Below are 72,089 nucleotides of genomic sequence, written 5' to 3'. Positions count from 1 at the left end.
AAAGATGTAGTTGTAAGATGTATATATTAAAATATTTTTATTTAACTTGGTGTATTTTTTTAAATCAACCGGAAGTTACTTTCTGAACGACCCTCGTACTTGCCTAACTCATGCCTTGTGCGACTGTGCAGGAACTAACGAGTGGATCAGCTGCAACAGCAGGAAGAACATTACTTTTACATCTTCTGTTGTCAGTTGTTTCCTTCTGTTGTGTTGTCTAGGTGTTACACTACTACTTACAATTAACTGTTTCAAGAGGCTGATAAATAATTGCCGAGATGGTTGACGGTATTGGGATATCTTGCCGCATACACCGTACAAGAACGAACCGCATTCTTCCTACACTCTTCATAAACTATGAGCCTGTCGGCTTTTTCTGCATTAGTAAATCTCTTCGTCCACTCACGACAAACTGCCTGCAATGTCACGCACTAACTGATAGCAAGTCGGAATGCACTCAAGGACCACACAAGTGCACCGTAAGCGAACATAACAACATCGTACCCAGCAACTACGCAGGTTGAATGGCTCAGACAAGTGTCGGTGTGGAAGCTTTTCAAAATACAATATCTTGTAAACAAGAAACACCACCGACAGTCTAATGTACCCTACTTTTAGTTTGTTAATACCAACAGGCATTGTTCCATTTAAAAAAGTGAACTTTTGCACCGAATGACACTTTCTAATTATTATTACAGTCTATTTATTGGAGAATGATATGAGCCCCTGACTAAGTCATTCACATAAGTAGCACTATGCATTTCCGCAATATCTGCAGTGCAAGTTTCAGGTGACTCACCCTGTGTATAAGTTACGAACTTGATCGTGTATGTGAAAATGTTTTTACTGTATAATTCACGATGCATTGTAATGCTGATAAAGCCGAAACATGTTTCATCCATATTGTGACGAGTTAAAGCATGTGATTGTGGTTGGCAGATATCTCAATATAATGCGCGATATGGAACACTTAAGTCTCTTAAAGAAAGCTATATTCTCTATGACTTTTGAGCTTGACTGTATTAGCGACTATGCTCGCTCACACAATTCTCAGCCTGTTCCATTTACACTAGCATTAACATTACGTTACGGAGACATATTCAGCTGCGAATAACACGAAGGGTTCAGTGCGAAGTGATTGTCGAAAACACACTAAATTATGAAAAGGATTATATTCATGAAGACTAAGCGAAGGGCCCAACCGAAATCACTGAACTATATCGTTCGATTATGGTTGTGAGTATTTTTATCTTTGAGTCTATCTGGACATTTTTCTATGTGTCTCTGCCGATTGTTGGTAAAGTAGAACGACAAAAACGCGCTGAGAGCTTAGAAACTAATCTATATCATAGTACTCGTCGTTATTAAAGCGCAAGCATCGTATTATGTCGGAAGAATGAAAAAATAAATTTTTACTATCAAAAACAGTCTTGATCACAATTTATTTATTACGGTGACCGGTTTCGACCACTAATGTGGTCGTCTTCAGACCAATGAGTAAGAACCTTCTTCTGGTGGTCGAAACCGGTCACCGTAATAAATAAATTGTGATCAAGATTGTTTTTGATAGTAAATATTTGTAACACATTCATCACTGTTCACTCCCACAATGTGTTCAAAAGAAATTAGGAAAAAATAAATGCATATCCGCAAGCACGGTAGAAGTTCGTAAGTCACAGAATGTACAGCTTTTCCTAACAGTATTAATTGCTCCATATTTCGTGGATGTTTTGTCGCCACACTCACCCACTGCCACGCATCGTGACCAAACTCCCTGACTAACAGTATGAGACCAAGGGCTATCTACAACCAGAACCATGAGTGGGTGGCAGTGAGCGGTATGGAGAAAAGTCTGTCATTACATATGCACACAAGCCTTTTATACAGGGTGTCCCATTTATCTTGACCACCCTAAATAACTGTTTGTCCAGATGCAAATTACAAAATGTTTCAAGCAAATGTTCTTTAGCCGTCAGGTGGACATCAATCAGCATGATTGCCTTCGTTGTAGCTTTGTTTTTTACAAAGATATGAACAGCGGTATGATTTTTTTAAATGGCACCCTGTATTTTTTGTTCGGTAATTTATTTCCTCTCCTAAAGACCTATTCAAAAATGTATCACATTGTACCATTCGCTGATACACAACATTATTAATTATATAACAGAACACTGACTTTGCGCCCAGGATCACAAACTCGTCAACTTGCTGGAGTTTTCAGAAAAGAAATGAAAACCAAGTAAAAACATAATACAAAATTGACTTTGACTCTCCTATACCATTTCCCAGGAGTAGAACATTCAAAGATGCTCAAAGTGGTGACTCTGGGCACCGATACACTGGTGCACTCGTGCACGATTTAAGGAAACCATCGACGGCTGGACGGGACTCGAACGGCCGTCCTCCAGAATCCGATTCATCCAGTATTCAGAACCTAGGAATTTTGGTCTTGTACGAAGATGCTTAACAGGTTCAGAACCATGAATCTAACAGATGGAACATTGCTCTGTTGCCAAAACGCAAACAACCAGTAATTCCATCGTGTTTACTCCCGTAAAATACTGGTTTCTCGCTAATATGTTTATCGGTTATATGTAGAACAACTAGCCAGATCTGTCAGTTGTTTTGTACATTGTTAGAGAGTCCTTCCTGATGTGTAATGCTGACAGTGCACTAATTCTGATAAGATCAGGGGAGAAGTAAACCGTTTCCAGTGCTACCTTATGGTTTCGTTTTCTTGTATCCACAATGTACGAGAGTACATTTCTGTCATAGCACTGTAATAAATGACTTTGTAAGAACTCAGATTCTTTTATCAGAGACATTCTAATTTACGCTACTCTTAGTTTGTTAAAGTGAATAGGCATTGTTCCATTCAAAAAGTATACGTTTGTACAAAACAATAAACTATCTAAGTATTATTATAATCTGTGTATTGGCTAACAGTACGAGCCCCTGACTACCAATCCTTTCTGTAATAACCGCACATCAGCAGCACTTTCCATCCCCGCAATATTTGCGCGTTGAAAGTTTAAGGTGATTCACCTTTATATATGTCTAATATAGGAGGATACGCTGTTAGCAAAAGTCAGATGATATCAAGTTTGATTGTTCAAAATTTTAAATCTCCGACATGACACAACGTTGCATTCGAATAGGCGCGTGTTTTTATGTATCTACTGCAGCGCCATATGGGATATACTGGGTGAGTCACCTAACGTTACCGCTGGATATATTTCGTAAGCCACATCAAATACTGACGAACCGATTCCACAGACCGAACGTGAGGAGAGGGGCTAGTGTAATTGTTTAATTCAAACCATACAAAAATGTACGGAAGTATGTTTTTTAACACAAAACTACGTTTTTTTTAAATGGAACCACGTTACTTTTGTTAGCACATCTGAACATATAAACAAGTACGTAATCAGTGCCGTTTGTTGCATTGTAAAATGTTAATTACATCCGGAGATATTGTAACCTAAAGTTGACGCTTGAAACCTCCGACGTTCAGTTGCGTGTTCTAACAAACACGGGCCACGGTTGGCGAGCAGCATCTGCAGGGACATGTTTACGATGACGACCGTGTTTACGAGTGTGGCTGTAGTGCACTGTTGTGGTTTGGTCTAGCTGTCGCAGTGTCCGCATGTAGCGCTTGCTGCTATTGTTATTCTGCATCCGTCTCCGCACGCAGACCGACTGTTGTACACCGTGTTACCAGACGTCTGTGATAGTGTAGTGCTGTAGGAACTGTGACCATGGTGTATTCGAACTCTGAAAAGGCGGAGATGATACTCATCTATGGCGAGTGTCGACGAAATGCAGCTGAAGCCTGCAGGGTGTATGCAGAACGGTACCCGGACAGAGAGCATCCAACGTGCCGCACATTGCAAAACATCTACCGCCAACTGTATGCAACAGGTATGGTCGTAGCACGCAAACGGGTCCGTAACAGTCCCGTCACAGGAGAAGCGGGTGTAGTTGGTGTGTTGGCTGCTGTTGCCATGAACCCACACATGGGTACACGGGACATTGCGAGAGCCGGTGGACTGAGTAAAAGTAGTGTCATGCGCATACTACATTGTCACCGCTTTCACCCGTTTCATGTGTCGCTACATCAGCAATTACATGGTGATGACTTTAATCATCGAGTGCAATTCTGTCAATGGGAATTAAAAGGGAATGCGTTGCAGTTCTACCTGTTTACCGATGAAGCGGGTTTCACAAACCACGGGGCAGCGAATCTACGGAACATGCATTACTGGTCCGTGGACAATCCTCGCTGGCTCAGACAGGTAGAGCGACAGCGACCGTGGACTGTAAATGTATGATGCGGAATCATTGGCGACCACCTCATTGGTCCTCGCTTCATTGCAGGGGCCCAAACAGCTGCAACATACATCGCGTTGCTACAGAATGATCTGCCAACGTTGCTCGAAAATGTCCCACTGGAAACGCGTCGACGTATGTGCTATCAGCATGATGGTGCACCTGCATATTCGCAATTAACACTAGGCTGACCCTTGACAGGATGTTCGACGGGCGTTTCATAGGACGTGGAGGACGCATAAATTGGCCAGCACGTTCTCCTGATCTTACACCTCTGGACTTCTTTCTGTGGGGTACGTTAAAGGAGAATGTGTACCGTGATGTGCCTACAACCCCAGAGGATATGAAACAACGTATTGTGGCAGCCTGCGGCGACGTTACACCAGATGTACTGCGGCGTGTACGACATTCATTACGCCAGAGATTGCAATTGTGTGCAGCAAATGATGGCCACCACATTGAACATCTATTGGCCTGACATGTCAGGACACACTGTATTCCACTCCGTAATTGAAAACGGAAACCACGTGTGTACGTGTACCTCATCCCTGATGGTAATGTACATGTGCGTCAGTGAAAAAGACCAATAAAAATGTGTTAGCATGTGGACGTAATGTGCTGTTCCAGTCTCTTCTGTACCTAAGGTCCATCACCGTTCCCTTTGGATCCCTTCGTAATTCGGTTCTCTCCGATATACACGATCGAACAGCGGAGGAGTGGTACTCAAGCGTCAACTTTAGGTTACAATATCTCCGGATGTAATTAACATTTTACAATGCTACAAACGGCACTGATTACGTATTTGTTTATATGTTCAGATGTGATAACAAAACTAAAGGGGTTCCATTTAAAAAAAGCGTAGGTTTGCGTTAAAAAACATACTTCCGTGCATTTTTTTATGGTTTGTATTAACCAATTACACTAGCCTCTCTCCTCCACGTTCTATGAAACGCCCGTCGAATATCCTGTCAAGGGTCAGCCTAGTGTTAGTTGCGGAATGTACAGGTGCACAATCATGCTGATACCACATACGTCGACGCGTTTCCAGTGGGACATTTTCGAGCAACGTTGGCAGATCATTCTGTAGAAACGCGATGTACGTTGCAGCTGTTTGGGCCCCTGCAATGAAGTGTTTGTTACAACACGCAACTGAACGTCGGAGGTTTCAAGCGTCTACTTTGGGTTTCAATATCTCCGGATGTAATTAACATTTTACAATGCAACAAACGGCACTGATTACGTATTTGTTTATATGTTCAGATGTGCTAACAAAACTAACGTGGTTCCATTTAAAATAACGTAGGTTTGTGTTAAAAAACATACTTCCGTGCATTTTTGTATGGTTTGTATTAAACAATTACACTAGCCCCTCTCCTCACGTTCGGTCTGTGGAATCGGTTAGTCAGTATTTGATGTGGTTTACGAAATATATCCAGCGTAACATTAGGTGACTCACCCTATCACCCTGCAATCAGTCTCTGTTTTTTGTGGTCTCCCGTTAGTAATTTGTGAATCCACCGAGCATAGAATTCGTGGTAACCAAGCTTCTCAGTCACAGTTTCATACACCAAACTCAACTGTGTTTGGAGAAAATGTGAAAGTTTCGTAATTTTGTTGTTGGTCTTCATCATCAGTCGTCAGTTACAAGGGTATATCCACCACTGCTGTCCTCATAGTGAACATTGGTACGGCCATTTTTAAAATCAATGCATCATTGACTCCCTAGGCTTTCCTCCTCTGTAAAATTCGCAAAGGGGCCTATATTTTTCAATTAGTTTGCAGTTTTGCCAACAAAAACCTAATGACAGAACACAACTCACAAATGAAGGAATTTTCTGTTGCAGCGCACATTTTAACGAGTCACAGGAAGCAAAGTAGCAGAGACACAGACCACACGCTACCACCGGTGGATGCGTACCGAGTGTTAGAACATTATGGCTTCAAGATGGCGGCTGTAGCCCCGCCTAACGCTGCAATAGACCAAAACGTCTGTTTCGTTCTGGATAGCCCTCGTAGATGGCACCGTTAAGGTGAGTGAGTGGAAATGCCGGAACGCACGCTGATCCGAGGCAGATGGTGAGAGGATCCTTGTCGTGTGGCATAGTTATCATCTCTATTTGGTATGTTATCTAGTTAACAATGTAAGAACCTGTATTCTGAAGTTACAGCCTTATTTGTACAAATGATGTTACTGATTAACATAAGTGATTATTTACTCAAAAATGTGGTGGAGACAAGTGACAAGTAAATTCATTGCAATAAACAACGAGTATAGTTGTGTCACGAAGACGAAAATGTCAGTGTCAAAGAAAGAACGCCAAGTTATGAAAAATGTCGAAATATTCAATTTAAGTGTAAGCAGAAGCTATTTCCGAAATAAAATAGAAAGAAATGGAGTTCTTGTCAATGTAAAGACAGGAGAACTTATAAAAGAAGAGCTATAAGAATTATATTTCCTTGACGATCAAAATAAACATTACGAAATTAGAGAGAACGAGTGAGTAAGAGAGAGAGAGAAAGAGAAAACGTCGCACTTTACAATATGGAACTCTTAGCCATTTCTTTGAATGTTTCCCGTTTCTTCATAATTTTCCTTGAACTCATCCAATTTTTGTTAACTATTACCATTATTATTAGTGTGCTGATAGTACAGTGTTAGAAGCTTTGTTTCGTTTTTATCAAATAATAAATATATTTTGTTGTGAAGTTCTTCATTTGTCAGTTCATACCAGATCTGTGTTATTATGGTGTACAATGAACAATGGGATTTGTTACAAGATATCAGTTTCAACAAAAATATTTTATCTAGTCGGATGTTGTCAGTCAGCTGTCGGATTATTGTTCCATTCACATAACCGAAACCAAAGTCATTACTCTGACGTTCTTGAACATCGGCTGCAGTTCGAAGTATGCGATAATATTGTAAAGAAGTCCACTCATGTATCACGAAATATACTGTATTAAACCATAAGAACTTTTATAAAGTAAAATAAGTGAGCGGTAACTATTTCACAAACTACATGTCTAGACAAACAACAGGAGACATTTCGCAGTGACTAACTTAAGATTTTTTTCCGACTTAAGCATTCCAAAATGTCCAATTTGAAATTATTTACTTCAGCCTCCTGATCAATAAGATTTAAACATTTTGCAATAGCGGTATATGTACACATCTGTTTTTGTTTTTCTGTTAGTACTTTTCATGTGAAATGATGAATCGTGTCAGTAAGGAATGTACTACTTACCTCAAACCGTCCAGAGTTTTCTATTTTTCTTTTTTTTGTTGCTAGTCTTTCTTATATCCGTCTTCTTTCAAAAAATGTCATCTCTGTATGTCCGAGCTGCTTATATTTCTTTATTCATAAATATCTAGACCCCAGACAGTATTTAATAGCCACATCAAAGTTAAGTTAGGTGAGAAATATACCTCTGCAGCTGACGAAATCTAGCGTCTGTTTCTTCTTCTCTATTGAGATCCGTTAATTTTTCCTGCTAAGCAGACAGCATCATCAGTGTTTGTTTAGAATTTTTGTTTTTGGTAAATCTAATCTCGACCGTGGTAATGGTTGAGAGAAAAATTTTATTTTCATTGTTTGACTTATATATTTATAAGTCTGTGTACGCTTATCTCGAAACCAGTAAAGTGAACACTGTTATCATTTTTTGGAGCGTGAGAAAAGGCTTGTTTTGGCTTACAATTGGTATGCTTTGTGTTACTTGTAGTGAAAGTGCTCGACGTGCAGTAATACATCACCTTAGCTTCGATTTTTGGTGCATAGTAGTTGAAGGGCAAGTAGCACAACCGTTCTATTTCACTGAAACTTAAGGAAACCCATATTTAAAGGCGGTTATTTCATTTTTTGTGTCTATATGGATCAGAGAAGAAACTGCAGCTGACTCATTTCCTCTCTGGTGTCTATGTATCAGGCATAATATAAGAGACTTGGTTTTGTACTGAGGGTAATTGCAAAGTATGCACAAAAGAAGCCGTTCACAGGTGTTCCTGGTTCTCAGTGTTGCAGTTTAATCACTAACGAAAACATGCAACACTTCTTATGACACAACGTACTAGACCAACAAAATTAGTAAGTCATATGATGTGTTGATTGATGTGTTCAGCTAAATAAATTTCCAGCAAACCCAGGCGATGTAATGTTCTCTTTGGTACACAAAATTAGAGTTTATTGGAGAATAAGCATAAAAATCTTCATTCCTCTTTAAAGTAAACGAATATTTTCTATACTGAAAGTTACCATTCATATTCATCATTTTATCATTATGTAATTAGTGTTGTATTCTGTTTCTCCACGAAGTTTTTGCATTTTTGTGACACGCTCATTGAAGATTGAAGTCACGCACTCCTCCAAATTTTTGTAGGTTTCAGACAATCCTTTAGCTTCTATGTATACATCTATTTACCAGATCTGTAACTTAAATGTTAAATTACGGCCTTCTCAAAGTTTAAAAGATATCTTGTTATCAGGAATGATTGACATCACGAACGAAGTACAGACTGAATTCCTGTGCGGAGCAAAACTCGTATGGTAACCAGTGTATCCAAAATGTTTTGAAAAGCTTTTGTCATTAATGCCTTCCTTGATTAGAATATTTCATACCACGGGACATCTTTCATGCTGTAAACCTCTAGTACAACGTTAATGTAATGAATTTTAGTCGTAAATAACAAAATACGAGAGTATATAGAACGCTATGTTTGCTGTACGAAGCAAATACTAGTAACAAAGAAAAAGTCTGACGTCGAGCAAAAATACGTACATAGAGCCTTCCAATACTTCCCCTGCTCAGAAACAGATTCTCGGATAATGTATAACGTAAGACTCCACGGAAACCTCAAATGTTTACGAAATAATGAACACTCCCATAGAATCATAATGTAATCCACTTCTACGAAAAGCATAAAATGACTCCATATTACTAAGGAAAATAAACGAATATTTAATAACGTGACTAACTGCAGGTACTTGTAATAGCTACTTGTAATAATTATTTTTAATATATGTATTGTCACAGCTTTCGAAAATATCCAAATGGATAATCGTAATAAGCGATGCATTCCATTTACCACTGATATGAGTCTGCGGGTAGCACACGAGGCTGAAACACCGTTATTTTTTTAATATAAATCAGTGAAAATTTTGTCTTTATTAGAGGTTTCCGTTGACAGGATACATTGTCAGTGAATACAGAACAATATTGTTTAAGTTGAATTTATAAACGTTGTAAGGAATTGATTGGCGTCACCGAATATATTTTAAATTTATGAAGTGAATTTTACTGCTTCAGTCATTTTATACTAATGTTTATTAGTGTAAGATAGTACTGAAATGCAGGAGGATCTGCAACGAATTGACGCATGGTGCAGGGAATGGCAATTGAATCTCAATGTAGACAAGTGTAAAGTGCTGTCAATACACAGAAAGAAGGATCTTTTATCATTTAGCTGCAATATAGCAGGTCAGCAACTGGAAGCAGTTAATTCCATAAATTATATGGGCGTAGGCATTAGGAGTGATTTAAAATGGAATGATCATATAAAGTTGATCGTCGGTAAAGCAGATGCCAGACTGAGATTCATTGGAAGAATCCTAAGGAAATGCAATCCGAAAACAAAGGAAGTAGGTTACAGTACACTTATTCGCCCACTGCTTGAATACTGCTCACCGGCATGGGACCCGTGCCAGAGAGATAGAAGAGATAGAGAAGATCCAACGGAGAGCAGCGCACTTCGTTACAGGATCATTTAGTAATCGCGAAAGCGTTACGGAGATGACAGATAAACTCCAGTGGAAGACTCTGCAGGAGAGACGCTCAGTAGCTCGGTACGGGCTGTTGTTGAAGTTCCGAGAACATGCCTTCACCGAGGAGTCAAGCAGTATATTGCTCCCTCCTACGTATATCTCGCGAAGAGACCATGAGGATAAAATCAGAGAGATTAGAGCCCACACAGAAACATGCCGACAATCTTTCTTTGCATGAACAATACGAGACTAGAATAGAAGGGAGAACCGATAGAGGTACTCAAAGTACCTTCCACCACACACCGTCAGGTGGCTTGCGAAGTATGGATGTAGATGTAGATGTAGATGTAGAAGAGGCGTTTCGGCCACATGCTTCCAGTTAAGTGTCGTTGGAATGTGTACATTTAATGTGCTAAGTGATGTGTTTATTACTGGTTCTGTTGGCCAGGCAAATAAATTTTCGGAAAAAATGTTTAATTTTAGGTGCACAACGTTGCTGGTACACTTAGCAAATAATCCTCAACGTACTTCGGAATAATGTAAGGTACATGCAACTATAATGCATCAAATGATGGCAGGATGTAGCTGAAACGCGTAGTGCGACCACATATTAGTAAAAAGTGAGTGAAGCATTGAAAGGTGCTTCATAAATTTAAATCATAGTCGCTGTTCTCAATCAGTTCCATACAACACGTATTAACTTAAGTTCAACAATGAATACTGTTCTATATTCAATGACAGTATATCCTATTAACAGAAAACTCTATCAAAATCAAAGTCTTCCTGAGTTCTATACTAAAAAAATTAACATCGTTTCAACCTCAAGTTCTATCCGCAGACTCAAAACAGTATTACCTTATACCTTATTAGGATTAGCCATTTTGGATATTTTCGAATTCTGTGACGAGACATATATTAAAAATAATTAGTGAAGTATTAAGCTTTTCATTGGACGTTAGTTCCAAGGAATAATTCGTTTAATGCGTCGCCTTCAGCGGTTCTGTGCTTATTAGGTGTAGTTTGCGGGCGCTATATGAAACATATTATATATTTTGCCACAGAGAAACGATCGACAGTGTTCAGCGCAATGATTCGACCAATATCATTGTACATGTTTCATTTGAATACGAGAGTGAATAGCTTGAAGCTAGTAATTAAAATAAGCGAATAGATACTTCACTAGTACAGCTAGCAGTAGCAATAATTGTTTCACGTAATTTTTGTTGCAGGCTAGTAATAAAAAATTCTGCGTTATATTCATTTTTCCTTTAACAATTTCTTACATAACATGCAACATTCTAAAAACTTTCACAAAGGATGCAGTTAACAAACAATTTCATATCGATATGAAGACAATAACTTAGGTGTGTGAATGAAACTCACATTATGTGTTTGACTGATTTATTCACATAAATAAATAAATAAATGAAGTGATACATATGAATTTATATACAACGGAAATGATAAAAATAAAAAATGAAAATAACAGTGAGCAACTCTTTGCTACCCGTACAAGTTCAAGGTTTCCCTTGAACATAAGATAAATCATGTGTCCATACAAACCGTCGAACGTGCAAATGTTACTATACTCCTAACTGAAGTTCCAGTATTTAAAATAGAGCTCTTTTAGCACAAAACATAAAGTGGAAATTTAAAAAAATTTTGATAGCACTCTAATGTATTCTCCAAAATTTGAAGCATGCGCAGATCTGGGAAACAAGCTTTTTGCAGGAGAAACATCTCTCTAGAAACGTTCACTTTGTCAGTAACGCGCCAACTTCACGTATTGGATTCAATACTCATGGAAGTGATGCACATGCGTCAGAGAGGCTAAAGAAACAGCCCGTAAAGTACTGGTAGACTCCTCTGACACCACATACTTCGGAATGACTGGAGTCAAGAACTTGCTTCGGGCCATACAGAACCATCCTGCCGTACCAATCGGTTCTGATACAGCCATGACATGTTCTGTGAAGGCTGCCCGGAACTTAAACAGTAGAGGGTAAAAGAAGACACAACGGTCTCTGTTAATGTTTCTCAGAGGACGAGAACTCAACGTACACTAACAGCAGAAGTCACTGCTGTACAAAATCGACCAGAATTGTGATACCCAAAGCATAGTTTGTGAACTACGAAGTTTAAGTTGTGTAATATGAAAAGAAAATAGAAATAAAGAAACCGACCACCACATGGCAAAACGATAGTAAAAAGATTGTAGTCAGATAAGAGATGAAACAGAATAGTGGTGGTTAGAAATATACACAGAACCTTTACCATAATAACAGACAGATTATAGGTGTATGCAATGAGAAATATAGAGCTGCCTCATACTGGAATGTTGATGGTGCGTTATTTATGAGCGCCACTTGATTACTTTCTGCTGGACTGGGACTCAAACCGGGAAACTTGTCGAGGAAGCTAGTCAAAAAAGCATGCCCTAGATACGGACTTGTAATAGAAAGAAAAGGGAAAATTCGTGATGAATCTCAACAACACCGAGAAAAATTTCTTAGGTTGGTAATGGAATATTTTCTGAGTATTTTGGTGTACGCAACCCACAGGGCAACCCACAGCTTCAGATAAGATTTCATTTTTATCACAGTTACCTTGTTTCTGCGAAGGTATTGTCAAAACAGCGAAAAAGCCTGTAATACGCAATTACCAAAACATTGGATACGAAGCACTGAGCAATGAAACAACACTCAGATGTAAAAGTTTCGTGATATTGGTGCAGTCACTGTGGGAACAACTCAGCATAATATAATCATGGCACTGTTCCGTTACATTTTCATACACGAGATATATATCAGCCAATTCTTCATTAGTAAACTACACATACTGCTCTGTATCGCTGTTAACGATAGCAGCTACAGCCAGAAAACAAATCTGAAACAATACTGGATAAAAGCTTGAGGGCGAAGAACACTGTGGTAATTATTGTTGTCAACAACAGACACCGCGTGTGAATGGAACTATCTGCACTGTTGCACTTTTATGCAGATATTTTCAGTGCAGTACAGTGCATAAACTAAGATAAATTAGAGTAATAAATGAAACGAAACGCAATTACTCTTTTTCGAGCCACCGGAGACTAACGAAGCCTCATATCAAAATATTCAAAAAGTATCTCTGAACAACCTACGAAATTTTGTCGATTTAGTTCGGATTCACGTCATAGAATAAATGAAATTCATCACCATAGGATGCTGTAATTTTTTCTTGTACCGGAAGAGAAGAAAAATATCATAAAGACGACTCCTGTTTAAATCAGAATTATCGTACTCGATCTCTGCTCTCATATTTTTCGTAGGACCTCCAAAACATCGTTCACTCTTGAACTGGCCACGTCTTATTCGCAGATGATAACCACGATGGAAGTAGAGCGGAGCTAGAGCTGGGTAGTTCAGTTCGTTCGTACTGTTATTTGAAGCACCTCATTCGTATTTGGAGGCAGCGTCTCGCAGCGATGTTTGAACAGTTTCGACCAGCGCCACGCCGGCCGCCTCCGCTATTGACCTCTTGTTCCAGCTATGGGTCAGCGGGTACCGGATCTTGTGCCTCGCGATTGATTTGATGATGAGCGCTGTCACGTAGAAGATGAAGTAGACACTGAAATAGAGCGGGATGTACCACAGCTTGCGACCGATGCCGTAGTAGCTGTAGGGCCGCTTGTTCAGTCTGCTGTCCTCGTCCTCGTCTTTCGGATGGTGCTCTTCGTATTCCGGCGGCTCCTCCGGCTCGTCGTGGTGATCGGGTGGCGGCGGCAGGTAGTATCCGTGGTGGCCCATGTCCGGAGGAGGTGGAGGCGGCGGGGGCGGCGGTCGCGCTGGCGGCATGTGGTGCTGGTCGTCACCGTCGTCCATGTCATCGTCACCCCCGTCGTGCGGAGGGTAGGGCACGTAGCTGTCGTCATCTTCGTCGCCGTGACCGCCGTACGGTGGCGGCTTCTTCTTCGGCGCGTACGGTGGTAGATACTCGGGAGGAGGCGGGTGTGCTGGGGGAGGTGGTGGCGGCGCCGACGGCTTCTTCTTGCCCTTCGGCTTCTCGGGTGGCATATAACTGTCCTCAGGTTCGTCGTCGCCTCCGCCGTCGTCGCCGGCCCCGTGGTGAGAGTAGTACGAGTATTCCTCCGGGTAGGACTCGGGATACGACTGGTACGGGTAGACGGGGCCCCTGTACTGCTGGTCGCCGCCACTGTCGCCGTCGCCGGCCGACATGCTGTTGGCCGAGTTCTGCTCCCGCAGCCCGAACGGCTGCTTCGGCGGCGAGTAGTCGTAGCCGCCTCCGGCCGGCATGTCGTCCATCTGCGAGTCACCCATCATGTCCCCGCCGGCGTCGGCGGCCGCTGCGGGCATCCCGTACATGTCCGCATCCGCCTGGTACGAATCCTTGGCAGAGTCCGAGTCGTAGCTGACCTGCTGCGAGGACGCCGAGTCTGAGGAACCGAGTGCGAACCCCGGCGAGGCGTCGCTGTACGGCGGGAAGTACTGGTATCCGGAACTGACCGCACCGCCTCCGGCACCGCCTCCGTCGGCGGCCACCACGCCACTTACGGTACCCCCACCACCGCCGCCACCGCCGCCTCCACCACCCCCACCACCACCTCCTCCGCTGTTACTTCCGCCACGGCCACCGACGATAATCTTGCCGTCTATCAGCTTGCCGGCGGCGCCGACGTGGTAGCGGTCTTCGGCGTGCATGTAGTACGGCCCGTGGTAGGAGCTGTAGCCGCGACCCGTCTCTGCTGAAACCACAAACAAATTTCTCTTAGTACTTGATGCTTAACTTAATGACTTTTAATAACATATTTCGTGAGAATGAGCTGATATGAAACGTCGGCAGTGTGCGGCATCCGTGACACACACTTGTGATATGTTAGACTATGTAATTGCCATTCCAAATCATCTTCACACGAAGCTTTCAGTAACATGTGAAGATTTTGAAACTTCCTGGCAGATTAAAACTGTGTGCCGGACCGAGACTCGAACTCGAGACCTTAGGCAAAGGTCCCGAGTTCGAGTCTCGGTCCGGCACACAGTTTTAATCTGACAGGAAGTCTCAAATCAGCGCATACTCCGCTGCAGAGTGAAAATCTCATTCCGTCAAGATTTTATGACTGAATGTTAGTTGTACTCAAGAAGATTTTATCTATTTGGAGCGAAACGTTTAGATGTACAAGTTCTGCGGAAAAATGGCGTGGCTTAGAAACTTAATAACCATTTACATTTTTTACGGTTGTAAAGGCCTATGAAAATATATAAGTATAAATGAACCGCAGAATATTGTGTATGTTCTACAGGATTAATTTAATTGGTTAGTTTTCGAATTGTGGCTTTTTAAGCCGAAAACCAGTTAGCTAAATAAATTAATTCTGTAGAACATACACAGTGTGCTTTTCATTTATAATTACGTTGTTCTTCCGAGAAGCGACGGAAGAATCAGTTAACAAAATGTCTAAGTTAGAATAACTTACTGAAACAGTCTGAATGTGCGCATTTGGTCATCATTGCTGCTGAAAATCATTTGGCGTGTGAGCTGTCAGTAGAAAACTCACATAAACTGGCCTGTATGGTTAATTCTGTAAATGCAATCGACTGTAAGAATATGTTATTTATCTGTGTTCGGGGAAAACATAATGACATGCCTTTAAAAAATATAGAAAAATCTTTAGAATTCTGGTTCTTTTGTGTACCGTATGTTAAACTCCAGCGAATTGATGTCAGCATCAGTGGTCTTTTCACAGGCAGACAAAGACAACTATCACCTACGAGGGTTATGCTCCCTTTACTAAAAACGTACATGTTCTCCTTAGACAAACAGTAGACGTGACGTCCAGATGCAGTATTAGTCTCTTCAGGAAATATTTTGGTAACTGCAAAACTCTCACGGTCTTTCTTGAACACAACCAAATAAAAATGAAGACCAGCAGCATCACCTGCAATAATTATTTTCACACAGTGGTTTTTGTGAGCATTTTCAGTAAGAACAGTGTCCACGCGCAAAAATACACAAACAGTATAATTATATTATCATCCAAACGATTCAGAAAATTCTTTACATTCCCTCGGAGAAATTGTCTAAAATGGATCGTATGTAGAGAATAACGCCAATCAGTTCGACGATGATATGTAGTGAGAAGTGGGTTCAAATGGTTCAGATGGCTCTGAGCACTATGGGACTTAGCATCTGTGGTCATCAGTCCCCTAGAACTTAGAACTACTTAAACCTAACTAACCTAAGGACATCACACACTTCCATGCCCGAGGCAGGATTCGAACCTGCAACCGTAGCGGTCACGCGGTTCCAGATTGAAGCGCCTAGAACCGCACGGCCACACCGGCCGGCTGAGAAGTGGGAATACGTAGTGAGAAGAGTAGATGAGACATTGGCTGCAATCTTGATGAAGGGATCATCACAGCCTTCTACTAATCTTGATTCTAGGATTAAAACCAGTTACTCCAAAGTAAAAATATTTTCCTCTATTAAGCTCCATGGTACGCTATGCCTTTCATGTAAGAGATAGCCAGTTCGAAAGTTAATGGTGGAAGAAATTAATGCCTACATCTACTACTGCTTCACACTTAAGTAAATGGCACGCGGTTAATCAAATCACCTTCAGATTATTTCTGTACCGTTCCATTATCGAAAAGCGCACAAGAAAAATGAGCACTCAGATCTTTCCGTGCGAGCTCTGATTTCTCTTATTTTATAACAGTGATCATTTCTGCCTATGTAGATTGATGTCAACAAAATACTTTCACATTAAGAAGAGAGAGATGGTGAATGAAATTTCCGGAAAAAATCTTACTGCAGCAAAAAATACCTTTACACTGAGGTGACGGAAGTTATGGGATACCTCCTAATAACGAGCCTGGCCTCCTTCTGTTAGGAGTGGTGTAGCCGCTCGACATGCCATGGACTCAGCAACTCGTTGGAAGTCCACCACCGAAACATCGAGCCATGCTGCCTCTGTAGCCATCCAACATTGTGAAAGTGATGCCGTTGCAGGACTTTGTGCACGGACTGACCGCTAGATTATGTCCCATAAATGTTCGATCAGATTCAAATCAGGCCATCGGGATGACCATATCATTCGCTCGAACTGTCCAGAATATTCTTCAAACAAATCGCGAACAATAGTAGCCCAGTGACATGGCGCATTGTCATCCATGAAAATTCCATCACTGTTTGGGAACATGAAGTCCACGAATAGCTGCAAATGGCCTCCAAGTAGCCGACATAACCATTTCAGTCAATGATCGGTTCAGTTGGACCAGAGGACCCAGTCCATTCTAGTTAAGCACAGCCCGCACCACTATGGAACCACCACCATCTTGCACAGTGCCTTGTTCACAACTTGGGTCCATGACTTGGTGGGGTGTGTGCCACACTGGAACTCTACCATCAGTTCTTACCAACTGGAATCAGGACTTATCTGACGAGGCCAGGTTTTCCAGTCCTCTAGGTTTCAACCAATATGGTCACGAGCCTAGGAGAGTCGCTGCAGGAGGCGTCGCGCTGTTAGCAAGGTACTCTCGTCGGATGCATACATCCCACATTTATTTTTGCTTTTATCTCACGCAGTGTTGCTTGTTTGTGAGCGCTGACAACTTTACGCAAACGCCTCTGCTCTCGGTCGTTAAGTGAAGGCCTTTGGCCACTGTGCTATCCGTGGTGAAAGGAAAAACCTGAAATTTGGTGTTCTCGGCACATGCTTGACGCCGTGGATCTCGGAATGTTGAATTTCCTAACGGTTTCCGGAACGGAATATCCCATAGGTCTACCTGCAACTACATCCCGCGTTCTAAGTCTGTTATTTCCCGTCTTGCGACCAAAACAAGGTCGGAAACCTTTTCACATGAATAACCGGAGCACAAATGACAGCTCCGCCAGTGCACTGCCCTTTTATCCCTTGTGTACGCGATACTACCGCCATCTGTATATGTGCGTATCCCTATCCCTCGACTTCTCATCTCAGCTTATCTTAATGACTGCCACACCAACTCGTGTTTCATATCGGTGGGACCCTCTCCCCTACTTCGTAGTAATGCAAAACGAAGTGCCTTTCTTTGAGCTGCTTCGATGTCCTCCGTCGATCTCATCTGATACGGATCCCATACCGTGCAGCAATACTCCAGAAGAGGACGGCCAGGCGTCTTGTAGGCATTCCCTTTACTACACCTGTCGCAACTTGCCTTTGTAACCGGAAACGGAAGGTCAAGTGTCAGCGCACAATTTCTGACCACCACGCCAAACCGCAGATTCATACTCTGAGCCCCTTTCTTCTTCGAAGAGTGTTTTAGAGTGAATGCGGATGACTATTGACGGCAACCAGATCTAAGCGCTGCCAAAGGCGAGTAGATTATATTAGAGCACCGCCATCGACAACATAAAACTAAACGCCCTCAAAAACTTCATAAATTGCGAAGTGAAGGTGTCAAAGTGCGACGGCAGAAGAGGTTATTTCTCACGCAGCTGACGAACAACCCACAGGGAGCTGCCTATTAGCAATGCATATACGCCTCTTTACTTCTTCCGTTGTGCTATCTTCAGTGTTGCTCCACATTAACAGTTTTGATGATAGCAGTCGTCCTTTGAATTCGTTAAAAGTCACTTCAACAATTAGATGATCAGCTTAGAAAAATTATGGGGAACATAAATTGTAAATGCGAGACCTCTCTCGCTCCCAAAGGCCTTACAGTACTAAAGTAAGTTACTTCAACTGTAAATTATCAGAGAGACAACTTTCGTAATTAAATGATTCTCAAAAATATGTATAGTTAAAATAAGGCCACGTTACGTAAGTTTTCTCTATTTAGATTGTGCGTATCTCTTACATAAATGACTGTACGGTATCTCAAATGTAGTGTCTACGGAGCGCATGAAAATACAGTGCATTTTATAAATGCATCGATCGGTACATTATACTGACCACAGTGGGTTGATCACCGATTAACCGAGCATAGAAATGGTTTCAGACAAATGTACTTTCCTTTTAACGCGTTGGCTTAAGCATTTACTTCTACCTAAATCGCTGTGATCATTTCCACATACACATTTTATTTTACTTCCCGTTGATCGTCTGGAAGTATGCACATTTTCTCAATAAAGAAGTATATTATCATAGAATTCAGTGAAGGGTTCCTCGTACAAAAAAAAAAAAAAAAAAAAGTTCTCTCGTCGTTGCTATTACCACACGGTCCAGTGAGTATCGTTTAATTTGTGACAGCTAAACCCTAAGAATATGGAGTACTTTGGTATCAAAATGTGATTTTGTTAGTAAACTTGAGGAGAGTACACTATCGAACAGACTGACTAATCATATGCTCTGTTTACTCACCTGCGATGTTGGTGGTGATGCTTCACTGTCAGTGGTTCCTGCAACTTCATTTCTTATTGAGCAGCTCTTTATTACGTTACTCTACTCTGAAGGGGACACTCGACTTCATCATATTTTCTGAAATGTGTCCTTCGTGCTTTATTCGTTTATGGACCGGGCCCTTGTGGCGAAATTAATTCAGTTTTCTCATAAACGTGTGTGGGCTACTTTTAATAAGCATGATAATCCAGTGAAATGACAGCTGCTCACTTCTGTACTAGAATACCAGAGAGATTGAACCAAAATGAACAGTTATTCTCCCCACTTTTTATTTTCTATAAGAAGCCTGAATAGTTTAATTTCATCCGGGGATCTTCGCTTAAGGAGAAGTGACGTACAAAGTTTCTGTGGAAACATCTTATCTTTTTCTCTTAGGTCGTTATATAATGGACATCAAGTTTGGTAATGAAAGTTCAAATAAAATTAGAAACACCGCTTAATATAATTATATATAATTTAATGTTCTTCTCAGTGAGTTGACGTGATAATTCCTCTCATATACGTTCCATGTTCTGGAACCAAGAAATTTTTCAAAGGGATTATTGGGAGCTACTTCACTGCTCAGGCTTGCCTCGCGAAAGGATAAAGCCGTAAAAGGTGTCTGGATAATGATCTGTAAGACAGCAGGGTATCATCGGTCTCCATTAACTTCGCGGATGAAAATCGGTTGCCGCACCTATTCTGAGTCGTCATTCTCATTCTACCACTGCACGCCGTTGTGCATAATATTGGCTTTTCGTCAGAAATCGTTACTTCCTTACTTTGAGAAAACTCAGCAAGTTTCTGCAAGAACTGAGACTGTCACATATTTAGGAGAGATACCACGTGCTCGCCACTAAGTTTCGGTGAGATCCAAATATTTTCCTTTCCCTTGTAATTCTCCACAAACGTCAAGAGCCTTTACTGTAATGTAATCGCAGAGTTTTATTGGACGTCCATACGATTCACTATCAACACTCAAATCACCGATTTCATTTGTTTTACCTTCACTCTGTTCTTTGTTTGTTTTTGTGGTAATTCATGCGATATGTCAATATTACCGCCCTGATTTCTTTCTGGCCAAATCTAAGGCCAACAAGGACAAGCAAGTGCATTCGATTTTTACTTCGTTCGGCAAGCCAGTACGTAATGGATTCCTAATTTATCTCCGTATAGTAATTCGAATTGTCACTTTAAAATATACTGACGGTCACTAGTAAAATTTACAAAGATTCACATTACGTCAATAAAAGTACAAAAGGAAATGAAGTGTCTTTCGTCAAATTAACTGTACTCGTATAGACACATTTGCGATAAACCAACTCGCACAAAACTTAGTGAACATTCATAAAACATACTAATTCAACACTTTTATACATTGCTTGGGGCACGCAATCGGGAGGCGGGGTAAAAAGCACATGCCTTTCATTTGTCAGTTCATTCTTCTTAACTTATGTAGGTCACTCGAAAATAATAAAATAAAATGAACACAGAAGAACGTTAATGAATGACATTTTCGTTTCGACTGAATGATTGCATCCTTATGAGTACTAATCGTACTGCGAATATGAAATATCCTAAATTAATCCACAAAGAGTTCTGTTTTCTTCATTTTCGCTAAGTTCATCCCCTCCATGGCCTTCCTTTGATCTATGAACGATGTATGGCACTAAAATGTGGATGACAGTCATGAGTGTCCAAAAGAGTCGTCAAATTAAACGTTGCCATTCTACCAAGTAATTAGAGTAGAAAATCTTAACAAGAATTCTCTTCGAGTGACACTGAGGAGTGATTTTGGATTCACATGACACTCAAACGTCATGGCTTGTATAATTTGTATGCTTTTCTTTTCGGAAACCTCTTTTTCAGTATTCCTCTAACCGCGTGAAGGCACTACATACAGCTAATAGAGCTACAAGTAAATCTGCTTTCTGAACATTTCAGTAGAGTGTGTTCTGCCTAGAATCGTCAATGGAACAATGAGGCTCACAGTCTGTCGACAAGCCCTGAAAGGGTCATTCCGAGGTTAGATCGTGCACGCATTGCTACTTTATGGCAAGGTGATTGCACGCCGAACTGACGTGTCTCTGAGTGACTTCAATCGAAGATTAGGATTAATGTTGAAAGCAGAAACATTGAAGACCTGCCTCGTAGTGGTCCCTCCTCTTCAACGACACCAGCTGATGGCCGGTACCTACAAGTTACAGCATTTACAGGGTGTTTCAAAAATGACCGGTATATTTGAAACGGCAATAAAAACTAAACGAGCAGCGATAGAAATACACCGTTTGTTGCAATATGCTTGGGACAACAGTACATTTTCAGGCGGACAAACTTTCGAAATTACAGTAGTTACAATTTTCAACAACAGATGGCGCTGCAAGTGATGTGAAAGATATAGAAGACAACACAGTCTGTGGGTGGGCCATTCTGTACGTCGTCTTTCTGCTGTAAGCGTGTGCTGTTCACAACGTGCAAGTGTGCTGTAGACAACATGGTTTATTCCTTAGAACAGAGGATTTTTCTGGTGTTGGAATTCCACCGCCTAGAACACAGTGTTGTTGCAACAAGACGAAGTTTTCAACGGAGGTTTAATGTAACCAAAGGACCGAAAAGCGATACAATAAAGGATCTGTTTGAAAAATTTCAACGGACTGGGAACGTGACAGATGAACGTGCTGGAAAGGTAGGGCGACCGCGTATGGCAACCACAGAGGGCAACGCGCAGCTAGTGCAGCAGGTGATCCAACAGCGGCCTCGGGTTTCCGTTCGCCGTGTTGCAGCTGCGGTCCAAATGACGCCAACGTCCACGTATCGTCTCATGCGCCAGAGTTTACACCTCTATCCATACAAAATTCAAACGCGGCAACCCCTCAGCGCCGCTACCATTGCTGCACGAGATACATTCGCTAACGATATAGTGCACAGGATTGATGACGGCGATATGCATGTGGGCAGCATTTGGTTTACTGACGAAGCTTATTTTTACCTGGACGGCTTCGTCAATAAACAGAACTGGCGTATATGGGGAACCGAAAAGCCCCATGTTGCAGTCCCATCGTCCCTGCATCCTCAAAAAGTACTGGTCTGGGCCGCCATTTCTTCCAAAGAAATCATTGGCCCATTTCTCAGATCCGAAACGATTACTGCATCACGCTATCTGGACATTCTTCGTGAATTTGTGGCGGTACAAACTGCCTTAGACGACACTGCGAACACCTCGTGGTTTATGCAAGATGATGCCTGGCCACATCGCACGGCCGACGTCTTTAATTTCCTGAATGAATATTTCGATGATCGTGTGATTGCTTTGGGCTATCCGAAACATACAGGAGGCGGCGTGGATTGGCCTCCCTATTCGCCAGACATGAACCCCTGTGACTTCTTTCTGTGGGGACACTTGAAAGACCAGGTGTACCGCCAGAATCCAGAAACAATTGAACAGCTGAAGCAGTACATCTCATCTGCATGTGAAGCCATTCCGCCAGACACGTTGTCAAAGGTTTCGGGTAATTTCAGGAGGAGGAGGAGGATATTGGTGTTTAACGTCCCGTCGACAACTAGGTCATTAGAGACGGAGCACAAGCTCGGATGAGGGAAGGATGGGGAAGGAAGTCGGCCGTGCCCTTTCAAAGGAACCATCCCGGCATTTGCCTGGAGTGATCTAGGGAAATCACGGAAAACCTAAATCAGGATGGCCGGACGCGGGATTGAACCGTCGCCCTCCCGAATGCGAGTCCAGTGTGCTAACCACTGCGACACCTCGCTCGGTCTCGGGTAATTTCATTCAGAGACTACGCCATATTATTGCTACGCATGGTGGATATGTGGAAAATATCGTACTATAGAGTTTCCCAGACCGCAGCGCCATCTGTTGTTGAAAATTGTAACTACTGTAATTTCGAAAGTTTGTCTGCCTGAAAATGTACTGTTGTCCCAAGCATATTGCAACAAACGGTGTATTTCTATCGCTGCTCGTTTAGTTTTTATTGCCGTTTCAAATATACCGGTCATTTTTGAAACACCCTGTAGGTATCTCGAGTAGAATGCAACAGAACTGCGCCCTGCACCGAGTGGGGTGGCGCAGTGGTTAGCACACTGGACTCGCATTCTGGAAGACGACGGCCATCCTGATTTAGGTTTCCCGTGATTTCCTCCCTTCAGGCAAATGCCGGGATGGTTCCTTTGAAAGGGCACGGCCGATTTCCTTTCCCATCCTTCCCTTATCCGATGGGACCGATGACCTCGCTACTCGGTCCCCTTCCCAAACCAACCAACTGCGCCCTGCCTTTCTGAAGGGAATTGGGAGGACTGTGTAGACCCAGACAGTATGCAACTGACTCCATACGATAAATTTGGCGTCTAGGCCTCCATTACGAACAACCGCCGAGCAAAACGTCATGCACCGTGGAGCGCCAAAAAGGTGATATGGAACCTGGATCGAGACGTTGGGTCTTCTGCACTGTCAATTAGCGCAGCGAGTGGCTAGGTACCAGTGCACGTCTCAGGCAATCTGTGCCACTGGTTCAGCAGAAAGTTGGTTCATCATCATGTAGGGATACTGGACGCCTGTCATTGCTATAGATGATAATTTTAGGGCCGTACCTTATCGGGGCAGGATACTCCAACGCACTTTGAAGCCCTACAGTCAACATTTCCGGACGATATTGCATTAGCACACCACACCACTAGTGAATATCATCCTCCAAGGTAGGAATTAAGCGAATGGAGTCGCATAAGGTAACTGCTGATATGAATTAAATTGAGTATGGTTGGGAACAGTTGAAACTTGCACTCCATTGCCGCAGTGCCCTCCTCACAGACTGGATGACTTCAGGACGGCTGCGGTCGAAGAACAGAACATCTCGACCAGCTTGTGAATATCATGACAAGGAGGGCCTATGCATTGTACAATGAATAGGGTGGAGCAACGCTGTAGTAAATGTCAGCATCATCAGAATTTGATTCACCACATGTCTCGAACAGAGCGCCTTTATTTTGGATATCTTTTTGTTTTATTTTTTAAGGTTTACTTTTTCATTCCGTGCTCTCCTTGAACCTAAGGGTACACACGTTTGCAGATATGCAGATGGTAGAAAACTTCTTTTGAACACTATATAAACAAAAATAATTTGGCAGTGACTTCAGAATAATGTAAAAAAATTTAGTGCCTCCTGATTTCATTTTGAAATTGCCCAAGAAAAGAAAAGAACGATGTAGCGACTCACACATTCATTAACGTTCACTTGTGCCCATAACATTAGTCCTTCAAAACTCTACTGGAATGAGGGGCTCTGCCGATTTTTACGATCTACTCAGTTGTAAACGTATCTCGTATTATACTCGACATTAATTCTGGAACGCAATCTCTTTCAGTTTACCCCACATCCACGATACCCCTTCGTCCAGTGCGTGTGAACGCTACGTAGGTGAGATGTTCGTGAACACTCTGGCACTACGAGCGTGGAAGCCATCCTTACGAAGTCGAGTACAGTTTGACTCGGACTTGTGTATCCGTTGCTATTTGCAAGGTTTGTTGTAGTTTTCTTCCCCTCATCTCCTGTGACTGCGTGTTCTGTCGAACGACACTTTCTTTATTTCACAGGTTTGATATTTCAGTTTTTCGAAAATATTCTTGTAAACACATGCAGTAAATTGGGAGACTAACTGCATCTATAACAACACCACAACTTATTGTCAGAGAAACTGCTGTACCCTACAGACTTCCTAATTGCTCTTCATATTTCTCCAAACCAACACCGTTTGTCAGATTCTAAGCAGCAAGTGAATTAATTCTTCATCGCATTGCGGGCAATGATAAGGTTTCTTCTTATAGACTCCCGTGCCATTCAGTAGTAAGATTATGAAAATCCGCTGGTTAAATTGGCTGAACAATCTTCACCATTTCATCATTTTGCTTAATAACTACCATCAAACGGAAAATAACACAGTACAGACGATATGAAACAAGAGAAAACTGAAAATTGTTTGAGAATTGCATGTTTTGAACGGAGAAACTAAAAAAAAAAAAACGCTCTGCTTAATTTTAGTTATTGGTCTTGTTGCTTCCTTGAAATAGTTAATCCGTTTATTTGGTCATATTGTTGCCTACTTAGAAAACAAAAAACAAGTTTATTTGAGGTTGGGGGTGGGGTTTGTGGTAGGGAGTGGTTTGTGACTGTAATCATGTGTGACATCTTTGATCTGAAATATATTCTGTGTGTTTCAAAAATATTTGGTTTTGTGCTGTTGCTGTTTATGTACGTAACCTGCTCTTGTCAGCCCTTGTTATAACCATACGGTTTCTTCTTTATGAGACAAGTATTTACTTTAAAAGCGTCATTAGTGTCTAATGGGCAGTTTTGTATTCCCATCCACTGATATATTTTTGGTATTTTACGCCAAGAGTTTTACTAGTCATTGAACCTCCTACAAATTCTGACAATTTAATTGGCAAATACGTGACGACTGAGTTTTGAAACACACTTCTATACCAAACTGCTACATTTGTAAGCTTTCTCAATACCTCATATTATCACTACATATTCTGCAACGTCTTCTCATATACTGAAATGGATCTTGTCTGTAGTTTTATTTCTACTGTTCCAGTTACAGTGTGTCATTGTATATGCATAGTTGTTTTGGTTGTTAGCTTTCAGTGTGTTGATACTGCTGGTTCTCTTTTTTCCACTTAATACTGGGAACAAGTAGGTAGCTTCCTACTTCTATATGGCTTTCATAAAAAATTCAAAACAATTGTTGCTTTATTGCCTTGCATATCTTCACTATATGTTGTTCAGCTTTCTGCGTGTTCTCAAACTGTCTTTCAAAAATATACACTATTTTCTCTCAGGAGCAAATGTTAGTAGTGTTTCTGGGCGCGAGATTATTCTCTTTCATGTAATTTAAAAGCTCAGTTACAGTCTCTGCTATTTTGTCATTACGTAGAGTTTGGTAAAAGGCGTCAGGAAATAGTCAGCCAGGAAAAATATAGTAGCTCCTGGACTGATAACAATGTCCTCTATACAGTGATCCTGAATGACATGATTTAGGATTCTCTCCTGTTACTCTTTCTTTTTTTGTATTTGTTTGAAAACTGTAATTGCTTTTCCGCCCAATTGTTTTTCAATTTGAAGTGGATCTGAAATCGACTAAATCTGTATGTAGCAATGAAAACCACCTTTCTTATATCTTGGGTTTTTCCCATTAGCATAACTGAACATTTGTCTGTTCGTATGGAAGAGTTTTGGAGCAACAAGTGTAGCAAAGTGACAGTATAAATTTGGACTGTTCTGGTTATTTTTCTTTCTGTCCATGAATCAGACAAACGGTTCAAATGGCTCTGAGCACTATGGGACTTAACTTCTGTGGTCATCAGTCCCCTAGAACTTAGAACTACTTAAACCTAACTAACCTAAGGACATCACACACGTCCATGCGCGAGGCAGGATTCGAGCCTGCGACCGTAGCGGTCGCGCGGTTCCAGACTGTAGCGCCTAGAACCGCTCGGCCACTCCGGCCGGCTGAATCAGACATTAAGATTTTGCTAAATGTCATTAATCTGTGAAAAGGGTAATTATTAAGTGAAATACAATAATGCCACTTGTGATTTTTTGAAGTTTCCTTCTTCTTATTGTTGCCAAGACATAATATTGAAGTACTACTTTAGGTGTTTGTCTTATAACAGGCAAGCTTTTTATGGAATTCGCAGATTTTTTTTGTATATTGAATTTTAATGATTGTGAGTACTAGTATTCTATTCCGCACTAGCATGTAAGGCATTGTAATATTGTTTTGTGAGTCTCTTATCATTATCTTCACTGTGAAACTGCACTTTTAAAAATGCTCTGTGTCGGTGTTAGAAGGTACGAAAATGAAATGGTGAACAGTTGAATATATTCTGGGCAGCAGTTTTGAATCCTGTTTTGGTTTTACGCTGTGAATAAGTTAGCGAGCGTGGGAGTTAGTCCATGGAGATTTTGTTGGTTTATGCATGTGTGCTTATGGCCTAGAGTCGTCTGACAATTTTTTGGGGGCAGAGAACAGAGTACCATTTCAGAGAAATGTGTAGCCAAAATAATAAACATCTCGCTGAAATAGAATTCTGTTCTCTGCACACAAGGAACTGTCAGACGATCCTAACAATAAATACGCAAACACAAAATAATGTTAACGAGAACAATGTAACATTCTCAGTCTAAATTTTCTACGTAAATAATTTTTCTACATTAAGTTCTCTGTGGTTCCAGGCAAAAAACTGTGAAAGAAAATCAGCTAGGACGATAAATAGAGAAAACCACAAAAACCACAGCGTGTGGTAACAAGGTACATGTTAAAAATGTTATTCGTTTTCAGATTTGTGGAACACTTTTATTAAAAATTGTAATTCTGTTTGTGCAGATAGTAAAGAATAACTTTCCTATTATTTAACAGAAAGAAAATTAAAGAAAATCCACTGATGGTGCTGTAACTCCACCGAAACGTCTCGGATGAAAAGTAAGAAAAATTGTATTTGCTTAAGGTGGTATGTACCCAAAAACAAATTTATTTATTTATTTGTAAGCAGGCATTGCCACAAGAGTGCACCTCAACCTTAAGACGAATACAACTATAGGCCTATACCGCACCGTCTCCGAGCTTGAGCGTAAAGCCGTCGGCACACGGACCGTGCAACCGAACGTTGCGCGTTGAGCGTGCCGAGTTTCTGACGTCATACCGTGGAATAGCACGTTCGGGAGTCTTTCCGACCGTGCAGAGCAATATCTAGCATGTCAGATATCCTGAGCGTGCGTCTGAGCGTTGACCAATCAGATGGCACAACGCCACTTACGTCACATGCACGCCATCTCCCTTCAGCACAGTGTTGTGAGACGCCATATTGGCATTCATTTCAAGCCCATACGTATATATGCCGTTTCTGAGCATCAGCAAATTGAGAATCACTGGAAAACCTGTTGTTAACTGTGTGATTTGTTCCAATAAAATAATGAGAAACATCATACTCGTGGCAAAAGAATTATTGTAACTTACGTATTATGAGAGTATATCATTTGAAGGTAGCGACATACTGAGGATCCACGAAAACACATTGTTCTTGGTAGAATTTGTTATAATAAAATTTCAGTTAGTAACATAGCTACGATTAAAGCTTGTAGCAAGTGGGAAGATCTTATAAGAGGGCAATAAACGAACTGTAATCAGTTTAGCGTTTGCCGGCACGGTAGCTCAGCGTGTTCGTTCAGAAGGTTAGCTGCCGTCTGTAATAAAAAAAAATGAGTTAATTGATAAACAACGGACTTCAACAGATGTATTATGACGTCCGCCCCAAGCAGATGCAACGAACAAAAGCGAACAAAATTAGATAAAAAAAAGCGTAGTGAGTAGCGTTGATGATTCCAAACCACATACGTGATCTGATGATAGTTCGCATCTCGCCAAGTCTACATATTTTTTTCATAATATTCGTGTATGTAATAGGTTCAGATGCTTTATTATTAGTTTAATGTAAGTATATACTACAATATTTGATGTTACGTAAATATAAGTTCACCTTTTTTGAGGAGTGAGTTTGCTCGATTGGCTTAATCTTTTGAGTTTCGTGATTTATATGTTGTAAAGTTACTGCTACTGGGTAGAAACAGTGATCAAGTAAGAATGACTGTAGAGTTTTACTAAAATGTGGGGAAGATGAAATAGTGTTTATCGTATGTGGAGAACTATCGCAGATTTGTGTCGCATTTTCAAATAACTTCCGGGAATTCAGCCAGGTAACACTTTCAGCGACCGCCGATATTTCGGCGGGAGAACACCCCGCCATTTTCAAGGCAAACTGCAACGGACAGGCGGCGTGCATGCAAATTTAATACCTCGGTTCTGCGACAGAAGCAGGAAAGATAACACACACACTGAACACTAGTGCCACCAAAGATGACCAAAGTCAGAGCTATCGATAGTGAGACTATGAATTCACAGGTGAGGCAGCACTGACTCTGTTCCTCTGTTTTTTGACAAGGGAGAGAGCCGGATTCCAAACAGAGTTTAAACAGAAACCTCCATCCCTGTTAACGAGGTTGCTCGCTAGTTTAATCTCAACTGCCTCCTTAATGACACTGTCCCAATAGCTGGACGTGCATGCCAATATCTCGGTGTTATTATATAACATGGGGTGACCAGTATCCAAGCAATGTTCGGCAATAGCAGATCTATTTGGCTGCTGTAATCGTGTGTGCCGTTTATGCTCAGTACATCTGTCCTCCACGGTCCTGATAGTTTGACCAATATATGCCATACCGCAGCTACAGGGAATACGATACACACCTGCCTTACGCAGGACAGATGTACTGAGCATAAACGGCACACACGATTACAGCAGCCAAATAGATCTGCTATTGCCGAACATTGCTTGGATACTGGTCACCCCATGTTATATAATAACACCGAGATATTGGCATGCACGTCCAGCTATTGGGACAGTGTCATTAAGGAGGCAGTTGAGATTAAACTAGCGAGCAACCTTGTTAACAGGGATGGAGGTTTCTGTTTAAACTCTGTTTGGAATCCGGCTCTCTCCCTTGTCAAAAAACAGAGGAACAGAGTCAGTGCTGCCTCACCTGTGAATTCATAGTCTCACTATCGATAGCTCTGACTTTGGTCATCTTTGGTGGCACTAGTGTTCAGTGTGTGTGTTATCTTTCCTGCTTCTGTCGCAGAACCGAGGTATTAAATTTGCATGCACGCCGCCTGTCCGTTGCAGTTTGCCTTGAAAATGGCGGGGTGTTCTCCCGCCGAAATATCGGCGGTCGCTGAAAGTGTTACCTGGCTGAATTCCCGGAAGTTATTTGAAAGTTGTATACGCCAGGAGAAACTCAGGTCTCACATTGTGTCGCATTGTTTGTAATGGAACTTCTATAAGCCTGTGTCCTTATTGATTGGACATGGTACTTTCCTTTCTGTCTTAAAACGTGTACTTCGATATTGAAGTTTTTATTTGTGGTACCGTATGCACAAGTCGCATCGTTCCTGAGCGTTCAGCAGCACATTGAACTTCGCACGCTCAATGTTAACGTTCGACAGCACGGTCCGTATGCCGACGGCTTAAGAAAGAAGACTAAAGATTGCTGGCAGAATTAAGTAAAGATGAATGCTGAAGTCTATAACCCACAGGTTGTTCGATGACATAAGATGTTGTGTTGTATACGCTTAGGAAAGAACGTGAGTGAACGAAGATCAGTTGGATAGCGTAGGAGGTGCGGTTGGATCCCTTTAATGAAAGCGTAAGAGACTGAATGATTTATATCGAATACTGGTAACAAATGCATCTGGAGCATGATGTGGACGAAAGACAAAAGAGTTAATGCGTCGCTTGTGATCGCGCTTGCGTGCTTGGTAAGGAAGACAGGTGTACGGTACCAGAGGGTTGAGGCTGCGGCTCCGGCGAGGTGGCTGCTGCGGACTCGGCCGCATCTCCGACACCACTGACGGGCTGGTACGGCCGGCTGATGCGGCACGCCGAGCAGTTGCCGCTGCTGCTGCCGTGGCCCGAGCCGCTGGAAAACACCACAGCAACTGTACACACTGAGCACTAAAATTGCATCACAATATAGGCGGCAACAAACATCAAATTGTCATGAAGTGTACTACACGCTTGGTTCAAAATGGCTCTGAGCACTATGGGACTTAACTGCTGAGATCATCAGTCCCCTAGAACTTAGAACTACTTAAACCTAACTAACCTAAGGACATCACACACATCCATGCCCGAGACAGGATTCGAACCTGAGATGTAACACATGAAGATGCAGGCCTGGCATTGTGCTATCAGAGTTCCCTCAGTCACAACCAGCCATGACCTGAAGTAATAACTAATGACTTTTCACGCAATGACACCAGGAATAATACTGCTGTTCCTCTCCAAAACATTGGAAGAATCAGTCCATTCGTCAGGTCGCCTCCGTAATCGCCAACGATGATGCTCCAAGGTAATACAGAAAGCAGTTCGTCAGCAGTCCATGCTTCCAGGTCACGGCAACACTCCAAAAGTAGCCGTTTGGGTTTTACCGCAGTTTACGCATGGGACAGCAATTCCCTAGCCCAGCTGCTGCTAGTTTTCAGTCAATAGTGTGGGATGATGCTGAATATCACAAATGTCCATTACTTATTCTCAGATGTCAGCCATAGGCGTAAAGTGTAGCGGCACCACCGTTTAAGATGGGAAAGGTTAGCTTCAATGCAGTATTTCTGAGTGTACAAGTTACAGGCAGGCGCAGGCCTGTTGACAGTAAGTTACCCTACCAGCGGTTGCGAGGTAGAATGGAGGCCACAGGTCTGTAGACCCTCTGAAAAGAGTAAAGACAGCAGTTTGCGTGGCGCAAGTTACAGGCAGAAGTGGCCCACTGGCCCAACCTAGGTGTTATGAGTACATGACTCGGAGTGGTGCATTAGCAAAACAGAGGTGGACAGCCGCATATAAATAGGCGCCGGTTCACTAATAAGGATTCAAGTGTGACAGCTCTCCTGGATGGCGGGGCGTGCCACACCACTGGCTACATGCAGCAGCAGATGGGGCGCCAGCGTTCCAGTCCATGGCAGGTCGCTGGTTTGACCCTCTGAGGCCAACACAGGATCCACAGCCAGCCAGCGGCGGGCCATGGCATAGCTCCCTACTGTGCGCAGTCTTGTTGGCTCCCAACACACGCTGGAGACATTCTGAGGCGAGGGTCACAGATTCGGATGCCAGATCGTGGACACTTGTTGTTGCAGCGATCTTAGCCAAGCCGGCGAGGAATCATGCCGCGGACGGCCTTGCAGCTCCCAGCGGGCGGCGCTGAGGTGGCAGGGGTGAACACCACTTAGTTGACTCACCTCCGAAGATGTTCTCCGTAGTTGAGAACGAAACGTCAGGGAGAAGAAGTTCTACAGGTCGACCACGGCAACTTAGCCCGGAAGTGTTTATTGATGAAGACGCCGGCCGTGAAAGCCTACATGGAATTATACCACTGAGTTGACTGCTAGCGCATCCTGACATCGTCACAATTCCGCAGCCGTACAAGGGCGACACAGGTCGCTAAGACAGCAATTCCGCGCCAAGCCGTTTCGCAGACAGCGAATTGGTGTCCTTCAGCATTGCAGGACCCGGTGACGCAGACCGAGAGGAACGGGGGCACTGTAGCTGCAAATAATAAATCACTTGGGAAACTTGGACGAGCTTTAATATGGCGCATCCTGACGGTTCCCATCCTCATCCAACATTCATCTACATTTGGTGTCAGAATAGCGGGCGTCGTTTGACAGTACAACGTTTGAGCCCACCACTTGCATTACAGTCACAAAATGTTGGTGAGTGTTGCCCAATATTTCTTTTTGAGTGTTGGACGTTTTCTTTCTTTTTTGTTTGTGTTTTGAGTACGGCTCCTGGCAGGCCATTTTAGATGTTTTGTGTAGGCAATTTCTTTTTGTCAGAATAAGTGTTAGTGTGTTTGGGGCAGTAAGATGTTGTTTTTCGTGGCATTTTAGTACTTTTGTATTGGTATATGATGGTACTGAGTGTGATGATACGGAGCTGTAGGAAGTCAGGTTATTCTTGTGTTTAATTGTTTTGCTTTGGGACTAATTGGGAACGGAAGCAACACAATGGTCGAGTCGGGGACGCAAGGTGTGTCAGAACCAGAAGCGGTAAGAATTTTGTTGGAAAAGGTAGCACAATTGATAGTGGACAATATGTAGTTGAGAAGTTAATTAACATCTAGAAGTGAATAGGAAACCGCATCGGATCAGTCGTTTTTGCCTAGGGTACTGCAGCAGGAGATTGAGCCAGCCACGGCGAGTTTGATTATTCTGTTTTCTGGCAAGGCACCTGAGAATGTGCGTTCGTTTGTGGAGGACTTGGAAACTTCAGCTGTGATGAATGGTTGGTCTAATGAACGGTTGCTACATGTAGCGAAGATTAGATTAACGGGTGAAGCGAAGACATATGTAAGGTGCTTTGATAGCGGGACAGTTTAAGTAGTTGAAGGAGGGGCTTTCACAGAGGTATAAGAAACAGAATAGCGCTCGGTACTTCAGGGAGTGGTTGAGTACAATGATGAAGAGACAGGAGAAGACAGTAGAAAAATTTGCGGACAGGATAAGAGGAATTAACGAGTATACTTACGAGTTGGGTCAGAGCGATGAAGCTAATTGTGTTCTGTTGCAGGAGGCCGAGCAAAGGGCACATGATGTATTTTTGAGAGGGTTACCGGCGCGTATGTCGCGTCAAGGGATTCCGATAGATTTGTATTCGGCCATTCAGCTGGCAATTCAATGTGAGGAAATAGGCGTGGCAAATGGGGTACTTGATAAACAAGCAGTGCTTACAGCAGGTATAAAATGTTTTGATTGTGTTCATATGGGACGCGTGCAGAGGCAATGTACCCAGTCACCGAGAAATAGAGGAAGGGGTGGAAATTAGCAGCATGGAGGATGGAGGAGAGGAGATAGTACAGGTGGACACAATCGTTAAATGGCAGAGGGGGCCCAAGACCCACGTAATGGAGCTCCTATTTAATTTCAATGCTACAAATACGTATGCAGAGGTGGAATGTTCAGTGGTAGGATCCATAGGAACTAAAAAGTTTAAGATTTTGTTCGACACAGGGGCGCAAGTGTCAGTGCCTTCTAAGAGTTTAATGGGACGAATGAAGTTAGACCCACCACGTTATAGGTTGCGTGGAGTGGGGGATAAAGATCACACCTTTGTGGTCGGTGACAGTTGACTTTCGCATAGGGAAAGTCCGATTTGATGCATGCATGGAGGTAGCACCATGGGTAAGCGAGGGCTTCGACATGATCCTAGAACTAGATTTCTTGCATCAACATCACGCCAATATTGACCTTGGACAACTAACTGTGGAACTTGGTGGCATGTTATTTTAGCTAGGGGAAACTGTTGTCAATGCAGAGCTATCGTGAGGGGTGTTCAACGTAATGAACAAACCAGTTGTGCTGCGTACATTAGTAATAAGGCTTAATTTGCATGAGTGTGTGTCTAGTGGCACCGGGAAGTCACTTTGGATAAGTGTAGAGTCAAATCTTCCTGTGGGTACGGTTTGTGTTATTGAACCATTGGAGGAAAATGAATTTTTGGATCCATTAGGTTGTTTTGTGAAATGAAGTACTGCTTGCGTACAAGAGGGAAACGACAAGCGAGTAGTCCCCGTGAATGTGGATAATTTTAGAGCTGTAGACGCGAATTTGAGAGAAGGAGTTTTAGTTGTGAATTTGGATGTATCAGATGATGAAGGCTGGTGTTCGAGAGGTAGGCGTAGCAATCAACCACTAACTGCCGATAGAAATGCATTGCGTAACAAAGTTAAGCATTTGAAAGGAGGAGAAAAAGATTATATGGAAGAATTGTTGTGGGAATTTAAGGATTTGCTTTTTCCGCAAGGGCCGTTACCAGCAACTCCATTAGTACAACATAGGATACCAACAGGGAACGAAACTCTGGTTTACCGTAAACCATACAGAATACCGAGGTATTTGCAGCCGATTATGGAGGATTCCATTGATCAACAGCTTGCAGACGGTATTATAGATCATAGTAATAGATGCTTGGGAGCGGGCATTTTCGTTGTGCCTAAAAAATCTATGGATGGAACTAAGAAATACAGGTTCTGTTGTGACTACCGATACCTCAATAATAAGACAGTAATGGATGCATACCCCATTCCAAACATATCGGAGACTTTGGATCACTTAGGACAGTGCCAGTACTTTAGGCCACGCCACGGCTTGCTACTGTAGGCAGTCTTGTTGGCTCCCAACACACGCCGGAGGCATCCTGTGGCGAGGTCTGCAGATTCAGATGCCGGATCGTGGGCACCTGTTGTCGCCGCGATCTTCGACACGCCGGTAGGGAAGCACGCCACGGGCCACTTTGGAGTAGCTCCCAGCGGGCGGGGCTGAGGCGGCAGGGGCGAAGACCACTGAGTCAAATGCCAGCCTCACGTCGTCACAGCTCTGCGGCCATACAAGGCCGACACATGCAAACGTTTGGGGTACACTCGTTGGGGGGGGGGGGGGGGGGATCCACTGGGGCCGAACCACACAATAACCTTGGTTTCAGTGTGGTGTGGCAGTGACTGGACCGCTGTGTCCTGTTGTGGGATTGTGAACTTGTGAACCACTGAGGGCTATGGCGGGGATGAAGCCTCTCCGTCATTTCTAGGTCCCCGGTTCAATACACAATACACAATATGGTGACTAACCTGGTATTCTTAGTTAATTTGGTATAGGTCAGCTGTACAACATGCTGGTAGAAAAGAAATACTAAGATAAACAATAGTTGAATGACAAATGTTCAAATGCTCATTCGACCATCCTGATTTAGGTTTCCCTAAATCGCTTAATGCAAGTACCAGTATTCGTTTGAAAAGAAAACTACCCATTTCTCATCTTCTCATCCAGCTCCCAGTTCAGAGCCGTACAGATGTCCCTAATCGCCTCTTCATCGACTGGACGTTAAACCGTAACCTTTCTTTCTTCTTCATTCGATACTACAGAGGCTGAAGAAACATGTTGCCTCGCGTTAATCTAGTTTACTCTTTATCGAATTTGAGAATCAGCCAAACTTTGCGTATTTAACTCTCTTTCCTGTGACAGCATTTACTTTGTAGCTGATTTGTGTAAAACACATCTAAACAAAGACCTGGCAACATCACTTCAAGTCATATTCCGGTAGACTAGTGTTTCGATCGGCGAATATTGTCCTCGCTAAGCGCATGACTTGTTGGTGGTATATCGTCTTGTGCACAACTTCTTACATGCAGAAGAATGTAAAGAATGAACTGGTTTTGATGAGGTGTAATATTTCGAGAGATGAATACAGCTGACCTCTCAATTCGGCGACGCAAATTTTCTTCCACACCAGCATAAATTTCCAGATAGAGCGCTATTCGGTAGGCCACGATAACACAGCAAGATGCCAGTTTTAAATGAAGTTGTGCAGTTATTTCTTGTCTGACCTACGATATATCTAGTCATCGGATAGTCACTAGACTGCCTTCATCGAAAACTGCTATTCCGTAGACAAAAATGCGGATACCTTTGTTTGAAAATAGAAGATAGAAATTTTGAGCTCAGGTTTACTAAAGCAGGACTATATTGAAAACTGATCGTTATCTTAGAATCCCTCATAATTATTTGTCCAAGTTTAAACACATATTCGTTCTCTTTAATGTACCAAAAGATATTTGAGATGAATACCTTAAGTAGGATACACAGAGTTGAATATTTTGAATTAGGGAATACAAAAATCAAATCATACTCGCTGGACAGAGATTTCAGTCCTACTAAACACGAACAAAACACGCTGTGTTACCAGCTGTGCCATCTCTCTCTGTTGTTGATGACAACGACAATGGGTAAATCTTGAGCAGTGTTTATGAAGTGATTTTATGCCACGGAGCAGGCGCCTGCTAGTCAACGTGATGTGTTTCATTGGGTTCAGATCAGGGAAATTCGATGGCCACGACATCAACGTGACGTAACATACAGACAAAGGAAACGCTACGGTTGTGATGGACACCTCTGAATGTGAAAAGAAAATGGACAATCTGCTGAGTGACCCTATTTACAGCAAACTAAGGGGTGATCTGACAGCGACGATAGTCATGAGTATGAAGGTCGTCGTAAAGGTCTCGAAAATTGATCTTGATACAGCCACGAAACTCTTGACCAATGTTCCCATACCTCGCCGACTTTATGGAGTACCTAATCTCTATAAGGAGGATTATCTACTGAGGCCTATAGTGAACGTAATCTACTGACCTGCCTATCAAGTAGCGAAACATCTGGCACCTAAATTGTGTCACCTTGTGGGACAAACAGTCTCGTGAGTAAAGGATTCTTCCCACTGACTGATTAAGGAACAGTGGATGTAATCAACTGAGATTGTGGTTAATTTCGGAAACAAGACTCTCTTCACTAATATACTTACAGAGGAGACAATTCACATAGCACAGGAGTAGATCTCACCTGAAAGCTGTGATCTGATGCGCTTCTGCCTGTCATTAATGTACTTCACCTGGTGGGGAAAATATTACAAGCAATTAGATGGACTGGTAATGGCTCCATCCTCTCCCCAGTCACTGCGGACCTCTTCATGGAAGCTTTTGAGCGAAGCGCACCAGCCCAGTTACGATTCCATTGCTCACTGCAGTATGTGAACGACAAGTTCGTATCTGGCCACAGGGAAGCAGATTTCGGGAACTTCCTTCAGCATAAGAATATATAGTCACGCACGAAGCAGATAACAACGGTTGTTACCATTTTTGGACGTTGAGGTATATAGAACAGCCGATGGTAGACTGTAACACAAAGTGTACCAGAACCCAAGCCACACAAATCAATATCAGCACGCGGAGGGTCGCCATTTCAAAACTCAGAAGCATTCTGTTCTGCATACGCTGACTGCCCGTACATATCGGATAAGTAATAATAATGTCAATGAAGAATTTAGGGAGATACACTGCATTTTTCGTGCCAACGAGTATGATAACATTACAAGAAAGGCAGCCAAGCCCATTGAGAACAAAGAAAGAGAAGAAGATAAGTACGAGAAGGTCCCGCTAGTGCACTTGCCGCATGTGAGGGGCGTCAGTGAACAGCTAGGCAACGCCCACCACCGATGTTTCAAACCTATTTTCCGCAGCAGTCACAGGATCCACGACGTGAAAAGTTCCTCGAAGGATGCAGCGAACTATCTTAATACTGAAGGAATATATGACTACGTTGTGAGTGTGGAGCTGCCTACATAGCTGAGAAGGGAGGCCACTGAGCATACGAGTAGCAGAACATTAAAGCTATGTGCGATTAGCACAGCACAATAAATCGGTTGTAGCGGAGCACCACCATTACTGTGGACAACCTATCACGTTCCAGGACGCCCATGTATTGCCGAAAGAGTCAAGGAGGAACAAACGCAAAATACAAGAGCTATTGAAATTGTTGAGCAGCCTGACAACATTAACAGAGACGATAGCTACACTACTGGCCAAGACGAAACGCAGATTATAAACGGGCATTCATTGGACAAATATATTATACTAGAACTGACATGTGATTACATTTTCACGCAACTTGGGTGCATAGATCCTGAGAAATCAGTACCCACAACAACCACCCCTGGCCGTAATAACGGCCTTGATACGCCTGGGCATTGAGTCAGACGGAGCTTGGGTGGCGTGTACAGGTACAGCTGCCCATGCAGCTTCAACATGATACCACAGTTCATCAAGAGCAGTGACTGGCGTATTGTGACGAGCCAGTTGCTCGGCCACCATTGACCAGACGTTTTCAATTGGTGAGCGATCTGGAGAATGTGCTGGCCAGGGCAGCAGTCGAACATTTACAGGACCTGCAATGTGCAGTCATGCATTATCCTGCTGAATTGTAGGGTTTCGCAGGGATCGAATGAAGGGTAGAGCCACGGGTCGTAACACATCTGAAATGTAACGTCCACTGTTCAACGCGCCGTCAATGCGAACAAGAGGTGCCGAGACGTGTAACCAATGGTACCCCATACCATCACGCCGGGTGATATGCCAGTATGGCGATGACGAATACACGCTTCCAATGTGCGTACACCGCGATGTCGCCAAACACGGATGCGACCATCATGATGCTGTGAACAGAACCTGGATTCATCCGAAAAAATGACGTTTTGCAATTCGCGCACCCAAGTTCGTCGTTGAGTAGACCATCGCAGGCGCTCCTGTCTGTGATGCAGCGTCAAGGGTAACCGCAGCCATGGCCTCCGAGCTGATAGTCCATGCTGCTGCAAACGTCGTCGAACTGTTGGTGCAGATGGTTGTTGTCTTGCAAACGTCCCCATCTGTTGACTCATGAATCGAGACGTGGCTGCACAATCCGTTACAGCCACGTGTATAAGATGCCTGTCATCTCCACTGATAGTGATACGAGGTCGTTGGGATCCAGCACGGCGTTCCGTATTACCCTCCTGAACCACCGATTCCATATTCTGCTAACAGTCATTGGATCTCGACCAACGCGAGCAGCAGTGTCGCGATGCGATAAACCGCAATCGCGATAGGCTACAATCCGACCTTTATCAAAGTGGGAAACGTGATGGTACGCATTTCTTCTCCTTACACGAGGCATCACAACGTTTCACCAGGCAACGCCGATCAACTGCTGTTTGTGTATGAGAAATCGGTTGGAAACTTTCCTCATGTCAGCACGTTGGTGGTGTCGCCACCGGCCCCAACCTTGTGTGAATGCTCTGAAATCATTTGCATATCACAGCATCTTCTTCTCGTCGGTTAAATGTCGCGTCTGTAGAACGTCATCTTCTTGGTGTAGCAATTTTAATGGCCAGTAGTGTAGAAACTGCCAGATATCCCAGTCTGACGGGCCACGAGTGGTCGTAGGGTAGAAGCCTCACCGGGCAAGGACGCGACAGCCTAACAAAACGGATATCTCGTAGAGAAAGCTGTTAGTGTATTTCCGCACACAGGAGGAAGAAAACGTGCGCTCCAGAAACCAAGCGCTGATTCACTCACTGCCAGCAATCACTGGCAAACCAGATAGTCCACAAATAGCCTCCTTCGTACACTCTCCCTCTAGCCATGACTAGCCTGTTATATTCTAGGACCAATAAAGTCTCACAAACATGACATAGTGAAACTGATTGTTTGCAAAATATAGGGGCACCTTTCTTCCTGTAAAACTGGTCTTGCCCTGAGGAAAGCCGCTGTTATATGGCCGAAAGGTCGGTTTAATGATTTATATTTTAAAGTATTTTGTACAATGACGCAGTACAACATGCAGGAGAATATTAATCAACATCGATGAGATTTCACTATCTCCTCAAATCACTGTAGCACGAATCTTGCCTTGTGACACGGGCAGTTGTCCTACTGGAAGATGCCATAGCAGTCGGGAAAGAATTAAGGGATGCAACTGATCCGCCATAATGTTCATGTAGTTCATAGTTGTCATAGTACCTTTGATTACTATCACAGATCCCGTTGAAGCCCAAGTGATTGTACTAAGCGCCGCGTTCCCAGCGGTCCAGATGCAAATCTCGACGAAACTGTAACAACTGGAATAGGGGTCTTCTGCTACGGAGCACCATATTCAATCAAGTGTGTTTAACGGTATGCTCTGAGACACTTATGACTCCATCATCGTTGTACACTGTCGTTAGAACTACCACATATCGCCGCCTATCTTGATTTACACAGAGGGAAAGCCTTCGACTCAGCGTTCTGTGTTGAGGTGTGGACGTCCAACTCTGTGTCGCCATTCGTGACTTCGCCGTCCTTTAACCACTTTCCATAGACAGTCACGAAAATAGCACGGGGAAAACTGACCATCTTCGCCAGTTCCGAGATGCTTTTTTCCAGGTGACAGCCATAGCAATCTGCACTTAGTCAAAGTCACTCATGTCAGTGGATTTCCCCATTTGCGACCCGTATCGTCGCTATAATGATTCCCCATTTGTCTCTGCTCCGTTGTGTACCTTCCTTGCAGCTTCGTGATCCCATTACGCCACCAAAGAATATTCAGTCTCGCGGTGGGCTATGGTCGTAATATTTTGGCTCACCATTTTATGTGCTTTGCTTCAATAACATTATTGCCTGACGACTCTCAGGAGAGACGCTCTTTGTATCCAGGGTGAATCACCTTAAACTTGCACTGCAAATATTGCGGAAATGGAGAGTGCTACTGCTGCGCTGTTTTTGCAAAATGGGTTCTTAGTCAGCCGCTCTTATTGTTAGCCAATCATCAGATCGTAATAATAGAAAGGCTTTTTCATTTTGCAAACATAGACTTTTAAAATGTAACAATGCCTATTGACTTTGACAAACTAAAAGTAAGGTACTTCCTGGCAGATTAAAACTGTGTGCCGGACCGAGACTCGAACTCGGGACCTTTGCCTTTCGCGGGCAAGTCCTCTACCAACTGAGCTACCCAAGCACGACTCACACCCCGTCCTCACAGCTTTAATTCTGCCAGTACCTCGTCTCCTACCTTCCTAACTTTACAGAAGCTCTCCTGCGAACCTTGCAGAACTAGCACTCCTGAAAGAAAGGATATTGAGGAGACATGGCTTAGCCACAGCCTGGGGGATGTTTCTAGAAGGAAATTTTCACTCTACAGTTGGTAGAGCACTTGCCCGCGAAAGGCAAAGGTCCCAAGTTCGAGTTTCGGTCCGGCACACAGTTTTAATCTGCCAGGAAGTTTCATATCAGCGCACATTCCGCTGTAGAGTAAAAATTTCATTCTAAAAGTAAGGTACATTAGAAGTCAGTGGCGTTTGTTGCAGGATACTAGTGCGACTAGTTTACGAGATACAGTAGTTTGAAAAGTGTCCACTCCGACAATCTGCGTCGTTGCTAAATTTGATGTTATCTTTGCTTAAAGTGTGTTTTTGTCTTCCTTGAGTGCACTGCGACTTGCTCGTCAGTTAGCGTGTGACAGTCCAAGCAGTAGATCGTGGGTGCACGATGAGATTTACCACTGCACAAAAAGCCGAAATCTCATGGTGTATGGAGAGTGTAGGAAGAATGGAGAGGGTGGTAGTGTAACACCTAGAAGGAAGGAAACAAGTGGTGACTGAAGAGGGGCAAATTAATGTTCTTGCTGCTGTTGCACTTGATCCGCACGTTACCTCCTGCGCAATCGCACTAGGAAGTGGCATGAGTCAGTCACGTATCTTATGCATTCCCTGTCGACATAGCTTCGATCCCTATCACTTCTCTCTACGTCAAGAGCTGCACGGAAACGATTACGAGAATCGTGTTAACTTCCGTACATGGGTATTCAGACAGGATACACCAGATGTATCGTTTATCTTGTTTAGTGATTTATGTCACATTTAGCAGTCATGGCTAGGTAAACAGCCGAAACATGCATTGTTGATCTATTGACAGTCCTCGTTGGCTTCGTCAGGTGGAACGTCAGCGTCCATGGAATGTAAATGTGTGATGTGGGATAGTGAATCATCAGACCCGTTTTTCATAGACGGAACACTGAACGCGCAATAATATGACAGCCTCTTGCCAGACCGTATTCCACGGATGTCAGAAGATGTTCCTTTGCAGACTAGGAGGAGCCTGTAGTAATAAGACGATGTCTTCACGAATTGTTTCCAAATCGTTGGATTGGACGGAGGAGACAAGTACCTTGGCCGGCACGTTCCCTGATTTGACGCCAGACTTTTTTCTGTGGGGAAAATTGGAAGACACTGTTTACGAGGATGTAACAAATACACCCGATGATATGCAACGACGTATTACTGCCGCCTGCTCGGACATCAGAGCTGAAATGCTAGCACGTATGCAGCAGTCGTTCCATATCGGACTGGAAGTGTATATTGAGGCTGCCGGTAGTCATTTTGACCACAACCTGTGATCGTCAGTTGTCTCGTTACTGGTCAGAATTCACGTAGCTACTATATATACTGGTGTTGTTCTTTAGCGTCTTCTACCACAACTATTGTTCTAGTCTCGAGAAGGGAACTTTTTAAAATACAAAACCTCGTAAACGACTCGCCCTAGAATACCGCAAGAGACAGAACTGGCATTCTCGACCCGCCAGGGTAGCCGAGAGCGCTAACGTGCTGCTTCCTGGACTCGGGTAGGCGCGCCGGCCCGGATCGAATCCGCCCGGCGGATGTGGTTTTTCGGCGGTTTTCCACATCCCGATTGGTGAATACCGGGCTGGTCCCCATGTTCCGCCTCAGTTACACGGCTCGCAGACACCTGAACACATTCGCTCTATTCCATGGATTACACTCGACGCAGACAGTTGGGTACACTAATTCCGTCCTGGGTAATTTATACTACTTTTATTTTTTAATGTCAGTAGGCATTGTTCCATTTAAAAGTTTATGTCTCCACAAAAAATACACTTTCTAAGTATTATTATAACCTCTTGATTGGCTGCCAATCAATTCTGTGAAAACCGCACATCAATAGCACTTCCCACTTACGCAATATTTGCAAGTCAAGCTTTAGGTGATTCGCCCTGTATAATGGGAACCACAACTCCACCGATAAACGTTTAGAGGTTGGTCAGTGATTCTTTGTGAGTATTTTGGTATAAAGGAGCCACGGTCTCTGGCGGCTCATGACAGATTAATAGTATAATTAAAATTTATTCATTTTGCTGTCGCAATTTCCTTGGTTTATGAGAAAATACCTTCATCATCATCATCATTTAAGACTGATTATGCCTTTCAGCGTTCAGTCTTGAGCATAGTCCCCCTTATAAAATTCCTCCATGATCCCCTATTCAGTGCTAACATTGGTGCCTCTTCTGATGTTAAGCCTATTACTTCAAAATCATTCTTAACCGAATCCAGGTACCTTCTCCTTGGTCTACCCCGACTCCTCCTACCCTCTACTACTGAACCCATGAGTCTCTTGGGTAACCTTGCTTCTCCAGTGCGTGTAACATGACCCCACCATCTAAGCCTGTTCGCCCTGACTGCTACATATATAGAGTTCATTTCCAGTTTTTCTTAGATTTCCTCATTGTGCACACCCTCCTGCCATTGTTCCCATCTACTAGTGCCTGCAATCATCCTAGCTACTTTCATATCCGTAACCTCAACCTTATTGATAAGGTAACTTGAATCCACCCAGCTTTTGCTCTCATACAACAAAGTTGGTCGAAAGATTGAACGGTGCACAGATAACTTAGTCTTGGTACTGACTTCCTTCTTGCATAAGAGAGTAGATCGTAGCTGAGCGCTCACTGCATTAGCTTTGTTACACCTCGCTTCCAGTTCTTTCACTATGTTGCCATCCTGTGAGAATATGCATCCTAAGTACTTGAAACTGTCCACCTGTTCTAACTTTGTTCCTCCTATTTGGCACTCAATCCGTTTATATCTCTTTCCCACTGACATTACTTTCGTTTTGGAGATGCTACTCTTCACACCATAGTCCTTACATTTCTGATCTAGCTCTGAAATATTACTTTGCAAACTTTCAATAGAATCTGCCATCACAACTAAGTCATCCGCATATGCGAGACTGCTTATTTTGTGTTCACCTATCTTAATCTCACCCAGCCAGTCTATTGTTTTCAACATACGATCCATAAATAATATGAACAACAGTGGAGACAGGTTGCAGCCTTGTCTTACCCCTGAAACTACTCTGAACCATGGACTCAATTTACCGTCAACTCTAACTGCTGCCTGACTATCTATGTAAAGACCTTAAATTGCTTGCAAAACTTTGCCTCCTATTCCATAATCACGTAGAACAGATAATAACTTCCTCCTAGGAACCCGGTCATATGCCTTTTCTAGATGTATAAAACATAGATACAATTCCCTATTCCACTCGTAACACTTCTCCATTATTTGCCGTAAGCTAAAGATCTGATCCTGACAACCTCTAAGAGACCTAAACCCACACTGATTTTCATCCAATTTGTCCTCAACTAATACTCGCACTTTCCTTTCAACAATACCTGAGAAGATTTTATCCACAACGCTGATCAAAGAGATACCTCTGTAGTTGTTACAGTCTTTTCTGTTTCCATGTTTAAAGATTGGCGTGATTACTGCTTTCGTCCAGTCTGATGGAACCTGTCCCGACTCCCATGCCATTTCAATTATCCTGTGTAACCATTTAAGACCTCACATTCCACTGTATTTGATGAGTTCCGACTTAATTTCATCCACCCCAGCCGCTTTATTGCACTGCAATCTATTGACCATTTTCTCCACTTCCTCCAATGTGATCCTATTTCCATCATCATTCCTGTACCATTGTACATCGAAATCTGAAACATCACTGATCGTATTTTCACCTACATTGAGCAACTCTTCGAAATATTCCCTCCGTCTGCCCGAGGCATCAACAGGATTCACCAGCAGTTTTCCTGACCTGTCCAAAATACTTGTCATTTCCTTCTTAACTCCCTTTCGAAGACTGCTAATAACACTCCAGAATGGTTTTCCAGCAGCTTGACCCAAGATCTCCAACCTGTTTCCAAAGTCTTCCCAAGATTTCTTCTTGGATGCTGTAATTATCTGTTTGGCTTTGTTTCTTTCTTCAACATAACTTTCTCTGTCTACCAGAGTTCTATTATGTAGCCATTTTTGATACGCTTTCTTTTTCCTTTTACAGGCTGCCTTGACTGTGTCATTCCACCAAGCTGTTTGCTTCATCCTACCTTTACACACTGCTGTTCCAAGACATTCTTTGGCCACTTCTAGTACTGTGTCCCTGTACCTTGTCCATTCATTTTCCAAGGACTGCAATTGACTACATTCAACTAACTGGTACCTTTCTGAGATCACTGTTATGTACTTGTGTCTGATTTCCTTATCCTGAAGTTTCTCCACTCTTATCCTCCTACACATGGACCTGACCTCCTGCACTTTCGGCCTCACAATACCTTCAGAACAGGAAAAAAGGCCTGTAATAAGAAATTGCCTAAATGTACAACATGAATTTGGTTTCTCGTAGGCGGCTATGCGCAGCTGACGCGACGTGGCTGGTGCCGCTGCGGGGACAGCTGCACTTTGCGTCGTTGTGCCGCTCTTTCACTGTATTCAGTGAACCCATAAACGAGGTGCATATCGTCCAACTCTTGATCAGTAAACCTATCCATAGTTCTATTGAGTATCGCTGTTAACATATTACTAACACCTCAGGAAAACAAAACACTAGGCAAAGTTTGAGGCAACTAGTTAGAGAGGGCATTACCGTTATCAACAACAGCTCCGCGAGCGAATGGAAACGAGGGACATAGCACATACCGTCGACATTTTCAATGTACAAAAATGAGGCTCTGGAGACCGTGGTCTCTTATACTGTACTAAACTACTCGTATCTCCGAACAACATCTGAAAATTTTTCGGTAGATTTCTGGTTCACTCTGTATTCGGGTGTTTCATAATTTCTATTACAGGCATCTTGACATTGTAGAGGAGACTTAGGAGATAAAGTTTTTATAAGGAAGTCATGTTCGGAAATGTGCCAGTCGGATATAAAACAAGTCAAAAGAGAGTATCGCTTTCAAATCTCCCGTTTCACGTTACGCACGTGCACCATTTTCGTCTCGCTGCAACATTGACTGCGAGAAATTGGTACATTCGTAATTAGGAGGTGTGGCTGTGGTGTTCCACGGACGCGCCACACTCTCGAATTTTGAAGAGGACGCCCTTCGTCACGTAGAAGTCAATCCGACGACCAGTACTCGAAACACTGCCCATGTGTGTCCTCCAATGCATATCTGCTATTGTGTCCATTGACGCATACGTATGCCCAAGCTAGATAAGTGTAGAGGTGTTGTTGATGCAGAGGTTTATGCAAGTATCACTTGACTATAGTTCGAAATCTGAAAAATGCCTGGAGTGAATGTCAGTATACGAGGTACAGTCATTAAGTTTTAAGTTAGGTAATTAATTTTTTATTTGTTTGTAGGTATTTGTCTGCAGTCGTAGTACACATTGAAGTCTCCACGCTACAGTTCCATAGCGCTGTAAAGTGGTGATGGGTTTCGACATCTTGTTTTGGCTTTTCTAGCGGTGTGGAAATGTACTGTGGCACGGAGATTTCAGTGTGTATCTAGAGTGGAGTCGCGTATCTACGAAGTAATGAAAAATTAATTACGTCGTATTTTCGAGGTGATACTTAAAATTTTATGACTTCCCCAGGTATTTTTTATTTTTTAGTTAAGTTCGCAACCTCTGTCGAAACATGCATTAAATCTTCAAAAAAGTTTTGAAAGTAGCTTTTACGTAGAAACAATCCCGGTTTCGGGTAATTCAAGTTTCCCGCAGGAATATGACCATGTTCCATAAAAAAAGAGCTCAATTTAAGAATCCGGCGTGAATATCTCCCTTATTTCAAAATTGAGATCGTAGAAAGCAAGTAAGTGTACCAAAAGGCATAAACTGTACGGTTTTTATATAATGTTGGCTTATTCCATCTACAATTGCCTACGCACTTATTTGGCATATGAGCATGGAGAATGATAGGAGGATACTCCACTGCCATCAGAGACCTTACGTTTGTACTAAAGGAGAAGAACACAACCTGTGATCCTTGCGTGGTGATTTAGGAACTCCACAGTAAATCCTGAGTATTCGGTGACTACACCGGGGAATCTTTCTCAGTAAAATCTTTTATAGAAGCGAGGATAAACTAAATCAGAATAATTAGAAGGGGATTTGGGTCCTCCTCCTCACCTCCCTATCTCTTTCCCCCAAAAATCAATCAAATCTCTCAACTAATATCCCACTTTATTTGGTAGCACTGCTGAAAATGCAATCAAATTGTTCAAATGGCTCTGAGCACTATGGGGCTTAACATCTGAGATCATCATTAAACCTAACTAACCTAAGGACATCACACACATCCATGCCCGAGGCAGGATTCGAACCTGCGACCGTAGCAGTCGCGCGGTTCTGAACTGAAGCGAGTAGAACCGCTGGGCCACCGCGGCAGGGAGGAAAATACAATCATCTTCTGAAATTCATACACCATTCGAGCAGAATAAACGACAAGCATGACATGAAAACTGGTCAAGGCGAAAGACTATAGGGTACGTGACACTGAATAAGGTACACTGTTCTTAAAAGAAGCACAGCAGAAGTCCCTCTTTTATGAAGAGTCTTTAGTGGAGGAGATGGAAGAAGATACGCCTGCACGCTGTGAGGACCTCGGCTACACTACACTACGTTACGTTGAGTTACCTGTGCGCGACCCTGCTGTAGGCCGACTCAACGAGAGCGGCGCCTCGGCCCCCGGACGGCAGCGCCAGCAGCACAGACGCAGCCAGGGCCACAGCCAGGGACCCCACCAGCACCAGCGGTCGCCCCATCTCGACTGCGCGCGGCGCCGCCTCCCTGCTCCTTATATACCGTTCCTCCACATCTGAGTGTGACGCTGGCGCCCAAGGCGCTGTCTGATTAACAAAATCTTCTCAGTCTACTATAGTGTGCACCTGACTGTGCCCAGAAGTGGCTAACGCACCCTAATGAAGTTCCTCTCCACCCGAAGGTAGTTGGTTCTAATCCTGCAGCCTAGATTTGGTAGACCTTTTCATCGCCTGTACGTCGGATCGCAGGGGACGGAGTCACGAGTAACAAATTGTGCGATAGCGACTTTCGTCAAATGTCAGTCCTCCAGTGGAGTGAGAGTAGGTGACAGTCTTATTTCATCCGTCGCCTGTGGTCATTAGGCGTTGGCCCCTTAAGTGCTATCCAAGAAGAGCAGGCTATGTATTGGGACTGAGTTTCACAGTCTTCCTTCTTTTCGTTTCCGTGACAATTATATCGTACCTCACCAGCACACTGCATTAGTATTCATAAGAATCAAATGGCTCTGAGCACTATGGGACTTGACATCTCAGGTCATCAGTCCCCTAGAACTTAGATGTACTTAAACCTAACTAACCGAAGTACATCACACACATCCATGCCCGAGGCAGGATTCGAACCTGCGACCGTAGCAGTCGCGCGGTTCCTGACTGAAGCGCCTAGAACCGCTCGGCCACCGCGGTCGGCCATAAGAATCACAAATGTGCACTTGACACGCCTCATATAAGAAATAATATAGGCTTCATGTAGTATTTCACTATGTCCCACAAAATTCCAGAGAAACTTATTTTGAGGCACAAATTAGACTTGTCACTATCGTGAGTTTAACAACAATTAACGTATTCGTATGGACGCGATGGTGCCTACGTTGATGCTTTGACTGAGAGATTTGAGTTGTATATTGTCTTTGTGCTCATGTAAATTTTCGTTACGGTTTAGATTTTCAGATGTCTCCGTCCAAAAATTCAAGTGTATCGCACGACGACAACTCTAACAGGGCCTAGATAATACTTTGGCCTGTTCCTCTCCAAAAAAACTGGTGCTACGTCTCTATTGGCTTCGACATCCGTGGTATGTAACTCTCACTCTCTCAGTACACTTTTATGCGACATCAAAACTCTCATTTCACAAGCGAAAATCAGGAGCTGGTCAGATCACAGGTGACAGTTGTCCAAAGGCGTTACTATCTGCCGCTTTATAATTTGTTAATCACTAACGCTTTTTAGAAGATTATTCTCTTTCTTAACTGAAGTTTTCATTTTTTATAGCATGAGCAAACAATAACAACAACTCTCATTAACAATCTTTACGGAGATACAACTAATAAATATAGTAGTACGTGATAAATAGAAAATCGTAACATTATTGTTCCACTCCGGATATTGTACCTGTTTGGTCTCGTTATTTATTTTTACGTGATTTCCATCATCCTGTTATGTTGACCACATTTGTTTGAATTTATGTTTTAAACCTGAATATCTCGAAACATTTCAGTACTTTGCTTTTTTATTGCAATAACATCGATACGAGCCTTTGCGCACTTAGATGATGTCATAACAACTGCGAAGTCTCATCGAGTTTCATAAATTGCTGACGTCTATTAATTGTGAAGCACAACGCCTTTGAAGCTCAGGATCTTCATTTTTAACACAGAGTTAATGACTACAATGTGCACAGTGTTTGGATCGCCTACAATCAATTAAGAGAGAAAACGTAATGAAACCTGGAGACAAGGGTAGAGTGCTTTCACAAGAACACAAGAGAAACTGTGGTATTATAAACAACTGCGCTTATTCTTACGCTGCAATATCTACCACTTGAGTTTCCGATAGCACAGAAAACCACTCCTATCTCGGCATTATTCTAAAAGTGAAACCGGCTGCAAAAAATATTAGCCTACTTGCTTCAGTTTTTCGCGTACAAAATTTCCACACTTTTGGCATCACATTAAACTCGTCTCCTAGTTGTGTATCTTATCTTCAGCATTAAAATGTTTATATTATTTGGAAAATAAAAAAGGTATAATCCTTCCACTGTGTTCCTTAGACTTAAACTTTCCAGCATACTTCGTTTCATAACATATAAGACTTCAGAATTAAATTGCTGCTCAATGTACCGATTGCTCTGGTAAAATACATATCTTGCATTACCGCATTTTCCTTCAGCTATTCTCCATTCAAACAAAATTACGAGTTGTGCTAACAGGACATAAATGCGCAGCTCATGGTTATTTCTTCCGTCATGCAAATGGTGGACTTGGTTATGAAAATTGACCCGACATCCATTGTGACAAATTCTACAACTTTTTTCAGATATATTTTTGGACCGCAGAACGACGTAGAAAATGTTTTGAATTCCTATTGATAAAGCTCAGCGGTCGCTAACACCAAACTTTCACTGTAGACCGTAGTATCGGTATCATATCATTCTAAGGTAAAGTCGCAGTGTCTATTACAATCGAGCTGTATCTTAAGGCATGGATTCGTGATAAAACAGAAAAAAATCTTGTTTTTTTTTTTTAATAAGGAGAAGTCAATTTATTTACAGAATGAATTTTCAATTTTGCAGTGGAATGCGTACTGTTTTGAAACTTCGGAACATATTAAAACTGTGTTCCGAACAGGCAGAGATCTTATGTTTAGTGTTACGTCATTATTTTCTAATTGTTCCAGTGTCCTATTAGGACTTCCTAACACAGAACGTCAGCATTTGACGTTTGAGTTAGTTAAAAAAATGGTTTAATGGGCTGTGAGCACTATGGGACTTAACATCTGATGTCAGTCGCCTAAAACTTAGAACTACTTAAACCTAACTAACCTAAGGATATCACACACATCAATGCCCGAGGCAGGATTCGAACCTGGCACCGTAGCAGTCGCGCGGTTCCGGACTGAAGCGCCTAGAACCGCTCGACCACAACGGCCGGCGCCTGAGTTAGTGCAAAAGAATTTTAATACGCGCGGGTTTAGTAAAAACGTCAGTGTTTGCTCCAAGATTAATAGACCTTTCAAAATAACAAAGGATTCAAACATGAATGTATTCAGCGGAACGGATCACAATATTGAACGTAATACGCGTAGATTGCGCTTGGATCGTGTTCGCTAGTCTACGTACAAATAACTCAACATCTTTATTTCTGCGCCAGTCTCTCTCCGGGGCAGCAATTCAACTGATGAATCGAAAACAACTCTGTGCAGGCCCAGAGACACGAACCAAGATCCTCGCTTTTCGCAGACATTATTCTTACCATTATAGCTATCCGGGCGCGACTGAAGACTTGTCCTCGCAGAATTACGTACGCCAGTACCTTTCTACTACCTACTAAAAGGACGGGGTAAGAGTATTGCCCGCGAAAGAAGGTTTTGGGTTCTAGTCCTCGTCCGGCACACAATTCTGCTTTCACAATGGAACATTAATTCTGAAATCGAAAATAAGTTTAAAATCTTGTGCATACATGTAAAATTTCTTGGAACTGTTTATATTCCTTTCCTGACATGAATGTTTCTCGTAGTCTTTTTCCTCCCTCACTGTCTCTGTTCCTTTTCCTCTCGTGTGTGTGGGGAAGAACGGGGTGTAGTGGAGGGGGGAGCCAGAGCGGGCGCGTCTTATCTGGGCAGAAGGAGCGGCTGCCAGCCAGCCGGCCAGCCAGCCAGCAGCGGAAGCCGGCCGCCCCTGCTCGGCGTGCCGAGTGACAGCCGCGCGTCCCATTTGCAGCTGCGCGCCGTGACGCCCTCATCAGCGCGCAGACAGCACGCCGTTACAGCCGTTAGCAACCGGGGCACGGCCGCCTGTCTCTGCCGAAGTAAACACTGGCTCATCCGCAGCGCGGCGCCTATCTGGACCACGAGAGCATGGGAACACTGCCGGCCGAGGCCTGTCCAACATTCCAGCAGCCACTACGGGGCGACATCCCTGTCAATGCAGTGCAGGCGCAAATACGTCGCTGCTGAACATTGATAGCTCTTCACGCGAACACCGTTCTAGCCCTGCTGACACCACACTGTGTCAGACCATGACTCCAGATAAACCACCACAGTGACTGCACTTTACATCTACATCCATATTCTGCAAGCTGCTGTGAAGTGCATGACAGAGAGTATTTCCCACTTTAATACTTATTAGGACTTCTTCCCGTTCCATTAACGTACATAACGCGGAAAGAATGACTGTTTAAGTACCTTTCTGCAGGCTGTAATTAATCTAATTTTGTCCTCACAATTCCCACGGAAGCGATACGTAGAGGGTTGTAGTATATTCCTATAGTCATCATTTAAAGCTAGTTGTTGAAACTCTGTAAATTGACTTTCTCGGGATAATTCTGGTCAACCTTCAAGTGTGTCAGTTCGGTTTTTTTTCAGTATCTCCGTGAAAGTCTTCCACAAATGAAAAAAAAACCTGTGACTATTCGTGCTCCCCTTTTCTGTGTAACAGTGGTTCCCAACAGGTTGTCCGCGGAAACCCCAGGGGTCCGCGAGCTTTGCCAGAGGGGTCCGCAAGATGCTATTAGAATAAAAAATATATTAAATATATTTCGTATGATAACAGATTCTTTGTTTTGGCCGCTTCCTGCATGAGCAGTTTTAAGCTCAATATTTTTTCAATAATGAATATGTCAATGATTTTTCTAAGTACCAAAAATAGGAAACGTATAAAAAGACTCTTAATTTGGCTTTTTTAGGTACTTGATACTGCGATATGACAAGGTACCAATCATGCTCGATGGGGGGGGGGGGGGAAAGGGGGTCCTCGAGAAAATTTTGTTGGGAACCCCTGCTGTATAAGTGTATAAGTTCAATATCCACTGTTAGTCCTACCTGTTACAGATCCCACACACGTGAGCAACATTCTAGGATGGGTCGCACGAGTGATTCGTAAGCGATCTAGCCGCCCGGAGTGGAAGAGCGGTTCTAGGCGCTACAGTCTGGAACCGCGCGACCGCTTACGATCGCAGGTTCGAATCCTGCCTCGGGCATGGATGTGTGTGATGTCCTTAGATTAGTTAGGTTTAAGTAGTTCTAAGTTCTAGGGGACTGATGACCTTAGCAGTTAAGTCCCATAGTGCTCAGAGCCATTTTTGTAAGCGATCTCCTTTGAAGACTGATTGCTTCTACCTAATATTCTACCAGTAAACCGAAGTCTGTCACCATTTTTACCCATGATTAAACCTATGTGTTCATTCCATTTCATATCCCACAAGATGCTATTCTCACGTATTTACACGAATTGACCGATTCTAATCGTCATTCGTCGATGTTGCAGTCGTAAGACAACATGTTTTCTTGTGTTACGAAGTGCATAGTTTACCATTTCCAAACATTTAAAGCAAGTGCCAATCTTTCCAACACTTTGAAATCTTATCAAGGTCTGACGAATATGTGGGCGCTTTGTTCAGACATTAATTCATTATATGTAACTGCATTATATGTGAAAAATCTGAGGTTACGTTTAATATTGTGTTCAAGATCATTAATTTACAACATGAACAGCAAGGGTCCCAAACACACTTCCCTGGGGCGCACTTCAAGTTACTTTTACATCTCACTACGGCTCTCAATTCCAAATATCATGCTGCGTACTCCCTACCGGAAAGTCCTCCATCCAGTCACAAATTTGGCTTCGTGCCTCATACGATTGTACTTGTGAAGATAATCGTAGGTGTGGTGCTGCGTCAAATGCTTTCTGAAAATCGAGAAATGGTGCATCTACCTAACTGACTACTCCATGGTGTGTTGAATTTCACATGACCGATGTTTTCGGAATCCGTGCTGGTTGGCACGGAGATACCTCATTATATCTGAGCTCAAATGTGCTCTAAAATTCTTCAACAAATGGACGTCAATGATATTGGATAGTAGTTTTGTGATCATTTCTGCTATCCTACTTGTAGACGAGTGTGACTTGCGTATCAATATAGCAACTATACGGAATCTCACTTTATACAATCAAAGCAATACATAATTCATTAGTAGTTTCATTACTCCCTGATTGACATATAAAATTACTATCCAATATTTGTGATTTTAATAAGTCTTAAAATACAGATAGTACTGAATTTTATGTACTAGTATAATAAAATATAGCAGTTCTTGCAGAAGATAATATTTTTAAACCGTGAAAGAAAAACTAAAAAACTTTACTCTAAACGAACAAAACAAGCCCTGCATCAATCGAATTTCCACTAAACTAAAAGTAAGTGTATTTAATCCCTTTTATTAATAAAAATTGTGAGTAAGCAATATTTTTATTTCTCCAAGGCACTGTCTCCGGCATGCGTTTTTAATCATGACCGCTTTCGGCTATAAATTAATATCTCCAGAAGCGTATGTTGAACAGGATCTCCAGTGGAATGTGTTGTTCATCAGATGGTGCTACATGTTTATGGTTTCTGGAGATGTCCAATGTACGGCCAAAAGACGCCACGACTGAAGCGGTGTTACTGCATTTGAGTGTAGAACAAATATAAAATAATGTCCTGTAAAAGCTAATAATTTTTCCCCATGGACATAGTATCGTTTTTTCATAACATGTTCACCGTAGTTATTTAAAAGTGTAGCTATCAAACAGTATTGTAGTTTCCAGAATGAGATTTTCACTCTGCAGCGGAGTGTGCGCTGATATGAAACTTCCTGGCAGATTAAAACTGTGTGCCCGACCGAGACTCGAACTCGGGACCTTTGCCCTTCGCGGGCAAGTGCTCTACCAACTGCGCTACCGAAGCACGACTCACGCCCGGTACTCACAGCTTTACTTCTGCCAGTATCTCGTCTCCCACCTTCCAAACTTTACAGAAGCTCTCCTGCGAACCTTGCAGAACTAGCACTCCTGAAAGAAAGGATATTGCGGAGACATGACTTAGCCACAGCCTGGCTGATGTTTCCAGAATGAGATTTTCACTCTGCAGCGGAGTGTGCGCTGATATGAAACTTCCAGGCAGATTAAAACTGTGTCCCCGACCGAGACTCGAACTCCGGACCTTTTTCGCGGGCAAGTGCTCTACCAACTGAGCTACCGAAGCACGACTCACGCCCGGTCCTGCACACCTTGACTCCCGCAGAAAATCAACGATGCCTGAACATCTGCCGCGACTTCACTGAAATGCAAAACGCAAAAATTATTTTCTGGAAAAAATCATCGCAGGTAACGATAGTTGGTGTTATCAATACGAACCTATCACAAGGCAACAAAGTGCCCGATGGGTCTCTGATGGTTCGCCAAGCCTGAAAAAAGTGCGGATTTGACACGCGAGTTGAACATCACTACAAATAAGGACTTTTCTGCCAATTGTATGGACGTTCTATGGGTTGCACTCAATTCTGACGGAAGGAGGGTGGGGGGGGGGACTAGGATCATTAAACCCCCTCTTAACTTTTTTCTTTATTTTTTTTTTCTCCATTCAGTCTCGAAACTTTTTGGAGTGACGGGGTACATACCTACTATTCGGTGAAGTCTCATATTTAAATTATGAGGAGTGAATAACTAATTGCGTTTAAAATGCCTTCTCTCATTTACACAGCTTTATGAGACATTATATCATTGTATCTCGTTACTTCATTAATCAATGAACAGTTTCATACTTATTGGAAACAGCCCCTTTTTGAAACGTACCAGTTGTTTCCCTTGCCAGGCCGACTGCCAAGTTTTCAATGTGGATCTAGATTCTATATCAGCGTAATTCTTATTTCCATAATTATAGCATTTATGAATTTCACGTTCCAGTAATAGTGAAGACATTGCTAGCCCAAAATAACAGGTGGATAGTGGTCCAGAGTGGAAATCAGCCGTAATTTCATGAACGAATCGTACTCATAGAAACAAAGTTGAAAGGTAAGCACACTTTATTGCTCATCAAGTGAAACCAGGCTGCTCGCGCCTTCTACCACAACACCTGCTCGTTTCATAATGTCGCATACTTTTGTATTCTAGTTTTAACTTGCAGACAAGTTTTTTATAACATTAAGCCTTTTTACCCCCCGCCCCCCCCCTCCCCCATGAACCATGGACCTTGCCGTTGTTGGGGAGGCTTGCGTGCCTCAGCGATACAGATAGCCGTACCGTAGGTGCAACCACAACGGAGGGGTATCTGTTGAGAGGCCAGACAAACGTGTGGTTGCTGAAGAGGGGCAGCAGCCTTTTCAGTAGTTGCAAGGGCAACAGTCTGGATGATTGACTAATCTGGCCCTGTAACACCAACCAAAACGGCCTTGCTGTGCTGGTACTGCGAACGGTTGAAAGCAAGGGAAACTACAGCCGTAATTTTTCCCGGGGGCATGCAGCTTACTGTATCGTTAAATGATGATGGCGTCCTCTTGGGTAAAATATTCCGGAGGTAAAATAGTCCCCCATTCGGATCTCCGGGCGGGGACTACGAAAGAGGACGTCGTTATCAGGAGAAAGAAAACTGGCGTTCTACGGATCGGAGCGTGGAATGTCAGATCCTTTAATCGGGCAGGTAGGTTAGAAAATTTAAAAAGGGAAATGGATAGGTTAAAGTTAGATATAGTGGGAATTAGTGAAGTTCGGTGGCAGGAGGAACAAGACTTTTGGTCAGGTGAATACAGGGTTATAAATACAAAATCAAATAGGGTAATGCAGGAGTAGGTTTAATAATGAATAAAAAAATAGAAGTGCGGGTAAGCTACTACAAACAGCATAGTGAACGCATTGTTGTGGCCAAGATAGACACGAAGCCCACGCCTACTACAGTAGTACAAGTTTATATGCCAACCAGCTCCGCAGATGACGAAGAAATTGAAGAAATGTATGATGAAATAAAAAAAATTATTCAGATAAGGGAGACGAAAATTTAATAATCATGGGTGACTGGAATTCGGTAGTACGAAAAAGGAGAGAAGGAAACGTAGTAGGTGAATATGGATGGGGGGAAGAAATGAAAGAGGAAGCCGCCTGGTAGAATTTTGCACAGAGCACAACTTAATCATAGCTAACACTTGGTTCAAGAATCATAAAAGAAGGTTGTATACATGGAAGAAGCCTGGAGATACTGACAGGTTTCAGATAGATTATATAATGGTAAGGCAGAGATTTAGGAACAAGGTTTTAAACTGTAAGACATTTCCAGGGGCAGATGTGGACTCTGACCACAATCTGTTGGCTATGAACTGCAGAGTGAAACTGAAGAAACTGCAAAAAGGTGAGAATTTAAGGATATGGGACCTGGATAAACTGAAAGAACCAGAAGTTGTAGAGAGTTTCAGGGATAGCATGAGGGAACAACTGACACGAATGTAGGAAAGAAATACAGTAGAAGAAGAATGGGTAGCTTTGAGGGATGAAATACTAAAGGCAGCAGAGGATAAAGTAGGTAAAAAGACGGGGGCTACTAGAAATCCTTGGGTAACAGAAGAAATATTGAATTTAATTGATGAAAGGAGAAAATATAAAAATGCAGTAAATGAAGCAGGCGAAAGGGAATACAAACGTCTCAAAAATGAGATCGACAGGAAGTGCAAAATGGCTAAGCAGGGATGGCTACAGGATAAATGTAAGGATGTAGAGGCTTATCTCACCAGGGGTAAGATAGATACTGCCTATAGGAAGATTAAAGAGACCTTTGGAGAAAAGAGACCCACTTATATGAATATCAAGAGCTCAGATAGAAACCCAGTTCTAAGCAAAGAAGGGAAAGCAGAAAGGTGGAAGGAGTATATAGAGGGTCTATACAGGGGCGATGTACTTGTGGACAATATTATGGAAATGGAAAAGGAGATAGATGAAGATGAAATGGGATATATGATACTGCGTGAAGAGTTTGACAGAGCACTGAAAGACCTAAGTCGAAACAAGGCCCCGGGAGTAGACAACATTCCATTAGAACTACTGACAGCCTTGGGAGAGCCAGTCCTGACAAAACTCTACCATCTGGTGCAAGATATATGAGACAGGCGAAATACCCTCAGACTTCAAGAAGAATATAATAATTCCAATCCCAAAGAAAGCAGGTGTTGACAGACGCGAAAATTACCGAACTATCAGTTTAATAAGTCACAGTTGCAAAATACTAAAGCGAATTCTTTACATACGAATGGAAAAACTAGTAGAAGCCGACCTCGGGGAAGACCACTTTCGATTCCGTAGAAGTATTGGAACACGTGAGGCAATACTGACCCTACGACTTATCTTAGAAGAGAGTTTAAGGAAAGGCAAACCTACGTTTCTAGCATTCGTAGACTTAGCTTTTGACAATGTGGACTGGAATACTCTCTTTCAAATTCTGAAGGTGGCAGGGGTAAAATACAGGGAGCGAAAGGCTATTTACAATTTGTACAGAAACCAGATGGCAGTTATAAGAGTCGAGGGGCATGAAAAGGAAGCAGTGGTTGGGAAGGGACTGAGACAGGATTGTACCCTCTCGCCGATGTTATTCAATCTGTATATTGAGCAAGCAGTGAAGGAAACAAAAGAAAAATTCGGAGTAGGTATTAAAATCCATGGAGAAGAAATAAAAACTTTGAGGTTCGCCGATGACATTGTAATTCTGTCAGAGACAGCAAAGGACTTGGAAGAGCAGTTGAACGGAATGGATAGTGTCTTGAAAGGAGGATATAAGATGAACATCAACAAAAGCAAAACGAGGATATTGGAATGTAGTCGAATTAAGTCGGGTGATGCTGAGGGAATTAGATTAGGAAACGAGACACTTAAAGTAGTAAGGGAGTTTTCCTATTTGGGGAGCAAATTAACTGATGGTGGTCGAAGTAGAGAGGATATAAAATGTAGACTGACAATGGCAAGGAAAGCGTTTCTAAAGAAGAGAAATTTGTTAACATCGAGTATAGATTTAAGTGTCAGGAAGTCGTTTCTGAAAGTATTTGTATGGAGTGTAGCCATGTATGGAAGTGAAACATCGACGATAAATAGTTTGGACAAGAAGAGAATAGAAGCTTTTGAAATGTGGTGCTACAGAATAATGCTGGAGATTAGATGGGTAGATCACATAACTAATGAGGAGGTATTGAGTAGAATTGCGGATAAGAGGAGTTTGTGGCATAACTTGACTAGAAGAGGGGATCGGTTTGTAGGACATGTTCTGAGGCATCAAGGGATCACCAGTTTAGTATTGCAGGGGAGCGTGGAGGGTAAAAATCGTAGAGGGAGACCAAGAGATGAATACACTAAGCAGATTCAGAAAGATGTGGGTTGCAGTAGTTACTGGGAGATGAAGAAGCTTGCACAGGATAGAGTAGCATGGAGAGCTGCATCAAACCAGTCCCAGGACTGAAGACCACAACAACAACAAGCCTTTTTACAAGTATTTATTAACACTGTGTGATATCGTATCAGTCTCTTTATAACTACTGATTCAATGTGCCAATACAGACATTGTATAAAATTAGTTTTCAGCTTTTTGTGGCTCGAAATGTGGTCACATGTAGTATCTCTACAGATGGTTTCGTGACGGTTTCATGGGCTGGCACAAATGAAAGTGGTATACACGTAACCCGTCTTCTCTTTCGACTGGTGTAGATACCATCGGGAAATCATTCTTTCAGGCAACTTGTACATAAAACAGCACATGGGGCAAGACGTAATTGGAATTTACTATGAGCAGCTGTTGACTATCATTCGTGAAGATTTCCATTTCAGTCATTTAAATCGATGTTGCCAGGCACCATGAGCGGTTTATACTCAAGTTTCACTTTGTCAGCAGTATATCATCTATTCTGTTGCACTGTTTCTTTGAGAAATTAAATACTCATTAGGACGACCGGAAATTAGTAAATTCTCTCATTATTATCACTTGTGTTGTTGGGACTGTAACACAGGAAGATGACGCAGATTGTTACTCCTCGTTCGAGCAAGCTGTCTAAGACTACTCTTCGCGAAAGATAATTTCTGAGAGCCACAAGAAAATTCAACAGTGATGTCATATTGAAGGCATATGCACTCCTGGAAATGGAAAAAAGAACACATTGACACCGGTGTGTCAGACCCACCATACTTGCTCCGGACACTGCGAGAGGGCTGTACAAGCAATGATCACACGCACGGCACAGCGGACACACCAGGAAACGCGGTGTTGGCCGTCGAATGGCGCTAGCTGCGCAGCATTTGTGCACCGCCGCCGTCAGTGTCAGCCAGTTTGCCGTGGCATACGGAGCTCCATCGCAGTCTTTAACACTGGTAGCATGCCGCGACAGCGTGGACGTGAACCGTATGTGCAGTTGACGGACTTTGAGCGAGGGCGTATAGTGGGCATGCGGGAGACCGGGTGGACGTACCGCCGAATTGCTCAACACGTGGGGCGTGAGGTCTCCACAGTACATCGATGTTGTCGCCAGTGGTCGGCGGAAGGTGCACGTGCCCGTCGACCTGGGACCGGACCGCAGCGACGCACGGATGCACGCCAAGACAGTAGGATCCTACGCAGTACCGTAGGGGACCGCACCGCCACTTCCCAGCAAATTAGGGACACTGTTGCTCCTGGGGTATCGGCGAGGACCATTCGCAACCGTCTCCCTGAAGCTGGGCTACGGTCCCGCACACCGTTAGGCCGTCTTCCGCTCACGCCCCAACATCGTGCAGACCGCCTCCAGTGGTGTCGCGACAGGCGTGAATGGAGGGACGAATGGAGACGTGTCGTCTTCAGCGATGAGAGTCGCTTCTGCCTTGGTGCCAATGATGGTCGTATGCGTGTTTGGCGCCGTGCAGGTGAGCGCCACAATCAGGACTGCATACGACCGAGGCACACAGGGCCAACACCCGGCATCATGGTGTGGGGAGCGATCTCCTACACTGGCCGTACACCACTGGTGATCGTCGAGGGGACACTGAATAGTGCACGGTACATCCAAACCGTCATCGAACCCATCGTTCTATCATTCCTAGACCGGCAAGGGAACTTGCTGTTCCAACAGGACAATGCACGTCCGCATGTATCCCGTGCCACCCAACGTGCTCTAGAAGGTGTAAGTCAACTACCCTGGCCAGCAAGATCTCCGGATCTGTCCCCCATTGAGCATGTTTGGGACTGGATGAAGCGTCGTCTCACGCGGTCTGCACGTCCAGCACGAACGCTGGTCCAACTGAGGCGCCAGGTGGAAATGGCATGGCAAGCCGTTCCACAGGACTACATCCAGCATCTCTACGATCGTCTCCATGGGAGAATAGCAGCCTGCATTGCTGCGAAAGATGGATATACACTGTACTAGTGCCGACATTGTGCATGCTCTGTTGCCTGTGTCTATGTGCCTGTGGTTCTGTCAGTGTGATCATGTGATGTATCTGACCCCAGGAATGTGTCAATAAAGTTTCCCCTTCCTGGGACAATGAATTCACGGTGTTCTTATTTCAATTTCCAGGAGTGTATTATGTAAAAGAGATGCAAATATTGTAATGAATCGTTAATGAAAACTTATCCGTTGCGAGATGTATTAGCCGGCCGCGGTGGTCTAGTGGTTCTGGCGCTGCAGTCCGGAACCGCGGGACTGCTACGGTCGCAGGTTCGAATCCTGCCTCGGGCATGGGTGTGTGTGATGTCCTTAGATTAGTTAGGTTTAAGTAGTTCTAAGTTCTAGGGGACTTATGACCTAAGATGTTGAGTCCCATAGTGCTCAGAGCCATTTGAACCATTTTTTGAGATGTATTACTATAAGCCAGTTTTGACTAACACATCATTATTAAGTACATACGAGGTCTGTCAAAAAACTTCCGGAACTTTGTCCACTAAATTTTTCTACGCTGATGTTTTACTTATTGCACACGATCTCCTTCGAAATACTCTCCTTCACAACTGATACCCCGCTCCCGAAGCCGTTTCCCCTGCCAGAAGCAGTCTTGGTACGCCTCTTGCTGGATCGCGCGAAGCTCTGTGTGAGAATTTTCTTTTATCTCTTCTATCGTTGAAAATGTTCGTCCTTTCCACATCATAACCGTAGTCTCGCGTCTAATCACTAGTTCTCATTCTCTTAAGGAACATCTCGTTCTCATTTGCGCGATCGAAAAACTCTTCACAGATTGCGAGGCGAAGATCTTTCTGGTGGGACGAACTTGGCGGCAACACGATGCATTCCAAGATGCTGTGTCACGACTTCATGACATGATCCAACTGAAATGTTACATTCTTCTGCACTCTCTCGGACAGGCAGTCTTCGATTGGCACGCACAGTTTCGTTGACGTTCCTGACATGGGCGTTGTCGGTAGACGTCGAAGGGCGTCCTGAACGAGGGTCATCTTTAACTTACGTCCGGCCATTTTTAAACCCTGTGAACCATTCTTAACACCGAGTTCGGTTTAATCACTCACCACCGTAGGGTTCCTGCATCATTTGGTGTGTCTCTGTAAAGGTTTCCTCTAGCTTCGCGTAAAATTTAATGCAGACGCATTGCTCCTCTAACTCTGCCATCTCGAAATTCGCAAACTGTGTGACACAACGTTCTACTCAATACAGCATTGAAAAAAAACTAACACACATACAACAGGGAAACTTACTGCAGTTACACGTTATACACAGGCGTGTGCACGAATGCCAATCGCTTTTCGCCCCAAAACACCACTGATGCGAAATTACGAATATTCGGGAATTTTTTGAACAGACCTCGTATACAGTATCATTATACACCACATCGCACGAGATGTTATATGCATGTAAAATGATCTACGTCAGGAATGTATTTGCTAGAATGTAAGAACACACTGCTGGAGTTAACCCTTTCATGGTTAAAGTTTATTTAGCATATATTCCAAAAACAAAAGTTCATAACCTGACTTCTTTTGGGATAAATAATACTCTTTCACAACCAAAAAAATTTGAAGTTGACCGATTTTGAAAATCGGTGAAGTGGAGCAAGTGTTTGCCACGAATCTAACTAGATCCATATTTTCATGTGAACCTAGGATTTTCGGAGTCTCTTTTTTTAATTTTGGAATGATTTAACAGGATGGCAATTATGGGAAAAAGTATACCAAAATAAGTACCAAAACACATTTATAATCCTGAGAGTGAAAAACATGAGCTGTCCCACATAAGTTTTCAACCTAACATTTGAACTGTCTTTAACAAACCACACACCAGTGTTTTCTACATTGTGTGAAGTTTTCTGGCGCATAGTAATGATTCAAAACAATGTCTATGATGTATAATAAAACTCAGTTAGGTACGTCTGTATTCTTGTAATGGAAAACATGCTAATTTGATCTTATTTTCGTGAAACAAAAGTAGAGTGCCACCTATGAATATACGCGACCTCATTTGATCGCTCACAGCTTTCTTTGTATCCACCCCAGCTCTGTAGCATTTTTCTCATGGTTCCGGAAGCATTATGCTACATGCTAGCGCTAGACTGATATCAGATACTGACATCCTAACGCCCAAAAGTGCATATTACTTTAGAGGGACAGATGTATCCCATCAATCACGAAGGAGCTGATAAAAATGGAAGATATACATACATACTGAATTTATTAAAACGGTTTTCTAAATCTTATTCAAGTTAGAACACATGCGACCACAGAATAATGCTTTTATCACTCATAAACTATCATGTAGGTGGTCATCTTTGCCATAGCGATACGTCTTTCGATTAAAGTTAATAACCTACGTAACTTCAATCTCTTCAAGTACTATGCAGTTTAGTATCTTGGATTAGATTAGTTAACAATTATTAGCAGTATACGTTTCGTACGGTTTTTTTTAATTGATGAAGTAATCGCATTTATTATCTAGAAGGCATCCAAATCAAACTCCGATAATAACAATATTTAATAACTATATATTACTTTCTCGAGTGAAAATGACGCAGTATTTTCCCAAAACCGGATTCAAGCTGGAGTAACAAGCATGAAACCAAGAGTGCGACATTTGAGGCTTGAATTGTGTGGACACATTCAAATTTAAACTCAGCCGTTTGATTTCGTTCATAATGTAAAATTAGAAATAATGAAAATCAATAAACGTTTGTGACGTAGTCAAATCCAATTGCAGCGACTGGGTGGTTTACAATAACAGATAAACGAAGAAAAATTAATCGCCAAATTATAATTAGTTGTACCTAACTGCCAGAGGGCGACTACACGACCACAAATCAATTTAGTGGCTCGTTTTCGAACATAGGTGTTTGTTGTGCACTGTTACATTGCGCTCTTAGGACCTCTTTTAAATAATGAAAGCTCTGCCTAATGAACAAGTACTGAATAAATTATGAAGCACAGGTAACTGTGAATCATTAAATGACGAAGATACAGGAATAATTCAGGACAGAAAGTACTCCAATCACAGCATTAAGATGCACTTTAAATTTTATTTAGTATCAGGAAGCAGGTTACATCGAATAGTGGCGTTAGGCAGACTACTTTTATACACAGTGAAACAAGTAAGATTTGAAATAACTGACCTAGCAGAACGAGCACAGAGAACACAGACGACTACTGTGTGTTAAGGCATTTTTCAGTGCACGAAATCGTTGCTCGGAATAAGATTCTAACATTTAACCAGTTACTCAAGTATGTTTGCAATGACTACTTCTTTCAAGCACAGTTCAGTAACAGACATCTATGCCGGCAGTCAGCGATTAGACATTTTCAAAGTTGCAAACTATTGTAGGAAAAAAAGACAAAGTCCAAACTAACCACACACCACGCTATCACTTGATCACACGTGGCTCACAGACCGCGCAATACCTTATCGACCGTACCCAACAAGACGAGAACATCAAAATACCTTTACGCTAGTTCAGTTCGCTTATGTAAAGTCTCCGTCACGTGACGGACTACTTTGGACAATTTACATCTCTGAGCACCATTTTGATCAATACAATTCTTTACAAGTTTAAATTTCTGAAATAGATACACCATACATGTTCGAAAAATTGCAATTAAATATACGTTTATTTTTGTAACACATTAGTAAATAACTAAAATTAACTTGAATTTTTTATTCTTCGCACAAACCATAACAACAATCGATAGTCACGTGAGAAACACTTTTCCTGTCGTTGGTACCTCACTACGTTATTCAAATGCATCCTTTACAAACATTGATTCACCAATTTATTATTATATAGGATTAACTATTAGAAACATCAGTGCAGAGGCTAACCTACAATTTTTCACATAAACCTTAATAGCTTCGTTAATACTGGTTGCATTAATGTGGTGATAATTTTATTGTAACTCTCTCTTCATTACGAATTCAAAGCTGTGTTCAGGTATCTTGTAAGGTATCAATTTTAGATTTTTGGTGAATATTTGAGACTTCACGTATTGGCGCAGTCAGACTTTCACCATGTTAGCTCATTTCTCACAAGCGAGCGGTGGTAAAGATTACGTGGATCTCCAGCTTGCTGCCCGTCAGCAGTTAACCACAACGTCATAGCACCTATCACCCACCTGATATTGCTTCCCCGCTGACATTCGCCAGCTACATGATACGCAACATTCTTTTTACATCATTAATTTATATTTCATTTTTACACCTTCTAACCTCGTACAATCCACGCTGGCGCAAATAGTTTACCGATTTTCCGTTTTTGCACAACATGTCATATTAATATATTTTATATCATTCAATAAAATACTCCATCTCATTCTCTCTGAATCTTCTGCAGTTCTATTTTCCTAGTATTTTCAATAATGATTAATTGTAATTCGTAAGAATAACTTTTGCGCTAACCTGTATTGTTTCATTGTTAAAAATGTGTGCATGTTTTATTTTTTTATCTGTTTCTTCTAACTTCTGTACCACTGAAGTTGTTCGTAAGTGTTTGTCCTACAACGTTTGTTACAATGATTTTTATTCAACGCGAATTTCATGTTTTTCGTCTAGCTCTTTAAGAGACAAGGAGCGTTAATGAAAAGTTCTTTTATTTCCTTTTCAATCACTTGCAGCCAGACTGACTGTTAATAATATTTTCAAATTATTACCACGTTATTCGTGAACGTGTAATTTAACCTTTGGTTTTACTTCGTAATTCACTTAAAAGTGTATAACTCCATTTTTAGCTTTCTTATGATCACCTTTCTATGTCTGAGTGCGTATTTATGTTTTAATTACGTTCTGTGGCTCCAGGCATAGACGCAAATATTCTTCTATTGGAAGTAGTGTGTCTCTTGAAAGCCTCTTGTAATGGCAAAGGCATGCAACATCTTATTACTTATCACTTACTTGTTAGTTCTATTTTTCTGTAACGTCCATAATCTATCAGATCCAGGTAAGTTTATCTTAACTGTTTCATTAAACAGTCTTTCAGTGACCAGGTTAATAGCTGAATCCAGTCATTTGCAAGTCTCGTACACAAGAGCAAATGAGCACACGAAGATCGCAGAACTATGCTCTACATAAGGAATGAAGTTAGTTAGGTTCTTTACCAAATACACAAAATTGTTTTTCACCTGAATAATGAAATTATAGCTGTATGAAAACCTATAAAGTTAATATGTTCCTTCTGGTTCCCCTTCTTAATGGCTAGGTAATGACCCATAACAGTAATAATGATTAAAATGTGGAATGAATATGTAAGTGCTTGATGACTAATTACTGAGATTTACTTTACTCAAACACTTCAGAAATTCAGTTATCTGACACAATATTTCTGTTCATCTGTCAGCTCCGTTTTTTCGTGTTTTCATAGGGTGTTGTTATTGCTCTGTCGCTTTTATCAATTTCACAGATTAATGCAGAAGAATGAGACTATTAATTTATAGTGGGTATTTTATTTTATATGATATCCTTTGAACTTTGTATGATTTACGTCTTACTGATTGTAACAGCATGTATGTAAAGATTTTTTTCACCTATTTTGTATAATGAAAATTCAACTTATGTGTAGAACTTTTCTCAATCATTTTTAAATTTATCACAGGAAGATATAATTTTTCGGCACCAGACATTTTGTGACTTGGTTCCAGTATATGCTTCAGCTGACGAAGGTCCACTTCACAAGTTTGTATTTGGTTCTAATATGGAAACCTATTTTGAATATGTATCCATTTCCAAAATAAATATGTCTGATCGGCACCATCCTGTTCACTTTGAAATCAACATGTAGCTGATGTTTGTTGACTGCTCCGAATGTCAGAAGTAAACATTAAGACCAAATTCAAATAACATAAGTCTTTGTTCAACAGCTAAAACTTAAGCCTCTTTTTATCAGATGTGGATATAATCTTTCTCCTCGAAGCGAATACCGAGTGAGACGGCGTAGTTTTCAAAACGCTGATTACTCATTCACGAAAAGTGGGGTTCAAATCCCCATCCACCCATCCGATTTTAGGTTTTTTGTGGTTTCTGTAAATCAGCGAAGGTCATAAGTTCTTTGAAAACGACATGGCCAATTTTTTCCCATCCTTGTCTTATGGAACCTGATGTTCCGTCTCTAATGACCTTGTACATCAAGGGACGTTAAACCTTTCCTCAGCTCCTTCGTACGATTATCTAGCTCAATTGACAATGCAACTAAATCTGCACGCAGGCACTGCAGTCAGCATATCCTGCAGGGGTGAGAACCACAGCCGAACGCGTACCTAGGTATTTGCATTTAGACTAGAAATTAAATAGAATATCCACCTATATTTGCAATGCTCAGTTCGAAAGAGTAAGTATAATGCTTCACTAAACTAAAATTTATAATGTTGTATGTGCAACATTCTTTAGCTTACAGACCGATCTAGCACAAAAATTAAGAAACGTGGCTCATTTCCGAATTTAAACGACATTCAGTCGTCTCCATATACAATATCCTTGGTTTTTGTAAATCGTTCCAGGTTAATACTCGGAAGATTCTGTCAAGCATTTTCCTCTCTCACTTTCCAGAAAATGAAATAGTACTTCTTCCTTAACACCATCTGTAGGAGTTTAGTCTTCCTGCTTCTTCATAAGAAAGTTTAATCCGTTTCTAAGATCACGTAAGTTTTGAACTTGCCGCTACCTTATCCGTGCAAGAGTGTTTTTCTGTAACCTACCCAATTTTAATTCCAGTATCGTTAATCATTATGTCTTAATAATGAAACCAATTGACAAAATTTTACATAACCATCGTTTGTTGCACATTCTCCGACATTTTTAAAGCTCCATTTCTGTTGTAGACGTTTGTTACACATTCTTTTATATATTTTCTAATGCCCCTGGTCCCTTATAGACGTCTGTCCAATTGAGAAGGGGAGAAGTTATGTATTTTAAAATGTGAAGATGTAATAACTGAACTATATATTTTTTTGAAGAATGAATTTTCACTTTGCAGCGGAGTTTCTGCTGATATGAAACTTCCTGAGTGCCAGGTGGTCCCGAGTCCGAGTCATAGTCCGGCACACAGTTGTAATCTGTCAGGAACTTTTATATAATTTTTATTCAATATTATTGTAGGCTCAAGATCTAACAGAAACGATATTTTCCAGAGCGAATCCTGTTGTAATACTAAATTTTTGCGGTCACATAAATGAAGCAGCATTCTCAGATACATTAAAAATGTGGTAATTGACGCAGTACTGCATTTTATTTTCCACGTAAGTAAACAGTTCAGTGCCAATCGATAAATGTATGGGCTAGTAAGATGTACATCGATTGTCAGTCTTCATCTAGTTTGCATATGATAATAATATTCTTGTCCAATAGCTTTTCAGAAATATACCTTATTTGTTTGTCCTCGACTATGATGAAGCCATCCATCGCTTATAGAACCGTCTCTTACCCAAGCAAATTATATTTCTCTCATTCACTCATCACGTTATCCATTGGTATTCTGAGAATTAGCTCAGAGAGTAATTTTTCGGTTGAATATTTATATTTTCCTGCACGGCGTTTATTTTTCTTTTGCTACAAGTTAACTTCCTGTTTATGAAGGGTGTTATTTCGTAATTTTAGGCTCTTGCCAGTTCAGGATTACGAACCTCCGCTGCAAAAACATTTTACCTTATTTATCGCTTCATCTGTTGTCAGCAGGATGCTGTCACAGTTGTCTGAAAAAACACATAACCATCTTTCTCTTTAACACAACCTGCAGCTTCTTTTACGGTCTTATTAGTATGAAAAGGGTTGAGCATATGAACAAGGTAGAGTAAAGAATTCGTTAGGAGCAAGGATAGATGTGCGTAAGTATTTACCAGAAGTACTAGGTGCCGCCAAATGATGACTTACGGACGAATAGTAAGCTGTTACATAGAGGAAACCGACAGCTGACAATATCGGTCTAATTTACTCTTCGAGCTTATATCTAACTAGGTAATTGGAAATGCCTCTTTCCTGCATATAAGTATATAGTTCGCTATATGAAAACAATGATCAATGCTGACTTTACTTTTGCTTATAATTGATGACTCTAAACTTCCAATACAGTGAAGACGTTTCGTCCTTGATCATTTACGAAACAGCCAATTCTTGTTTCAAAAAGATAACTGCACAACACAGCTAGCAGGTCACAAATACATCACGTAACTTTATTATTAAATTTTTTTGCGTTCAGTGGTGACCTACACTAGTCATGTGATTATATGGCGTTATATAATTACATACTTAGTTACTAGTGCTTTGTATGCTTGTGAGCTTGACTATAATATTTTTCAGTAACTAGGTATTTTTTTATGTGCTGTGTTGCTAGAGTAGTTGTATACAATTGTTCACAGTTTCCTCCTCGTACGTTTATATAAAATGCTTAAAGGTGTATTTGTTAGTTCTGTAGTTCAGAGATGGAAGGTACCATTACTGGCGTGAAAACATACATCTGTAACCCCTCATCTGTTACCTTTCATCTGTTACCTCTCTCTAAAAGAAATTGTTATCATGATATGAACATCAGAAAATTTTGAGTTTATTTTTGTAGTTTTTAAGATGTCGTTTTGTTCTCACTGTCTAGGCATTAGGGTCAAATTCGTAGGTGCCTTTATTTAGTCTACCAGTTTAATACTTACCAATAGCAATCAACAGAAAAATCAACATTTTAAATTTAGATCAGCTCTAAATACGTATTCCACAATTGTGCTATATAGCTGTTCAATTTTAGTTTATTTTTGTAGTTTTTAAGACGTCATTTTATTCTCAATGTCTAGGTACTAGAGTGAAATTCGTGGGCGACTTAATTTAGTCTACCAATTTAAAACTTACCAACAGAATTCCACAAAAAAACAACGTTTTACATTTTAATCAGCTCTAAATATGTTTTCCACCATTGTGTGATATACCTGTTCGTCGTAAACCCATCCACACACAAGCTCTCTCCGTTATTTGGTGAATGAGATTATCTAATAACTCCCGGTTATGTCCCTCGTGCCCACAGATACCGAAGGTCCGATCTGATAGTTATATGTATTAGAAAGAATTTTTATAAAAATTTATTTGCCTTTTCAGGCTTCCGGTCTTACATTTGACGATTGCGGTTACTCTCCATTCAATGCTTATTTTTTTACTAGTGTGGTTTACGCTGTGTAAGGCAAGCTGTTTTTATAAATTACTTAAGTCAAGAGTTACTTAGTAGCGGTTGGGTAAGTTCGTGGTCACAACTTTATACAATACATACATTATTGTTAATTTATGGAAAGTCTGACGACGCTCCACTAGCGCGAAACGCATCAACTTTAAAATAAATAGCTGCAACAGAGACTGCCTTTTTATTTCAAAATTAGATTACCTTTTTGTAATGGAAACCTACCGTTTCTGCTAAAGAATAAACAGATAACTTACAAACATCTTTACAAACTCATTGCCCAAAACCCTTTTATTTCAAGACTACAGCTCTTTGAATAACTATGGCTACGTTCGCATTCGTGGCGAATATCAAGCGTGTAGGTCTAAATCAAAAGAATGCTTATTTTGATAAAGTGAAGTCAGCGTGTGCAGTTTGACCATTGCCGCTGTGCCAGCCTGAGCCAGAATAAGGCATGTAGCACATCTTCGGTGCGATCATAGCTAATGTGTTCGGCAGATATTGTTCGTGTAACTTTCTTATTGCAGTAACACGAAGCACAAATTCAGATATGGAGGATTTGGTTTACGTTTATAATTTGACTGACAGCAATGCAATAGCAGCACGGAACCTATGAGCAACGATTTCTCTTTGCATGATCTCGTATCATCCAACCTATACAAATCCTCATTACAACATCAGAGTAGTTATAAGTTTTACCGCACGTTACTTCAGCCCAGGCAGACTCAGTCGACAGTCTGAAAATTCGGTCACTAGAATTTCAGCGGTAGAATGCGGCAAGCTGCGACTTCTGCTCCGATCGCTTTGCTTTTACGATTACTGCATAAACAGCAGCAATAGCTGCACCATAACCAACTAGCTTGTATAGGAATGGGTGATATGCTTTTCAAATAGATACTTTCAAATGATGAACGCAAGACGAACATAGAATTAACATTTTTCAAAAATATCATGGGCTGTTATCTTCGTCCAAGAACACCCTTACGGAGTTTTACGTATCACTGTACTTGACGTGTAACTATTAAGAATACTATTTTACATTCTTCTGGTGACAATATTGGAGTAAATTTGTTTTACAAGCAGTAAGGCTTTTAAAAATCGTAATAGCAAAGCTCTATGTTTAAAAGTACAAAATAAAATGAATGGGTAGGATAGCAATTCAATTGAAAATTTTATCCTTATTATTCCAAGTCGTTTTTAAGTTATCACTTATTGGAGTTTGTTCTGTTTAAGGCGTTTACATCCAGCTATCTGATAGTTTATTTTCCTTATAAGCCCGTTTTCCTTGTACCTGCTAACATTATTTCTCTCATAAATTGGAGATGATGCGGATTTGAATGTTTACGTAGCTATGAAAAGAGCTACAACAATTCCTTAACGATACTACGTCTGTAGCTCCATGCTTCTTTTGAATTTTTTTATT

At 42.1% G+C, this 72,089-nt stretch overlaps 1 protein-coding gene across 1 annotated transcript; it reads right to left on the bottom strand.

The window, feature by feature from the left end:
- Positions 1-13,522: 13,522 nt before the first annotated feature.
- On the bottom strand, positions 13,523-68,916 carry LOC126248958 (histone-lysine N-methyltransferase SETD1A). Its single transcript, XM_049950534.1, has 4 exons — positions 68,879-68,916; positions 30,856-30,992; positions 14,707-14,832; positions 13,523-14,613 (listed from the first exon to the last, which is right to left on the bottom strand). The coding sequence occupies exons 1-4, from the start codon at positions 68,914-68,916 to the stop codon at positions 13,523-13,525; spliced, it is 1,392 nt and encodes a 463-aa protein (XP_049806491.1).
- Positions 68,917-72,089: the final 3,173 nt, after the last annotated feature.

The sequence above is a fragment of the Schistocerca nitens genome, chromosome 1, assembly GCF_023898315.1.
Source record: "Schistocerca nitens isolate TAMUIC-IGC-003100 chromosome 1, iqSchNite1.1, whole genome shotgun sequence".
Lineage (NCBI taxonomy): Eukaryota > Metazoa > Arthropoda > Insecta > Orthoptera > Acrididae > Schistocerca > Schistocerca nitens.
This window is presented reverse-complemented; position numbering and strand designations above follow the sequence as displayed.

Bases quoted from the DNA above. Each gene is read 5' to 3' on its own strand.
- LOC126248958 (XM_049950534.1), bottom strand. From the start codon at position 68,916: ATGGATGGCTTCATCATAGTCGAGGACAAACAAATAAG. The intron at 14,833-30,855 runs GTACCGTACACC...TTGTGGTTTCAG, and splicing joins GCCGCAGCCTCAACCCTCTG to CAGAGACGGGTCGCGGCTAC. The intron at 14,614-14,706 runs GTAACAGCGGAG...CCGCCGACGGAG, and splicing joins CGTCGGTGGCCGTGGCGGAA to GCGGTGCCGGAGGCGGTGCG.